Source organism: Pinus tabuliformis, chromosome 3_2 (assembly GCF_031772625.1).
Source record: "Pinus tabuliformis cultivar Carrire ecotype Pingquan chromosome 3_2, CPIR1, whole genome shotgun sequence".
In the NCBI taxonomy this organism is placed as follows: domain Eukaryota; kingdom Viridiplantae; phylum Streptophyta; class Pinopsida; order Pinales; family Pinaceae; genus Pinus; species Pinus tabuliformis.
This window is the reverse complement of record NC_142302.1, coordinates 1,251,441,946-1,251,514,034: the sequence shown is the minus strand read 5'-3', so window position 1 is coordinate 1,251,514,034 and position 72,089 is coordinate 1,251,441,946. Positions and strand designations below refer to the sequence as shown.

Genomic DNA, 72,089 nt, shown 5'->3' with positions numbered 1-72,089 from the left:
TCATTGTTCATGGACACTACGCTGGAGAGTGCAACAACATGTGAGAGACAACAAGGAATAGACAAGCGGTTTCGGTTTGTCTACATATGAGGCTTCAGGCCTATTAAGGTGTTTGAAGCAACAATTTACTCGATATCATATTGGTGACTCGATTCTTCCACGTCATTTCCTATAAATGTACAAAGTTCTAAAATAAGGTCAAAGACGAATACGTTGTGAGGAAGACGTTGTTTGGTTAAGGAATAATACATCATTTTTGTGGTTTTTAATTAAAGTGATATTACTTTGATTTGAATATGATGCAAGAGCATTTAGGCCTAGCCAGCAATGTGATGGAGTGGTCACATGTTGTGGCTAATGCAAGTTTCGAGGAAGACTTGGTTATTTAATTTGTATTAATTTCATAATACATGTAAATAGTTAATTATTGCTTAATTTTGAGCTAAATTATGAATAAATAGAAAATGATCCTCCCTACTTGGAGATCAAGCCAAGTAGTCTAGTTTGTTTAGATTAGGATGGGATTTGATTTCTAAATGTATAATTTATTCCTTCAATTGTGGAGTAGATGGTTAAATTAGCATATATGTGTTTCCTTTCTTTTTTGAAAGGTAGAGGGGAGACAGAGAGAGGATTCGAGAGGGCAGCATGGGAGAAAGAGGCCATTAATTAGAATAATCAAGTCAGAGAGGAGCAAAGAGGAGCAGAGTGCCTTCAAGATATAGTTATATGTTTATATTTATATACAGACAGTCGGTTTTCAGTGTGGAATTGTGTTTTTATGCATTTGTCGAGTTTTGTTGTATTTAGACGTGCAGACAGCTAAAATCCCATTTGCAGGCATATTAATCCACCATTGATCATTTCAGGCTCGATGGCGATCTATTGAGTAAGTGATTAACTGTTATGTAAATATAGACGGGGCGTGTATAGCAGAGGAATGTGCTTTCACACGGAAATCCACTAAAACAGAGTTAAATCAAGTTAAGAAGGCATAGAGGACAAAAACGCTCAGTGGTCGTTGGATCTCATAGATCAACGGTTCAGATCAATCGGAGGCAGAGCTTTGATATATCGCATCAGCAGAAGTTGTAACATCAGAATCGGCCTTAAAATATCGCGATCGCCGATAGCCGATTAAACAAGGACCGTCGGATCAAAGCCAGAATCGACGGCCCTGATTTCATTTGGCAATCGCAATCGGAGGAAGTAGGAGTCGAGGAATAGAGGAAAGGCAATACGCGATGAGCGATAATGCGATATCACTATGGCGGTAAATCAGCAATCGGAATTCGGGCTTATCGGCGTGCGGAGGAGCGGTGTAACGGAGGGACGGACTGATGGATCTATAGTGACAAGTATATAATATTTGAAATCCTCTAACCGTGTCCGAGGCGGGATTTCTGTGTATTTCTATAGTGCGTTAAAGTTATATTTTAACGTTCCGATAGTCATATATCGGAAGAGGAGGGGCAATAAAGGCATATATAAGATATGGTCCGTGGAAAGTCCCGATAGCCGATTACAATGAGGTTAACCTCGGAATCTGTGTAGAGATTGTACCGAGGCACAGAAAGTTGTGTTTGTATGTGTTTCCCTTTGTAAATGAGCTATGAAGGAAATAGCGCCGATATATGGGATTTTATATATATATAAGTCCAACGATAGAAGGGTTGATGCGATAAGTGTTATATAACCTTGTAAAGAAGGGAAAGGTTATATGTATGTGTTTATAAAGGGCCTTAACCATTGACATTATGAAGATTTGACTCCTTTGAGAGTCAATTACCTGGGATAGTTGTGTTTATGCATATTCATGCATACTGTGGGTGAATGTGAGGGGTAGTAGCCTAAAGGTTGCATCATTTTGGTATCAGAGCAGGAAAGGGGAAGAAATTTCCTGCAAAGAGATGTTTTGCTTATGAATATTTAAGACTACAGAGGTATGAAAATAGCAGCATGTTGAATGAATGAAGTTTGGCACCAGATTACAGCAATGAGACTGTAGAAGAACTTTTGGGAAGTTCTTAGAGATTGTAGCAGAACTTGCAGATGCAAGAGACAGAGGAAATCCATTCAAAACACAGGTGACAGCATAAGAAAGTGTGAAGACTGCAGCAATATAGAACAAGAGAAGCTGTGAGAGAAGAACCAGATGTGTTCTTAAAAGCAGAGCAAGGAAAGCACTCTGAAGTGGCAGTGAACCTGAAGAATCCAACAAGAGATTGGACAGAGAGGACAACTGAAGTGTTCTCAAGAGAGAGTGAGAGATTGTAGAAGCCTAGAAGGAGCAAAGGTGTTGCTCAAGAGGAGGTTCTAGATAGAGGACCGTGCTTACCAAAACACTGAGTGAGGAGAGCTTAGTGAGGTAAGATCGCAGTAAGGAGGACTTGCTATTGTAGAGGAGTGAGGAGCTCATGAAGAGAGAGGAGAAGAAGATGACTATTGATAGTCATAGCAGAGGTTCAGAAAGAAGCCACAGCAGAAGGAAAGATGCCAAAGCAAATGGCATGAGGATGAGTCAAGAAGAGTTTGACAGAGAGAAAGCTGAGATAGATTTCCATATTGGAATATTAATGGAGATGCTGCAAAGAAGTGATGAAGACCAGAAGCATGGTTGGACCATGAGGAAGAGAGTAAAGTGGCAGAGGCTACAAGAGAAGAGAAATCAGCAAGTGAAATTAGAGATAGCAAAAGAGTTGAGGAAGATTGAGCAGATATTGAGTGCTCAAGAGGAACCAGAGGAACTCAGAGAAGCAGAAGCAGGAATGGAAGTTTCCATTTGCAGACCAGAACAAGGTGAAATGTTGGGTGAAGATGATAATGGGAGACCAATTGAAGATCTCATGCACTATTGGCATAGTTCAGAACAATTCGAAGATATGATGACAATGGAAGCAGATGAGGCAATGAAGCCTTGTGATTTTTATTCTCATAGTTTTTGTATGTTTGCAGGATATGCATAGGATGATGGACAGTGTGGTAAAACTGTCACAAACCGGGATGAAGCCCTTCAGGTGAAGTATGATGGAGAATGCTTTTTAGAGGAAGAAGGTGTTGATTTATTGCAGCAGAAGGAGTTCATAGATGAGATTCAGTTTGGTGTAAGACAGTCATAAGAAGTTGATATGGACCAGAAATCTAATGAAAATGCCATAGTGGTATTCCAAGAAGGTAAACAAATGAATTTGTTTAATGAAATTGATGAAAGAAGCTTGCAATATGATAGTGTAGAAAATTGGATAACTCAGCGGGATTGCCAGGAAAAGAATGAAGCTGAGAATGGAAGTTGTGATGAACTACTAGAAAGATTTCACAAGGAAATAGAATTCTTGGAAAGACTGCTCAAGGGACCTGAAGGAGAAATGAAGCTTTCAGAACCTGATAAAGAGGAGATTATGGTTACTATGCATAATAAGGATGAATTGTCTCTAACATTTATAGATTTAAGTAAATGTTTAGACTCTTAAATTAATGATGTGACTGCAGGTGTGGAAGACAACATTAATAAATATGATGTTGAAACCAGAGAAATTGAGCAGAGATTATTTGAGGGTGAGATGAAAGATCAAGAGCAACAAGGAAGTTGTGTCCTCAGAAACATGAAGGAGACAAAAGTATTAAATCAGCAAGTTGAAGATGGAAGGAACCAACAATTTAAAGGAGATGATCAGCTACATGAGAGTGAATTTGAGGAAAGAATTAGATTGTAGAAGTATAGCAACTGGTAGCAAAATGAAAAACCAGAGATTAGTATGGCAGTACAAAGAAACACAAGTGAAGACCGAAGATACAGATGGAGAACGAAGAAAAGAGTCAAGTGGAAGCTATTACAATAGAGGTGGAATGGAACGTTGATGAACGAGTTCAGGGAACTTGAACAAATTCATATTGATTTGTTAGAGAAGGAGAGACTCAAAGGAATGGAGTCACAGCAAGAAGGATCTGCTGAAATTCAAAAGATCTATGATGGAGGATTGGTGCTTGAAGCATCAAAAGAGGATGGAAGGTATTGTGTTTTTAAAATTAATGATTGTTGTATGTTTGCAGGTCATATAGACTTGAGGAAAGACAAGCAGTTATTGGAAACTGTTATATTAATAGGTGAAGAGATGACTACTCACAGTCATATGCAGAATAAGGAGAAAAGTTACAGTCAAGTGAAGGAAGATGACCAGTTATATGACATCCAAAGGATAAGACAAAAGGAGGATGGCAAAAGAATTAATAAGTCAAATAAACCTATGACTTCTAATATTTATGTACGACAAAAAGGTGTGATCAGAATGGGATTCAAGAAGGTGTTGAAGTGCAATGCCTTACTATTAGAATTGGTTAGTCAAAGAGCAGAGGGCAACACATCCGAGTGTAGTCATTATTCATGGACACTACGCTGGAGAGTGCAACAACATATGAGAGATAACAAGGAAGCGGTTTCGGTTTGTCTACATATGAGGCTTCAGGCCTATTAAGGTGTTTGAAGCAACAATTTACTCGATAATATATTGGTGACTGAATTCTTCCACGTCATTTCCTATAAATGTACAAAGTTCTAAAATACGATCAAAGACAAATACGTTGTGAGGAATACGTTGTTTGGTTAAGGAAGAATACATCATTTTTGTTGTTTTTAATTAGAGTGATTTTAATTTGATTTGAATAAAAGGAGAAAGAAGGCATTGTGGTTAGAATAGCTAATTTGGTATATTAAATATTATAAGGTCACAAGTTCAAATCCTTGTGAGATAATTTTAGCCATAAATTTTTAAAGCTATTTGTGTTTATACCTGTCAAATTACTTTGTAAAACAGGTGCATTTTCAGTTGAACCTAAGATTGAGTAAAATGGCTCAAATTAAAAATGTATTAGAAATCTTAAACATTCTCATTAGTTCTACTGTTGATGAAACTGTAAATATCAACAAAGTAAATCTTGTTGATATTAGAGTATGTTTACATGATGCATTGGAGACAGTTGAATTTCTCTAGATTGAGTCTCAAGTACAATGAAACAATCCTAATTCCAAACAGCAGTTGAAGAGTAATGAAACCACTTCAGGAGAAAATTTGGAAGTGGTGAAAAGTAATGTTCAAGCAAGGGTATGCAAGAGTCATCTGCATACAGATGTGAAGCCTGTCGTTTCCAAAACCTTTATAAAACCGTGGGAAGAAATTGTACACAACAAAAACATAATTGGTTTGGGATATAACAAGGATGTCTTGGATGTATCTTTTCATGTGCCTGATTTTTCTAAACCTATACAATTTCGTAGTGTTGGATTTTTGGATGGAGTTGTTCCAGAACAAATTGGTCGATGCCAACATTGTGATAGAGTTGGACATGTGAAAGATGAGTTTTTTTATATTCACCCATGTGAGCATTGTGGAAAGTGCAATCACCATTCAAACAGATGTTCCAAAAAGAAGATTGTTGCAAGAGAGAAACTAAATTTTGGATGGATTGCTTCTTGGTATTGGTCCAAAACAGCTAAGAAGTTTTATTGGTCATGCCACAGGATATGCTCGCAAGTTTTGACCAAAATTGCAGTGAAGAATACTTCATCTTCTCACCCTATATCTGACAATGGGGGGAATTAATAGAGTTGTGATGGTCGGTTACAAGTTCCAAGATTTTTCAAGCAAGTCTGAGTTAGAGATCCACAAGTGAGCTTGATCCATAACTTGTACCAGTTAGAGTTAGAGTTGTAGCCAGAGAGACTTCAGTTTTTGCTTAATGATTTGTTTGTGAATGAGCACTTCCAGATTCAGAATTGTTCGAGGAACTACATTGATAGTTCCAAAGTTAGTGGTCACCTTAAAACCACATTTTTTGTTGTTCTGAGAACTTCTATGAAGGTTCTAAAGTTGTTATTGGTTGAGACCTTGAGTTCTCCCACATTTTTGGTATCGTTTGTGGTTTTCTCATAAAAACCACCATCCTTAGTTTGTGATCATCCTTAAAAACCATTTCTAAGAGACATTCAACTCTTGAATGAGATTTTTTTTGCATTTTGAACTCTCATTCTTGGACTTTGATACATCCCTTCATATTAAGGGGGAAATGTTAGACAACTAATCTTTAGGATTAAGTTTGTCTTATGGTGAGTGGTTATTAATATCAAAAAACCTGAAAATTGATTCAACAATTTCTTGTATATATTTATATATACACTATAGACATCATTCATTTAGATCAATTTTTAATATACAATTGAGTTTGGTTTCCAATTTTATTATCTTACATTTATTCTCTTATTTATCTTCCTCCTATTCTCTTATATTTAGATATAAAATTTATTTCCTAAAAGCTTTTTGGATTTTTCCAATTTCAACCATTAAAAATATACTAACATATTAGTTTTGAGAAGAGCACATTACAACTATAAACACACTTGATTTAGCGTATTGCGTTTTATGAACTTTATTGTTACAGTCAATTATTTATTAATTTGACTTATTAATTTAGTATAAAAGTAATTTATAATAAAAATAATAATAAAATAAAATTTTAAAAATAAAGATGATTTATAATAATCAAAATTTATTAAAATGTGAATCGAAGTTTATCTACAATTATGTTTATGGTTAATATTTATAATACTTAATAAAAAAATAATTAAATAAATTTATGTTATAATACTTAAATAAAAATCATTATAATTTACAAATTAAATAATATGTTATTAGGGCAATAATCTAAATTTAATTTCCTATAGCGAAACGTTATTGGTTTAAGATTTATATTAAACAAATACAAAATTTATGATAGGATTTTAATGATTCTATATGGGGGTTTTCATGATTGATTTAATAATTTATAAATATAATTTAATTTGATAAATAATTATTTAATTTGAAAAAATATTTTGGCAGCGGTGGTCTAAGACAAATGTGGTATATTGGACCTCAAGAAAAGGGAGTCTAATTTTCATTCTTCAAAATCTTGTTTATGTGATCAAGGAGCAGGGAAAGAAGCATTCCAATATCGTTATAGTTGGGTTGGCTTAATAAGTTATGAAGATTGGAGGTGTGGTTGATGATAGGGAATTGAGATCAGATGTGGGCAAGATCCGCGCAGTCTAAAAGGAAGTGTTTTTCATCTTCCACCTTCTTAGTATCACAAATCTAATAGGTTCTATCGTCCAAGGGAGTTTTGGGAGTAGACCACCACCTGATCTCACTCTGAAGTTCATGAGAGTTAGTTCTAATCCTAGCGATGTTTATTTTCTTCTTAGTGCTAATCAACATAGACAAATAATCTTGGTATCAAAGGTGGGGCTGATCACCTCCTTATAGTACCTTAGCTTCCTTTTACCCTCCATCTCCTTAGCATCCCACATATTGTCCTTAAAACTGGAGATAATAGTATCTTTGATATTATCCTTGCTTCCCATGACGATCTCCTCCTTAATCCCCCAAAGGTTGAGCCAAAACTGAGCATCCTAATGCCACCCGCACTTGAGGCACAAGTGGGGGCTTTGATTAAAGTTAGAAGCAATTTTTGGGAGCCTCTTGGATTCCATATTGTGAAGCTTTTTATTATATATCAAATATTTAAACATAGCTACACTTTCAATGGGGGACAAATCATCTTTGATCAAGAGGATAGGATAGGGAGTATTTCCCTTGATCTTGAGGTTATATGTTATGAATTTCTTTTGGATCATCTCAATCTTTCTGCACGACTCCCCAGAGATAATGCACCCCCAAGCTTCACATCCGTATAAGATAACAGGGGTGACGAGGGTCTCAAAGAGGAACCTTTCTTTACTCCAAATGTAAAGATTGACTGACTTACAATTGTTTTCAAGCTCATAATAAGCTTTCCAACCTCCTATAATTATTTTCTTGATGCTTTAATTCTAATTGAGCTGATGAGGAAAGTTAATACCCAAATATTTATAAGAAGAAACCTGCTCAAGGCAATGGTTATCATAGAAGAAACTATCATGGGTGATCTTTTTGGATTTAAAGATCATGACTTTAGACTTGTCTGTATTTATTGTTGTATAAAATATCATAAAATAACAATATTTATAACTAAATATATTTTATAATATTATTTTGATATTTAAATCTAATATAATAAATGAAGGATTAAACTCATTAAAAATGAAACAATTCTAGATTTATCTCAACTCCGAATTTATCAAGCGCTAAGAGGAATCAAATTTCTCGAGGTACAAACTTTTTTTTTTAGTGTAAAACTTCAGGAAGGTTTGCACCAGGAGAGATTTTGATCTCTCTCGACGCTTGATATATATGGAGCCAAGATTGATTTATGTTGGTTTCAGTCATGCACAGCTACACAAATGTTTCTGAACATATGATTAATCTGATCATTTAAATTATATTAAATATTTATAAGATTAGTGAGATGAGTTCCTTCTCTTATACATCTCATTCACATTGGTCTTGTATCTGTACTAAATACATTAATTTTAACATATGACTCCTCACACACATGGCACATTTGAACTTGATTTAATCGATAAATCCTATCACAATATTCATGTGAACTATAATTACAAGTTGAGCCTAAACATAGATATCCTTTAAATTTCATTTTTTCATGGGATTTTCTTCACCATCTTTTACTATGCCTGAGTTGGTAGAATATTGTTTTCTTTGTTGGTATGCTCTTTGTTGTTTAGTTTTTCATTTCCTTTTTTCTTCATGCTCTTGAGTTGTCATTTCCTTTGCCTTTTTTGTTGATTTCCTCTTCATTGCACATTTTCTTGTAGTATTTACTCTTGACACTTTATAATTTTCATTTGTTGTGTCCTTCTTTATTGATATGCTCTTTGATATTCTCTTTGTAGTTCATTTTTTTCGTCTGATTTTGTTGTTGTTCAATTGTTACATGTTGTGATTGTCTTTGTTTCTCTATTTGTTGTTGGTAGTCCTCAATTGTCATTTTCTATGTCTTTCTCTGTTGATTTGCTCTTTGTTGTTCGTTTATATTTAAGATGGATTTAGGGTGGTGATTAGGATGGATTTGTGATCTTTCTTGTTCATTTTTATTTAATATATATCCATGTCGATGATTATTGTAACACAAAAATCAATGCATTTCATCAATAAATACTTTGTGCAAAAACTGAAACCAATGCTTCTAGTGTAAACAATCAAATAGGATTAGAAATCAAGATCTACACTAAAATCAATGCATCATCAGTTATCATTTTCTATGTCTTTCTTTGTTGACTTACTCTCTGTTTCCATTTCTGTTTAATATTGATCTAAGCTCTTTGTTGTTTATTTTTATTTGATATAGAAGTAGGATGATTATCACTGTAACACATAAATCAATGCATGTCATCAATAATTACTTTGTGCACATATTAAAATCAAGGCATTTAATGCAAACAATCATATAGGATTAGAAATCAACATCTACATTGAAATCAATGCATCTAATGTAATCAATGAAATGGGATTATAAATTAGCATCCGCACTAAGATCAACGCATCTAATGCAATCAATGAAATGATATTAGAAATTAACATTTGTACTAAAATCAATGCATCTATTTCAATAAAAAAGCAAAATATTAATGTCAAATTAATTAAAATAGAATTAGAACCTTACATATGCCTTTATCCTTTTAACTTGGTGAAAATGTTTAATATTATAATACTATGTTCAATATCAAATAATATTGTAATATTATATAATGTAAATATTTCTACAAGTGTTTAAGGGGCAGCTTAATTAGCAAGTGTCATGAAAATAAAGTGCTATATACCAAGAGATTTGATGTTCTAATACCCTCGACTTACCTATGTATGCGGAAGGGGCATACATAGGCACCTAGGGTTTATAGTGGTAGTATTCAAAGTCGAACCCATTTCATGTGAGTACAGAATTAGCCCAGTTGTCGATTCCTCTAGTCACAAAAAATATGTAAATATTTCTATATGTTTAATTAATATTTTATATTAGAATATTATATTAAATTAAGCATAATATTATATATATATATATATGAATGAATGAAAAAAACAATTTGGGAGTGAACTTACGAAAATAGACTTAGTGTTTCAAATAAATATGTTCATATGTTGTTTCAAAAAACATCCTTATGATCTGATTCTTGACTTATGTTTGTATCCATATAAATCAAATGGTTTCTTAACGTCGATCAACATCAATCCATGATAGAAATCAAAACACTTTCTCTCATGATACATCTCACATTCTTGAGATTAAAAAAAATGATAAAAATTAACCTAACTACAACTTTATTTTAAATTATTATTATTATTAGTTATAAAAAAATCAATATATGAGTTAAACATTAAAAAAAAAAAAAAACATGTACCAATATTATTAACTAGCATAATATTATATATATATATATATATATATATATATGAATGAATGAAAAAAACAATTTGGGAGTGAACTTACGAAAATAGACTTAGTGTTTCAAATAAATATGTTCATATGTTGTTTCAAAAAACATCCTTATGATCTGATTCTTGACTTATGTTTGTATCCATATAAATCAAATGGTTTCTTAACGTCGATCAACATCAATCCATGATAGAAATCAAAACACTTTCTCTCATGATACATCTCACATTCTTGAGATTAAAAAAAATGATAAAAATTAACCTAACTACAACTTTATTTTAAATTATTATTATTATTAGTTATAAAAAAATCAATATATGAGTTAAACATTAAAAAAAAAAAAAAAAAAACATGTACCAATATTATTAACTATGGAGATTCACCCTCACTTTACTATGGAGATTCTTAACATGTAAATAGGTTTTGTTACAACACCATAGGCCAATATTCATATCACACATATTTCTATTACATTTTTTTTAATTAATCAATTTAATTAAAAAGATGGAAAAGGCATAACTTTTTTTGAGATCAACCTCATTCTTTAATATGTGACTATTATAAATAAATAAAAATCTAAAATATTTTGTGGAAACTGAATCCCTACTATCCACCTAATTATTAATAATTAAATTGAAATTCTAAAAATCTCATTCCAAGATTAATAAACCTATCAAAATAAATATAATATCAATATCAAATATTGGAAAATAAACTTTAAATATGCTTCAGTTTCAATCAAATCTAACCCAAAGAGCAATGTATTAAGCTCCATCTTGGTCTTTGTTAGCATCGTGATTCATTTTGTATGCCATGTGTTCCTTGTGATACTCATCACAATTACTCGTTGCATTTTCCACCCTTACATACAGCCTCCTCTTGGCAGTATCTAGAATGCCCTTTTCTAATTTTTGGACACCTAATACACTAAGGTTTATGGTGTGGAATGTGAACAATTTTAGAAGTACAAGGGACCACTTGGAATATGAAAATCAAGGGTCATAAGACTGTACTAATATGTATATCCTTGTGAATAAAATGCATTCAATTGTTTATATTATCTGTTGTTTAACATGGTATTAGAGCGTGCGAATTCCTGACCTGCTCAAACCTGAGCCACTAGTTTGTGGCCTTTCTTTGCATATTAGCTTTGTCCACAGTCTCGAAATAGAAAAAATGGGAAGTCTCCTCTTACTCAGCATGAAGTCTAAGAAATCCAACAAGAAAAGAATTGTATGAGTGGAGCTTTGGCTTGTCATATGGAGGATCGAACTCCTACACAAGAGGAGGATTTGAGGAGTTGAAAGGGAAGATTTAATTCAAACTGACATGTATCTCTCTCCTTCGCCAACATTGTAACACAACACTAAGAGATAGGTAGAATTTTGCGTTGCGATTTCTTCATGAGATTTGAGAAGTGTGGTCATGGTGATCATAGAAGACGAGAGAGAATAAATTTTTAATGGAGCATAAGATTATGACTGGATTGAGGTGTCTCTACTATGTTTGTGTTGCAGTTTGTGAAGAAGCATACAGTCAGGTCATGGGAATTCTTAGTTTCCAGGCTTTATGCTCTATCTATGATTGTAAGAAGGGGATAAGAAAGTTGTAAAACTTGAGGTAAGTGCCAGAATGTTTCATGTGGATCAATTGCTTTTAGAATGTTGAAATTTGCACATTAATCCAATTGAGGGTTGTCACTTATAATTCTCTTTATTCTCCAAGATTCAAAGATTATAAGAGCCACCTCACAAAATTTTGAAGTCTGGGTTTATCCATTTGGTATTCCATAGTTGGGAGTTCAAGAAAGATTCAAAGTTTAATAAAGATGTGCCTGAAGTCAATTGTATTATTTTCTAAAGTAATTTGAATGGCATTGTAAATGGGTGCAATTTCACTGAAACTGACACCCCTCATTTTTTTACCTTGAGATGTTAAGAAAATAGCCATACTTGATTATGCATTAGAGTTGTTGAATACCCTATTTCATTCCACTATTGATGGGATGGTAAAAATCAACAAGGGCACTCTCTCTGACATTTAAATCTGTTTGAAAAATGCACAAGAAAAGATCGAGTCTTTACATCTTGAATCACAGCTACAACAAGACGAATTACAATATAAAAGACATCATTCTTAACTGGTTTTTGTTCAGAACAATTCTCTATTTTGAGTTTGAGACAGACTCCCATCAACAACCATAAACTAATCAGATTAGTGAGATGGAGGTTTTTTAACACCAAGTGCCCATTTCAAGAGCAGTTTTGCATAAAGATGCAAAATTTCAGGTTGTACTTCCCAAGCCTATCTATACCCTTGGGAAGAGCTTGTCAAAAAAAAAGCATAGAAATGACCTTGGATATGAAAAGGATGTATCCTTTCAAATTCTCAGATATTCCAAATCCATGCAGGTTCAAAATGTTGGGTTTCTTCATGGTGGTTCATCTTCACCTCTTCCAGATCCTACTCCTCTTCCACAACAGCCATAAATTATCAAATGCCAACATTATGTTAGAGTTGGCCATGCGAAAGATCAATGTTTTGATATTCACTTGTGTGAGCATTGTCATAAAAATACTCATCATTCAAACAAATGCTTTAGAAACAAACCTCCTTCAAGAATGAATATTCACCTTAGATGGATCGCTTCTTAGTAATGGGCTTCAACATCCAAGAAGATATCATGGTCATACACGAAATTTGTTCTCGAGTATTGACATGTCTTACAGTTGATATTTCTTCATATGTTCACCTTGTGTCTGATAGGGGGGGGATTTATGGTCATCTACAACCTTCAAAGATATGTCAAGTCATCCTAAGTCATAGCCTGAACCTATTGCATGAGCCTAGAGCCAGAGTCAACCATACCCAAATTCAAAGTTGTAGCCAGAGACAGAGTAATGGTCCATCAACATGTTTTTTGGTTATTGACCTTCCTTAAACCACCATTGGTTGCGACCTCAATGGTATCCCACCTTTTCAAAGCATTAGGGAGCACTTCCACTCGTAGAAGACTTCAACTTCTATCCAGATTTGAATTGTTCCATTGACTGCACTAAGTGTTCCAGTGTTGGTGGTCAACCTTAAACCACCACCAGTTGAAACCTCAAGTTCTCCCAACTTATACCATCATTTCAAAGAGCACATTAAGCCAGTAGTTTCCATGCATTTTTTGCATTTTTTGAATTTCAGCTCTCGTCTTGGACTCATGTATACCCCTTGAGATTAAGGGAGATAATGTTGGACACCTAATCCGCTAAGGGTTATGGTGTGGAATGTGAACAATTGGAAAATTCCAAGATACCACTTGGAATATGAAAACCAATGGTCATAAGATTGTATTAATATGCATATCCTTGTGAATAAAACGCATTCAAGAATTTTATATATTAGTTGTTTACATTATTGTGTTGTTTAACATTGATTAACACAATCTAGCTCGTCAAGATCGATTTACAAGTTAATATATTTTAGGGTATCACAAATTAATATATACACTATAGAAGACTAAGCAATAATTCTCAGACATAGTCAATGATATGATTGATGAAATTGAATATAAGGGATCTACTCATTCAGAATATATGGTTGAAAATATTTCATTGACACAATAAATAATCTTATTAGTGAAACTGAATATAGGGTGTTATCCTAAAGAGGTAATCGACTCGGTTATCATTATCAACACTTGTCTTGTGGGAAATGTAGAAATTGGTTTAATTATTGGAAAATCAGGGTAGGTCCACCTGAAGGGACCACACCCCCTAGCCAAATTGATCAAAGCCTAATCCCAAGGGTTTCGAGGAGAATTTAACCCGTGACCTCCCGATGGCAAGGGACTTTAGCAACGAGACCTCGACCAATTGAGCTAACCCTTGGGGTTATTATCTTAAATTTTCATATTTATATAATAATTAATAAAATATTTCCCCATTGTTGATGATTATTGATAATAGAACAAATCATAATTAAGTGAATTGATGGAAAGGGGAGATTGTTGTTAGTATCACCACCCACTCAACAACTATATTTATGTTGTTGTCATGCACACAAAGGAGGTCATATTTTTAGTTTGATATTGTTCTAGTGGAATGAATCAACAATCTCCCATCACTAATTCATCATTGTGTAGGAGGCATTTTGGTTTGGAACAAGGGCATGAACATGTATATTTGAAACTCTCTGTTGGTACCTTGAAGGAATCCATGTTGTTTTTGGCTCAATGGTGTTCAGTTTATTTATTTTGGTTAGCATTTTGGTTTAAGAAGCTTTGTAATTGCTTGGGAAATTATCCTCTCTTTAGTAAGTTGTATCTTTATAGTAATTAGTAGGTTGTGACTCCATATTTATTTAAGAATTACGTAAGAGTCCCAAACCAAAAATTGGAAAACACAAGTGCCTTCTCATCGATAGAGTCAACCATGATTTTAAGTAATAGGAAGTATGTTCTCATAAGCACTATTAAAAATGGTTTTCCAACTTCTCGATATAGCTTTGATCTACAGATTTGTGTTTTTTTCTAGTTTTATTGTAGTTAATTTTGCTTCTCGTGGCTGTTTCTTGTTGCTCTTTCTTGTTGTGATCATCTCTTTCTATATGTTAATATGAATAATTTTCTCCCTTGGAGAACCTAATTAGTTGTTTCTGTAGTTATAGGAATAGAGTAGTTTCTTCCCGGGTTTCAGTTTGTCTAGATCCTCTCGACCCCTTGGCAGTGTCCTCTTGGTCACCCTGCATTACCAATTCTATCTTAATTTTCCTCTTTTCTCTCATCTTCTCCCAGAATCCTGTTGAACTATTATGTGGTCCAAACTACATTTTGTAGTTTTCTCTTTATTTTTCTGGTGTGTTTGGTCTTCCCCTTTAAACAAATGGTGCGCCTAGCTCACTCAAGGAGACAAAGGGGGAGAAGGGGCTCTCATCATACGTCCAACTCTAGAGACCAATTCTTTGTAGAGCATTCAATTGTAATCTATGTGCAATATACCCATTAGAAATTCCTAAAGAGATGTGGGAGGAAAAAACAAGAAGTCAAAATAGAGAGAAGGTTTATAACAGATGTCAAGGTCAAGCATGTCAAAGGCTTGGTTCTAGACATAGGTAACAACAAAAACCGACAAACTAGATACATGCAAATTTCGACATATACTGGCAACTAAAGACCATAATGGGCAAAGTATTGGTTGAGCACTCTAAAACTCAACAGGAGATTCTATTAAATATAGATGAAATGCAAAAGTAGACAAGAGTGCTCATTGACAAGGTTTTGGGTAGATTTAGAGTTTTCTACTTAAGAAGAGGACAATGAATTCCCTAATATAATCAAGGTGGATTTGCCTTCCAGATAGATGCAATTTATTTTCATTTTTGTTATACATATTAGTAATAGCACTCCTAAAATCATAGGTAATGCAGGCTCTAAGTTTCTTGGTAAGGCTACAAGTTATTTCAGATGTTATTACCTATATGGTTTTGTCATCGAGTTTAAATTATTTATGTGGACAAAAGCTATGTTACTTTGTTACTTGTTGGGTTTCCCCAATATTGAAAACGCAATAGTCATAGTGACTTCCAAGGGACATCTAGCCTCGACCGAGCCTTGCACAATCTTAGTAATAACATCTCATTAGTTTGTAGATCATTCTTCCATCCAATAAATAAATTAGTCCTAACCTAAAATCAACTTGATTACAAAAAATACCTAATTTACTATCAAAAATAAAATAAAAAAATATTAAATATTAATTTATTTATTTTATTAAATACTAAATATCAATTTATTTTTCTTAATATTAATTTTCAAAATTTAAACTTTTTCCACCACAAATACATTAGTTTCTTTCAATAGAATTATCTAATTTCTTTTAATACCATTATTTAATACAACTATCTAGTTTCTGTTAATACAATTATCTGGTTTCTTTTAATACAATTATTTAAAACATTTAAAGAAACCTGAAATATCTCAAAAATCTTTGAAAAATTAACTTCAAAATTTAAACCTTTGTTTCAAGGGTGATACACCTAATTGCTTTTAATGCAATTGTACTGTAATAAAACATGTAATTGTACTCTTGCATAAATTAGAAACAAAGTTGAAATTGCATATGTGAAATTCTATGACAACCTCATATGCCCTCCACAATTAGATTTTAATGGTAAGAATTATGCTTCTTGAGTTGGACTTGTTTAGGTGGTAGCCTAATTCCAAATTCCAAGTGAACGTTAGCCATTGTCATGATAGTGGAGGACAATTTATCCTCCTTGTCTGAGAAATGATAAAAAAATAACTAAAGGATGGAGAAGGCCCCACCTGGTTTACTTGGTCACCTTCCAAATATTGTTAGCACAGAGTCCTATTATAATGCTCTGACAATGTCACAGAGAAAGATCTGAGGCCTCGGTGACAAAGCCTCCAAGATTTTGAGGACCTGGGTTGAGTGCCCTTTTTAAGCTATGGTCCACAATGACTCTATTACCGAAGCTTTGTGAATAGTGACAAAAACTAATGATATCGTGCATTGTCAGGGCCAGGTTCATGTGCTTGGATCTAGAGCCATCAGAACTTTGACAACTTAAGTGCTTTGTTTAGCTTTAGGTACTATCATGACGAAGTATGTTACAGTAAAACCAGGGTGGTAAAGACCCCGGCCATAAATGCATAAATACTCTGTCATCTAGCTTTTCCCTTAAGATTATTTTTCAATAATCTAGTTTTTAAGATCAGAGATGATGTTTTTGATGCCTTTGATGTCTTTCATATTTTTTTTTAAGATCAGAGATACGTTTTTTATATTGTTTTTTTTAATTATTGGATATAGGTATAAATGTATTTGGCTTGTATTTGTGCAATATGGCATTAATTTCGACCATTGCCACTATAATATTTAAGTGTAATTGTCAAATTTTAATAAACGGCACACATGTAAATATTTGAAATTGAATATGATTTTTTTATCACTTATATAATTTTACATAATATAAACTTACTAGATAAATTAATCTAAATAAAAATAATGTTACTAACAAGGCTGCATAGCTAGCGTTCCATGCGGCTAATTTTAATTATTGAACTTTGAAAGGTATAAATTAATTGGTTTACTACCCATAATCCATATATTGGTCCCTTATGATCAGGCTAAATCCCATGATAGATGCATCTGAAGATATTAAACTCTGTCAAATTACCAATTCCCTGAGATCTTTGGAAAAAAAAAAAAAAAAATCATTATTAAAATTTTATAATATAATCCATTTTAAAAATATTTTTAAAATGTAATTATATGTCATATGATTAATACAGGTTAGGTGTCGTCCATGTCTTAATCTAAACATGAATCTGAGCCAAGTACTATCAAGTTATCAATTCTTTTATATTTTAAAAAATGAAAATATATATATATATATATGATGATGATGATGATGATGATGATGGTTAACGTCCACTAAGACCATACTTTGGTCTATCGGACCTAGAGAAACGAATTATTTAGTTGGATTTAAGATTTTATTCCTATGCTCAAAAAGCTTGGAGAGAAGCCTTCCGAGCTCACTATAATTTTGACATCGTAAAAGGCTAGGAAGGTCAGTGTTGTAACAAAGATTATGAAACTGAGATCTAATGTGGTTGTACACACGACACTCTAAGAGGAAGTGATTTTCATCCTCGATGTTCAAATTCTCACAGAAATGGCAGATCCTTTCCATCCATGGTGTTTTAGGAACTGCCCAATGACCCATTTCACTATGGAGCTCATGAGAGTTCGTTCTAATCTTGGCTATATTAATTTTATTCTTTGAGCTAGTTAAAACAGAGAGATCATTTTGATCTTCTAGGGTGGGGTTGATGACCTCCTTATAATATCTTAATTTTCTTTTAGTTGCTAAATCTTTCTCACACCACATTTTTTCTTTGAACTTAGAAGTAACAATATTTTTAATGTTATTTATGTTTTGCAATGCAACATTCTCGTTGATCTCCCAATGGTTTAACCAGGCCCTAGTGTCTTTATAGCAACCTCATTTCAGCCTTAGGTGGTTTTGGCTGGAATTTCAAGCTAGCTTAGGAAGTCTATGGTCTCCTATGTTATTGAGTTTGTGCTTGTACAACAAAAACCTAGTCATAGCTAGGCTCTCGATAGGGGAAAGACCCACTTCTATAAAGATAATAGGATAGGGTGTATTACTTTTAATTTTGAGGTTATATGTTATAAAATGCTTCTGGATTTGCTCAATATTTCTCCAGGATTCTATAGAGATGTTGCAACCCCAAACCTCACATCTATATAAGATAACAGGAGTGACTAAAGTTTCAAAGAGGAAGTTCTTTCTATCCCACATTACGAGATTGTCATTTTACAATTATTTTCAAGACCAAAATAAGCTTTCCACCCCCCATTAATCCTTTTCCCAATGCTATAGTTCCAGTTGAGCTTGTGATGAATATCAATTCCTATGTACTTGTAAGAAGACACTTCCTCCAAGTTACTATTGTCATACATAAAATTAGCATAAGTGTCCTTGGATTTGATAATCATAACTTTTGTTTTGTAAGTGTCAACAGTCATACCCATGGTAAAGCAGAAATCCTTAAGAAGTCTAAGTTGTTTATCAAGGTCCGATGGGCACCTTGTGAGAAGAACAATATCGTCGGCATAGAGAAGAAGGATGATGACTATCCCAGCTAAGATCGTGCCAACACAACCTGGTTCCTCTAAATAACCTTCTAGCTTGTTGATGTAAATGCCAAATAGGATAGGGGAGAGGGAGCAACCTTGTTTAACTCCGATATTACACTTAATATCTTTCGACCACCCCTCATTTCTTGTTAACTTGGCAATTACATTTATATATATAATGGGCTTATATAATTACATTTCTCTTTAATTATATATATATAGTTAATTTTTTGTAATATGATTTATGTTATAGATATTTTTTTGTAAATGCATTTTATGTATATAACATAATTATTATGTTAATTATAACATAAGTTAAGAATGATAAGAAAGATAATTTTAAGCTTCTATCATATTATTAATTCTCTAAAATCTTTTAAAAAATAAAAATGAGAAAAATATTATTACATTTTTATAATATATATATAACACCCCGGATGCGGGTGATTGCAATGCGATTTAAGTTGACGGGACAGGGGCTGGGCAAGGCAGGATGCCACTTGCCCGACCAGTACAAGAACCGTGGAGTGGTTATGGCACTTGGCGCACGGCACAATCGATTGAATGGTTATCAGGATTCGCAAGGCCATCGGCTCAGCTGGAACACCAGGTCTGCAGTGAAGGAGTTAAGCCTCGCACGCACCAACATGCAGCAGAGAGCACGAGCCATCAATGGAGCAGTTATGGGAGGAGACTCCCGAGACAAGGCAAGGAACGTTAAAGCCAGAGAAGGGCCTGGGGGGATGGACATTTCATTGGCTCTGTCGCTCCTCCCGCATACCTTCGATCCTGCAAAGAATTTCAGGGAGCATGAGGGGAATTGGATCCTGGCGTTGATGGTCTTGGCCTTCCCTGCGAGGCTGGTTTTACTCCTCCCCGGGTATCGTTCAGGTATTGCAAACTGGTCTTCTCATTCACATATCTTGGCAACTGATTTCTTTGTATGGTCTTTGGTTTCGCACACGAGCAGGGATTCGGCGCACCAGAAGGAAGGGTCCAAGCTCGGCAAAGGAGGCTCAACAAGTAGGCAAAGCCGCTGCCAAGATATTACTCTGCAGCTACAATCCCGGACCTGGGCCATCGTCAATTGCAGGATGCCTCGACTGAGACCAAGAATGGGCAGCCGCAGGGGGCAGCCGAGAAGGGCCCCAACTGAATCGTCCTCCAGCGACTTGTCAGGGAGGCGCAGGCTTTCTTCTCGCAGCAGAAGAGGAAGATCTCGTGCCTCTAGCTCTCGGCCCAGACCTATCCCTACCTCTGGCTCTGCCATATTTACCTTTGACAGCGCTCTAAATAGGCCCAGGATCACTGCCTATTTTACAGTGGTTTTTCAGGAAGAAAGTCAAGTTGATGATTTAAGGACTCAGGCAGGGAATTCAAGGGCAATCCCGGATCCCTCTTCATCATTTCAGCTGGCTGCGGAAAATGCCCCTCAGCAGGAAACAAATGAACAAGTGGGCAGAGCACAGGAGGCGATGATGGTAGATCCGGGTCCCGTGGCTCAGAATGCGACTCAGACAGAGGAATTACCTGATATGGGCTGGTGTCGAATCATAGAAGAGCCCATTGATGAATAGCAAATCCACCCACGCTTCTTTTTCTGGCAGAATGCCCCTCACCACTGGGCACGGTTGTAAGGCGACTTGGTTCTGGGATCTTTGGTATCCCTCAGTTTATTTTGAGTTTTTGAATTGTCTTATGTTTCAGAGATCGTTCCCCTGCGTGGGACACAAAATTAGACAATTTTCAAATGTGTTTGTTCTGGACAGATCTGCCTCCTACAGGAGCAGAGTGCTTGACTTCGGTCATGATGTAAATTCACTATTACCCTGTTAATATAATAGATATACGTAATATCCCTCAGTTTATTCTGAGTTTTTGAATTGTCTTATGTTTCAGAGATCGTTCCCCTGCGTGGGACACAAAATTAGACAATTTTCAAATGTGTTTGTTCTGGACAGATCTGCCTCCTACAGGAGCAGAGTGCTTGACTTCGGTCATGATGTAAATTCACTGTTACCCTGTTAATATAATAGATATAGTTTTACGTAGAAAAAAAAAAAAAATATATATATATATATATATATATATATATATATATATAAAACAAGCTTATTATATCATATAATTAACATAGATTAAGAGTAATAAGAAAAATAATATTAAATTCTTATCATATGATATATGTTAAAACTTCATGTTAAAAGTGTTTTTTTTTTTATATAAATACATTATATGTATATAATGATATATAATAATGTATTGAAAGGTCATGGTAGATGATATTTGTAAGTAAGCCATGTTTTACTTTACAACCATTTGAACATGTCACAAGTGGAAAATGCATATGTTTTGATCAATGAACCAAATTAAGAAAAAGTGAGACCACATAGCCCCTTGCCACCCTTACTCTCCATGTTGTGATATATGTCATAATTGACTATAAAAATTCCTGTTCATCACATCTTTTCTAGGAGCAAAGGCATCAATGTCATGTTATTGTTTCTTTAAGTAGATGATGATGGTAGTGAAAAAGGTTGCACTTTACTCTACATAATTCAAGTCCTAGCTTATTTGAAGGCAACTAAGGATGAGATCTTCAATGATAACTCATCAATTGCTCCAATAACTACAAATAATATGTTTAGTCATTAATTTTCAATCCTATACAAGTGAAAATAACAAAAACAATTTCTCAACTCAACTTATACGTCCTCAATTCACTTCAATGTTCTATTTACCTATTTCAAGATTATACTAATTATATGAATATTGATGACAACAACCATGATTATTATATTATTTGCTAATATCAACTTTGGCATATTAGACTTTAAGAAAAATCATAAGGAAATGAATAGTTTGTTCTAAAAAAAAATAAAGAATAAAAAATTAAAAAATAAAAACTCTTAAAAAAATTTATGATTTTGATGAATTAATAAATTAAGAATATCAATATCATTACAAATATTTTAAAATTGTAATATAGAGATATACTTGACATTTTAAAAGAAAGTGTTTTTATTATTTAACTTTTTACTATCATAAAAATAACAAAATATTTTATTACGTAATACTTGATTTTTAAAATTATTTAATATTCTATTACATCATTAATATAGTGGAAGTTATTTCATATATTAACACTATTAATTTTAATAAAAATCAATATACATTATTTATATATATTAAAGAAATATGTGTATTGTGGGGTGATATATGAGATTGCATGATTATTGTTATTGTAATAATGGCTAACAAAATAGACTTTGTTTCAGATATATAAATATATAGTTGCACATCATACCTAGAATATTTAAAAAAAAATCAATGTTACAAACTCGATGGGAACAATCATATCGATATTGTATAGTATTTAGTATGATAACTAGTGTGTTGTCGCATTTGAATTAATTTCGACCTCTTTGAAAATCAAATAAGATAATTTTTTAATAGAAAAAATCAATGTTACAAAACTCCATGGGAACTATCATATCTATATTATATAGTATTTAATATGGTAACTAGTGTGTTGTCCCATTTCAATTAGTTTCGAACTCTTTGAAAATCAAATAAGATAATTTTTTGATAAAATTCCATTCGCAACTAGATAAAAAAAGTAAAAAACTGTGAATATAAATATATATATATATAATCAAAAAAATTTAAATTTTAAAATATTTTGACCAATTGTTATATTTTTTAAAAATTTGAGAGATTTTATACCAAAAAAGAATGAAAAAAGAAAATTGGAGATTGATTAAAGCAAATCATAGTGTTGATATATAATAAAGTTTGAAATTAAATTAATAAATAAATTTATAATTATAATTTGTTTTATTATTTTAATATTTAATTTTATTTAATTTTAAAAACGATAATAATAAAAAATTATTTTTATTTGAGAATATAATTTATGGTGTGATTTATTTTATTTTTTTTTATTTTATAGAAATTTTGGTGGATTTGTTTAAATATTTAGTTAAAAATGAGATACTTTTAATTTTAAGTTATTTAATATATATAATTTAATTTAATGTTTTGAGATTTTTCTAAAATATTAAATTTATGTTTGCATTTTATAATAAAAAATAATTATAATTTTAAGATAGGATCATATTCTAATCTTAAAAACCCAAAAATCATTTCAAATTTAAAATTTAATTAATATTTTTATTTTTTTTTAATATTGTTTATTAATAATTTTGTTTTAAATTACAGTATTGAGGGGATGAAATTACAGGTGAATAAGGATTTCAATCAAAATAGAATAGTGATAAAAATAAAAAATAAATGAAAATCCTTTATAATGTTTAGCACATCTAGCTGAAGTTAATGTGGCATGACGCCCACTCCACTGTGCATTGGACAAAACAAAGAAATGAAGCAAGCGACATACAACACCATTTGCATTTTCCCGTGCATGTCATCGTAACATGTGGATTTTGGATTTTAAATCTTGAGATGAGATGGAATGTGAGAATTTTTTTTTTATAATTTCATATTAAATGACAATTATTTTATATTTTAATAAATAATATAGTGATTGATAATATAATTTATGAGTACATAGATAATTTACTAGCTCCCGTATTATATTGAGCATGTATATTTCAAAAGAACGGCAGCTGGTACAATAATGTGTTAAATTAATTGTTGCGTTGATAAGCGCTCTATAATTTAGGAGTGGATCTCACATAATAGCCCAACATCAACTTAAATATATGGTAGATCTTACATAAAAATGTAAACGTAATCATAAATATGAATATAAATGTAAACATAAACATGTATGAAAGTAGATTTCACGTAAAAATATAAACATAAATGTAAACTAATGTTTATGGAGTAGATATCATGTAAAAATATAAGTGTAAACATGTAATGGTTAACATTTAACATATTTAATATTTACTAAAAGAATAATCTAATCTAAACTAATGTCAACCCTAATAGTAAACAAGGAGCCACTGTTGTGGCGCTAGTCCCTGCCGGTTAATAGAAGAGTTAGGTGAGTTATTATTATGAGATTTAATATGTGTTTAATTTGCATTAGATATCATCAGAGCTGGTTTGCATTACTAGTGTGTTGTAGGCATGCTTATTTGTATTAAGATTTAGTGAATTGGATAGCGAATTGTTGTATGGACTTTTTGACTTTATGCAAAGAGTGAAATATAATGAACTTTGCGTTTGTTAACTAAGAATTGTGATAAATGTAAGATTAGTTTTAGATGTAATTTTCCAATGTGTCATGATTTAGAAAATGTTTAGATTAATAAGTAATTTGTTGCATTTAATTAGTAATTTGTTGTGATGCAAAAGGACATGACTTTTGGTCTTTTTTATAGTTTTGGGTTAGTAAATATAGGATCTAAGTACAATAGCAAAGTAATTTTGATAAGTTTATTTTATAAATTAAAAACTAAAATAAACAGATTAAAATTAAAAAAACATTTAAACTCTACGAGTTGAAATGTAAATTGATCATGATCTGCAAGAAAAAATTCATTATCTTTCTGCAATATCTGTGTTCCATTTAAGCAAGTTAGTTTTTTTATTGAAATTTTTTCAAAGTATAATGAAAGCACTTACATCACAGATAAACAGATGGCATTAAACATAGTTGTTTTTCTATTTTGTGATTATCTTAATTAGGGAGTATAGTTTAATATAATTCATTTATTTGGCATAACATAAGCATAGGAGGTATGATGACATATAGAATGATGAAATTTGGGATAATTGAAAATAATAAAAGAATGGAGATTGACTATACCACTTCAAATTACTCTATTTATTAGTTAGAAATAATGTTTTGAGAGCTTGAATTTTTAAAAGTTATTATGTTATTAAACTTTATCCCTGGTGACAAGAAAGGCTTGCCTTGGCATAAGCTAATTATTGCAGGTTAATACAACTGGGAGAAATGATATTACATGTTATAAATTATGAAAGTCATATTCAATTAATATTGTTTTAAATAAAAAATAGATAACAGTTCATTTCAATGTGGGAATCTTTTTATTCAAGGAATTTTATTTCTTTGTGATTGGAAGTGTAATCTTTCCATTATGAATACTGAATAATAAAAATATTATAGGAAATTTATACTTAGTTAAAACTATAAATAATTTAATAGTTATAATTAAATATGAATGGATAAGCAGTATTTAATATTATATGGGTAATTTAAATCATAAAATGCATTATTTATTTAAACATGAAAGATAGAGTGTGATATTACAATTAAATAAAAATAAATAATAATAATATTTTTATATTGGATCAGAGATATTGAAATTTAATTAAACATTAGCATAATGAATCAAGAGCCATAGAGACAAAATAAAAACTGCCAATGCAATTTTTATTAACTAATAATTAATGCATTAAACATTAGCATAATGAATCAAGAGCCATAGAGACAAAATAAAAACTGCCAATGCCAATTTTTATTAACTAATAATTAATGGAACATTCGACTAGATGAATGTTCGGATACAAGATGATCATTTAAGAACATAGGATTTGTACTGTAACATTTTTCCATTCTGTCAATACAATGTCATTTTGTCAGCAATGACAGCACTTCATTCCAAGTGTGCATGTTTCAAAAATTTCAGTTGAAGGGGATCCCATGGAATTTGCAGAAATTTATGCTTCTTTATACTAGCTTAACTGCTGAATTTTAACAAGATCATTTCCAGACTTTCCTAGAATGGCTGCAACTGTGCGTTCAGATGTTAGAACTTCAACTGTAGTTTTTGTGATAAGCTGACCAGCTGCTGTCACACTGCCAAAGGTGATATACAATGCCAAGGACATTAGTACAGAAATACTGATCAACAAAACCACTATGATAGTAGCAATTGACAAAATTTTGCAAATGTTGTGTACCTTTCAAATCTGGCAGAAGTCCGTTGACGAAGAATTGGGTCCTCAAACTCAGAGAAATTGCCAATACTGTTTATATTGTGATTTGACTGAATTTTGAAACAAAGCATATAGTTAGTACTGCAGGGGTTCGTGTTTGCAGACAGATTTATGGTTAATTATCTTAAATAAAAATTTAATTGAATCAAGGAATCTGCTTTTGTTCTAAGAAATCAAAATCAAAAAGTAGCAACAGAGGGACAGTAGACGAATTGTTGGCAAATGTTGGAAAATGTCGGAGGGAGATCAAGAACTGCATACAAAATTGGTGCACTTGTTTGCTGTGGATTGCCAGAAATTTCAATCAGTGATTCAGATTTTCCTGGTCTAACTTCAAGAAGATTAACTTTGGCATGAGAAATCTGACCATACAAAGAAAACATGATCAGTAAATAAAGTGTGTTCATAGCAAGGCATCAACAATTGAGCTTGTTATTTGAGCATGCAAGAGTCCATGGTTATTTGAGCATTATAAGTTAATGGCATTGTGGTTGAATATTGAGGGTTTGTCTTAGCTGTGGCCGGCATGTGCTGTGGTGGTCTGATCGGCGGCCAGCTGTTCCTCCTCGAGATGCTGGAAAGTTCGGCTTGGGTTTTACTGTCTTCGTGGCCTTTGGGTTTTACTGTCTTCGCGGCCTTTGGGTTGGTATTGTTACTTGCTTGTTTAGCTCTGCAGTCTGTCTGATTTTCGTCTGTGGTGGAGTTCCTGGTTGCTCGGGTATTGTTACTTGCTTGTTTAGCTCTGCAGTCTGTGCGATTTTTCGTCTGTGGTGGTCTTGTGGGCGGACAATTGTCCCTCGTCGAGATCCTGGAAAGTTACTCGACTTGGGTTTTACCATGTTCGCGCCCTTTGGGTTATTATTGTTACTTGGTTGTTTAACTCTGCAGTCTTGCCTGCTTCGTAGGTCCAGCAGTATTGTCTCTTCGTTTCCTTCAAGAGTCCATGGTTATTTGAGCATTATAAGTTAATGGCATTCTGGTTAAATACTGAGGGTTTCTGTTACCTGCATGGCTTTTATGAGTGATATAAGCTAAGTCGAACCAAGGTTTTGGGGGTTGGAAAGGTTGGTTTTGGGGGTGGAAAGGTTTTGGGGTGTTATTGGGGGCCTTGCATCGTTCGAGGTGAAGGGCACGTGGTCCGGTGACTCCCAAGCCGTTGTGTAACGTTGGTATGAATCGGACCGTGTTCGCGCCCTTTGGGTTATTATTGTTACTTGGTTGTTTAGCTCTGCAATCTCTGCGATTTTTCGTTTGTATTTGTTGTATTGTCTGCAGTGAAAACACAATGCGGTTTCTGCCTGCCGTGATGCTGTGGGCTTGTCTTAGCTACATGGGTTTTATGGAAATTTCTGTAAATGTCAGTTTCGACCGGCATTTGGAACGAGACGACCTGAGTGAAGCTATGGCGTGTATTCAAGGTTTTTCGGTTGTATAATTTATGTGTATGTTTACTTTGGTGCATAATGTTTTTTTAAGTTTGTAATTCTGTTATGGATCTATGAATATTCGACTTTGATATTACTCCTAGAACGGAAGGTTGCTTTGTTGACTAAAGCTGTATAAGACTAAAACACATGCCTAAGATGGCTTGTTGCAGCTTTGCAATGTTGACGAGATCTGTTTTGATTTGCAAAAACAATTTATTAGAAAGTGAGTATTGTACATACCTGAACCAACTGATCAGTTTCGAAAGCACACCGAGGAAGTTGTTCTCTTTGTAATATTCTAATATTGGCAGCTGTTGTGTGCCTCATATCAGAAGTCAGTACAGCACCCCTGCCAATTAGACAACACAATTTCAAAATAAGATCAAGTTGCTGAAACGTACTTTATCATATGCAATCCTATTACTGCTTACAGAACTGTATCTGCGATCAAACTTCAGATTCACGCTAACTAGCTAAACATGAGAATGCAGAAGGAGAGATCAAAAGTGTGAGGCTACAAAGCCATAAACTTTTGGAACAAGGCTTGTAGCACGTGCTTTTCAATGAGGTCTAATAGAAACATTGGCTGAAAATATTGCACAATGCTGAGGATGTAGGCAATTAAATGCAAAGAACCGACTAGAAATTTTAGGCACGGGTTTCATAAAAAGGTTTAAGTCCCCTTGCCGAAGTACTCCAAAGGTAGCTTCTGCATACACAACACTGTGTGTGAAGTGCACTTCAAATGATATAAAAAATGAAATGGGTTGAGGTAAACTTACTGCTTGGACATTCTTTATCATGCTTATTTTAAAAGCTTGCATCATTTTATTTATTATTTCTAAATAACTATGTGTCATGATCTTTCTTTTTTTATTCTCGAGTCAAATGAATGCAATTAAACTAAAACAGAATGCACACAGAATCCAGACTAACACGTAGGAAAGTTTTAGAGACATATATGTAAAACCAAGTGAAGCAGAAAATAAACGTACTTTCACGTTGAACTCTGAGCGGTTCTGTTTTAGAAGATAAAGAATTGCAAAAAAGTCATTTCTATCTATATCCGAATCCAACAGAATTTGATGCGGTGCTCCATGCGATGGAAAAATTTGACAACTTAGGTAAGCTAACAGAAATATTTGGGAAAGAATAAACACATGTAACATCATCATGATGCTGTGTCACGAGTTGCACTTTATATCATCAACTGCACTTGCTCATGCAAATAAACTAGTTGAGTCAAAACAGTAGTCAAATTATGCAAGACTGAAATAACATGGAAGTGTAACCTAAAACATCTCAACTCAATTTTGCATCTAATAATATCTTGATCCATAAATAAAACAAAGATGTCTGGATAAGGTATTTGCAAAAAAACCTGAAATACTTGCAAACAGAAAGAAGCATCAAATAGTTGCAGATTGTACTTGCCTTATGTGAGCAGGGAACAACACAATTTCAAAATAAGATCAAGCTGCTGAAAGGTGTTTTATCGTATGCAATGCTATTACTGGTTACAGAACTGTATCTGCGATCAAACTTCAGATTCACGCTAACTTGAGCCTCCTTTTACCCTGATTGAAGCTGTTTTTCTTCTGATGCACCACCAAGTAAAACAGAACGTCAACAATGCAGCAGAAGATTCAAACTGAAGTGACAGATAGGAGAAGAAAAAAAATAAAGTAACAGATAGAGGATAATCATAATGCCACAGTACGAAATCCTCGAAAGGATACGCCACTTTGATTTCTACTCAGCTTGCAAATTTAGGGGATAATTGTATTAATTTGTAATGAAATCCTTAACAAGTATAAGGATATGCCACTTTGATTTTACTGAAAGCTTGAGAATTTAGGAGATAATCATATTAGCTTGGAATGAAATACTTTGATTGGCAAAAACAATTTATTAGAAAGTCAGTATTGTATATACCTGAACCAAGTGATCAGTTTCGAAAGCACACCGAGGAAGCTCTCCTCTTTGTAATACCCTAATATTGGTAGCTGTTGCGTGCCTCATATCAGAAGTCAGTGCAGCACCCCTGCCAATTAGACAACACAATTTCAAAATAAGATCAAGCTGCTGAAAGGTATTTTATCATATGCAATGCTATTACTGGTTAGAGAACTGTATCTGCCATCAAACTTCAGATTCATGTTAACTAGCTAAACATGAAAATGCAGAACCATATTCATATTACTTTTGCATTTGTTCTGGACGTGAAGGCCAGCATGTTCCTGCATTTTGCAATCTGTAGAAGAAACAGTTGGTTAGAATAAAATGATAACATTGTAAATTGAACAGAGGACATATTTGAGAGAAAACATGTTAAGGAGTTATCTGAACTAAGGCTTCTTCTGCAATACTTATGGCTGTATAAGAGTAAAACAGATCTCTAACATGGCTTGTTCCAGTTTTCCAATCTTGACGAGATCTGTTTTAATTTGCAAAAACAATTTATTACAAAGTCAGTATTGTATATACCTGAACCAACTGATTAGTTTCGAAAGCACACTGAGCAAGGCGTTCTGTTGGTAATATTCTAATATTGGCAGCTGTTCTGTGCTTCGTTTCAGAAGTCATTGCAACAGTGCTGCTAATTAGACAACAAAATTTCAAAATAAGATCAAGCTAAACAAGCAGAACAGGAACGCCACCAACAACAAATACAAACTTCATATTCATGCTAACTAGTTAAACATGGCAATGCACAAGGAGAGATCAAAACCATGAACCTACAAAGTCATAAACTTCTGAAATAAGGTTTGGACTTCAAATGATATAAAAAATGAAATGGGTTCAGATAAACTTACTGGTTTGAAATTCAGCATTGAGTCCGAGCAAGAATACCAATGGAATGAGTGGAAGCTACCAGAAATGTATATTAGCCATTGTGTCCTTTGTGCTTTGTAGATTGGAAACCATGTGAGCATTGTTCAGATTGTAAACTGCAAATCATGTCAGCAGTCTCCAGATATATGGCATATTCAGATGGTCTGTGGGATAAATTCTTTCTTGGTAATGTTACCAGATTTTATGCAAAGCAGTTACCCTGTAGCATTTGTTTCCAAAATATAACTCTACGTTTGACTTTGAATCAGATGTGTTTAGGAACATGGAAAAAATTTAAGCAAATTGTACAGCTAACAGTAAACAGAAACATAGGTAATATAAAACAAAACCTTTCGAGCCCAAAACTTTCATTTGGCTTAAGGTTATAATGCTATTATAATGAAAAATCATGCGGATCAAGCAACGGTCAGCAATTGATCGATTGCATATAGTCCCAGGGAAGGACTAATAATACGAAATGCATTATGTCATAATTGCATTTTCAAACAACATATATTCATTTTAAAGTCCATATAGTTTGATGCTATTTATAAAGTCTAGCTTCAAGCATGTTGTAGAATGCGTTCGATCTCAAATACAAGACAGAAACACAAACAATACAAATAGACATGTATAAAGACTTTCTAGGCCTGTTTCCTGAATCGTTGGCTACAGTATGCAACAAACAAAAACTAACATAGCATTCAGCCATAACATAGGAGGAGACAGAAATGACTAGCCGATTCAATATACAATTTGTCATTTAATCAATCTATGGAATCTTTGCTGTTTGCATTCAGCAGCTGTAGATACAAAATTATTGCTGACCTGATGTTGCATTTGCTGTATTCAATGATATAATTTAAACCAAACATGGTACTTTTTAAGATGCGACAAAAATATACATACAAAAGCTGACAAGACAATCTCTCGTTGTCAAGCTTGAAGCATGATGCAGAATGCGTTCCATTTGAGATAGAGAACAGAGACAAAAACAGTACAAACACATATGCATAAAGACTTTCTAGCCTTTTTTCATCAACTGTTGTGTTACATATTCTTTGTAAATGACTCAAAATTGCAAGTCAAATACTTGTATTATCGTGAGAGCATAATATGAAGAAACATGTTCATATTACTTTTGCATTTGTTATGGATGTGAAGGCTGCCATGCTCCTGGATTTTGTAATCTGTATAACAAACAGTTAGTTAGAACAAAATGATAACAGTGTAAATTGAAGAGAGGACATATTTGAGAGAAAACATGTTAAGGCATATGTTGATGTACCTTCCATTTGTTAGTTGACATGTAATAGCTCACTATCTTCATTGAGTGTGAACTTGCTCTGAATTTTGAAGTCACGTAAGATGTAAACAGTGGTAGCTTTCTGTTGCAAATATGTCTCATATGACATTGATTTTAAATCAGGAAGTAACTCATGTAATAAGGGCTCCCTGATAATGCACTGGACAAAGTTATTTGTAATGGATTCTATTACAGCATTTATACAATGCTTGTAGAGGAAAGGGCAATTATCATTGCATTGTGAACAGAAAATTGTTGCATTGGCTATTGCTATGGATGAATTCACTGGGCAGTTACAAATTGCACAAACAGGTTCGAAAGGAGTTGAATATGGATTTGTTGCGGTCAGAATACCTTCGACCTGTTTATAAAACATTCAAACGTTAATTTACATTATTACATGCCAAATGCAAATGCAGCAAAAACATTGTTATTGCTATACTTACAGCATAGGTAGATGTAGTTAGTTTTGTGAGATTGTTGAGTGCATCTGTGTTAAGTTCAGTCATGAACGTTGACTTCGATGCTCTGAATATTGTCTCTGTTGTGTTTACCTTTTTTGTTAAATTTTTGAAAAGAATGAGCGGAAAGTGTCCTTTTTGCAATTGTTTTTCCATTGAAAGGAAAAATTGTTCATATGTGTCAAAGAGTTGCAACTGCAGAACAGAAATGGCTATGTATTGAAAAATACAAAAAGTAATATGCAACTACATTGTTCGTATGCATTGAAAAATTGCAATTGCAGAAGACAAATTACAAAAACTATGGACAAATTACAACAACTATGTATTGAAGTGATGCATGTTATTTACTGACAATTAGGAATAAGTAACATCTGAATACATACAGTTGCATTGTCGTTTTCAGAATCTCCATCTTTGATATGGAGTATGTAATGCAATCCAACTCGTTTGGCAAGTGTAACGGCAGCAGCGATTGTGCCAATTGGGTACATTTCTTTTTTGTTTGCAAATTGCCTAATGGTCGTATTGGGAATGAAGCGATATTCTTTGCAAACTTCAGGTACAGTTTCTATGATACTTGATTCATTAAGCAATATTATTTTGTCACAGTCACCGCGATCATAAACACTTTTAGGCAATATCCTGAAGTTTGTAATTGAGATGCTGTTGCCTTGCAAAATTTTGTGTTCATGTCGCTCCACCAAATGTGCAGGTACACTCAACGTTATAGTCATCATTCCTTGAGCATCTGTCAAATCAGCTCGCAATACTTGACGTGATTTGTTTGCTTTGTCAAGGAATGCACTATAGACAACCATTATGTCTCCAACAAATAGCTGCCCAATTTTACGACTATTGAGATCTTCAATTGATACTTTAATTGGCAGTATCTGTTTTTGCCTATTAAAATTGCCTAGTTAGAAATTGCTATAAACATTTGTAGAATACTATGTTTCTCCTAAAGACTGAATAACTAGAAATAGATTAGAGTGTTGTGTTTCATATGCATACCTTTTTGATGTATCATTTTGCACGTTTGTTGAATGAAGTTTGGTTGCGATTGTTTCAGTTGGACTAACACAAGCAAACGCATGGTTCAATATGATGTGGATATTATCACATGTATTTTGTGATAAGCAATCAATAAAGAAATTGTCATATGTAACCTGTACATGTCTTCTTGCTGCATTGTTTGGGGGGACTTACTACTAGTGCTTTCTTCACTCGTCCAAGATTTTCTAATTTATATACATTTAAATATAGATATGTAAAAAGAGAAGATATATATAGTAAACACTAATCTGACATATATACATTTAAATATAGATATGTAAAAAGAGGAGATATATATAGTAAACATTAATATTTTAAATAGCAAATAGCATATTTGTATAGTTGCCATACATACCTTTTCAAAGCAAGTGGTTGGTTTGCCTTTCCTAATTGAGTTATGTGGTCTATTTCTTCAGTTGTTTGTTTTCCTTTTTCAGGATTTATGCTATGTTATAGAATAGGAACATATATTTAGTTCAATTTCAAAGAGCATATAGAAGTAAACAGTTAACAAGGAACATTAAAACCATAGAACCATACATATGTAAAGATAGAATGGATATATACTAAACATTAACATTCTAAATACAAATTGGCATATTTGTATAGTTGTCATAGACATACCTTGCTGAACATTATTATTCTAAATACAAATTAGCATATTTGTATAGTTGTCATAGACATACCTTTGCAAAACAAGTGGTTGGCTTGCCCTTTCTAATTGCGTTATGGATTCTATTTCTTCAATTGTTTCGTTTCGTCTCTGAAGATTTAGGCTATGTTATAGAATAGTAACATATATTTAGTGCAAACTAGAAGTAAAAACTGAACAAGAACATTAAAACCATAGAACCATACATATGTAAAAATAAAAATAGAATGCATATATAGTAGACATTAATATTCTAAATACAAATTACCATTTTTCTGTAGTTCTCATAGACATACCTTTGCAAAACAAGTGGTTGTTTGCGCTTTCTAATTGGCTTATGCATTCTATTTCTTCAATTGTTTCATTTCCTTTTTCAAGATTTATGCTATGTTATAGAATAGTAAGACATATTTAGTACAAGTCAAAAGAACATATAAAAGTAAAACTTGAACAAGAAGACAAGATCCATAGAAAAGGAAAGGCAAAAAGAATATACTCTGTTTGTTTATGTTGCATGTTGTTGTTCTTTTTTCTTGGTCGTTCTGTTCAATTGAAAAGGGTTTTACTAGCAGAATCTGCATGCATAAATAGATGAGGTCATATCTGCAAATTTATGATAGGATAGTTGTGTTGGTTAATTGAAAAGGCTGTCTCTGGCATAAGTTGCATTGATCAATACAGAACGCCATATATGTAAATGTAGAATAGAATGCATAGTATGTATGTTGTTATCACTTCGTTTACCACAAAAAGATATTGTAGTATGCTTTAGTAAAATAGATATGGTAAAAGCAATGAGCTATTGCAAAAATGTCAAAATTTGGAATTTTGTAAACTGTTTCATGTGTATATCATAGGTCAAGGACAAGAGATATTATATCATGGTCAGACCAATATGCATCCAATACGAAAATTCTATACTTTATATTGCCTAGATTTGCCCAAACATGGTCAATCAATGATTTGTGCATGCTATTAGTTTTGTCAACTAGGAAATGAAGATTGTAGTTTTGCATGTAGGTTTCTAGCTGCTTTGTTTTTTGATTGCAATGCACCATATCAATATTGAAGTCCCCTAGTATAACTATGATATTGTTTAGATCTAACTGGTATAAGGCTTTTGCAATGACGTTGAGGATATTGTTTAGGTTTGCATGTGGCGATGCATATATATTGAGTATTGCAATTTGTAATGTGTGAACTTTTATTTTTGCAAACAATGCTTCTACAAAGCAGTCTTCAAAATGGGTATGTTCAAGGATAATGATATTTTCCTTTATCAATATCATTACTCCATGCTTAATGCAACTTGAGATGCAATTGAAATTTTTGAAGTATTCATTTTGCATAGACAGCAACATATGTGTTTCTTGTAAGCACAAGATATCAGATTGCATTGTGTCATAGTCATTGCATATGTCAGTAAGATGCGCATGAAGATTGCGAGTGTTCAATGAAAGAATAAAGATGGATCGCAATGATTGTATTGATGAACAGTCATATTCTAGTTGCCATTTTGCAGTGGTTTGCAAACGTTGCATTTCAGAATTTACTTTTTGCTTGACCTTGAAGTTACTATGTTTAAGAGGATTAAGCAAATACAATGATTCTATGTTTCTGACACGTGATAGTGCTGTGTATACTAGGCCATGCACTTGTACTCCAGTAGGGTCGAATGCAAGCCTATCCAAGGTTAAGCCTTGTGATCTATGTATTGTGCGTGCACATGCAAGTTGAATTGGAAATTGTTTTCGTATTTTCAATGGCGCCATCTTTGATGTCATAGGCATTGGTTTTGATATTCGCAATATTGGTGTCCAATCATGTGCTATCTCTGAAGTGTACAAATGACCTAGTTTTCTAGATTGTCGATGACCAATATTAGGGTCATGGAACTTAATCCATAGAACATCGACCTTATTTGTATGGGTATATGCTTTAACTATTCCATCTGCACCATTCACTAGCCCATCTGGTGCATCATAATTGCAAGCATACATTTCAACTAACATGTTCAACTTTATCAAAAGCTGTGGAGGCAAAATAGCCGTATGTTGATGAGCTGCGAAATTGTCACTATTCTCCTCATTTTCGTCAATTGCATTAATCAAAATTTCTTTGCCAGGCATTAGCATCAACATTTTCTTGTTATGCATTGCAACATCTTTGTTTTTGTAAAATAAGTAGGGAAATGTTGGATCATTTGGTACAGGGCGCATGCAACTTGTATTCATGTATGTTATATCGTCAGATGTTTGACAATTTGTTCGCATTCTATTTAACACTGATATGAATCTCTTATTTGTTTGTCGCATTGTCATATGCAATTGGAAGCACTTGACATTATCCTTCCAGAAATCATGTGTTATTGTTTGATTGTTGATTGTTGGTTGTTCAAAAATAAGAGAGTCTTGAATAGGTTGTGCTTGATAGAAATCACCACAAAATATGATGTCAATGTTCCCAAAGTATTTTGTTTGGACATGTTTTATGTTTCTGAGTCTATTGTCAATAGAATATAAGAACCGACTTCCAATCATCGAGATCTCATCTATGAAAGCTACTTGCAATTCTTGATATAGCTTTGATAAGTTGTCCAATACTTCTTTGCTCAGTGAGAACAGTTGAGACTTGTTAAAAGGCATTAGCAATGCAGAATGGATTGTTGTTCCACCTGCATTATATGCAGCTTTTCCTGTGTATGCTAATATTAGACCTTTTGGTTTCATAGGATCAGTTGTGTTTTGTGAATCATAAATTCGTATAAGCATTTGGAAAATCGCTTTTGCTGTGAGCGTTTTACCTACACCTGCTCCACCTGTAATAAAAAGGTAAATTGGTTCCTTGGGGTTTTTCTTTTTTTTAACTGCAATGTCTTTTACAATTGCTTGTTGTTCTTTGTTCAAGATTCTTCTAAGTTTGTAATATTCATTGTTCTCCATTAAAAATGGATGGGCAGTAATTTGAAATCCAAGATTGATTTTTTTCTTCATTTCAAATTGTTTTGGAAATTGCAAGTCCGATTGCAAATCATATTCCTCATAATGGGAATTGTTCTCTTGGTCTTGCATATTCATTTCGTTAGTATTCAAAGAACTAATTTGCTCATTTGTTGCAGTCTCTAAATCACCCCATGTTGGATTGATGTTATATGTAAATTTGGCTTCATTAACTTGAATTGTTTTTTCATGTAATGTATATGCAGAGAGCCATGTAGGCAATTCTTGTTTCAATGTATCTTCACAATTTTCAAATGGCATATATAACAATAATTTCTCTCGACAAAAGTTTTCAATATCATTGTGTTTGTTATATTTGACAAATCGTATAACATTTGGTTTTTTCCTTTTAGATATGGGTTTGCCATTTTTCTTGTAATTTGATACAAATTCTGCAAGGCAGATTTTGCTAATGGAACTTGGTCGTCCAATGTAGTAGTCAACAATGGAATGGCACATAACATCTTCTGAATCATCAGGTTCTTGTTTCAAAAGAATAGGCGGTTTAAGCATAAACGTCTGTTCATCAACTGGAGACGTGTTCACAAATATACATTCCCTTGAACTAGAATTCAATGGCAATGAAAGTGCTATATGCACTGCTTGTTGAGCTGACATTTGTTGTAGATTGAGTAATGTATTTCCAAGTTTACGAATCATTTGCATAGCGTCAATTTCATCTTTCTGATGCTCTTTCCGTATTCTTCTAAATGCATTTGTCATAGACTTGTCAATTTTGGTCATATATGAACTACAATACGATGCTGCAGCATATGCATTTAGCACAAATTGTGCATCTGTATTTGCATTCCATAAAGCAGGGATACCGTTTGCAAAACTGTTATTCCAAATGTGAGAAGGTTTTCGTTTCAGGAAAATTGTTGGTTGCTTTACTGTATGTTGCAATAGTTCTATGTACTCATTTTGTAGCAGCCCTATTTCTAGGAGGAAATCGTCATGTGTTGTTGAATCATTGTAGTTTGTTTGCTCCAAGAATGCAAAAAACGATATTGATTTCTCTACAATTTTTGTATTTTCTGCATTGGTTGGTTCAATGATCATTGTTGATTTCATTGGTGGCATGGGGAAGTTGTATCTGCAATTTGAATTTTTTCGCTTCTTACAACTTTTTGTATGGTGATGTTTATGCAATTTAGCAACATCTGACTCCAAATGATCTGTATTACAAGTGATGTAATTGTCAAGAAACTTCTCAATTTCTGAGTTGCTTTCTTTTCCATATATTGGAGCATTCTCTATCCATAACAGTCCATGTTCATGTTCAGTTCCTCTATTTTGGAATTCTGTTACAAAATAGTAATCAGATATTTTTCCAAAGAATGTAGTATCTTGACATATCAATCGCTTTATAGCATTAATTCTATGTCTATAGTATTGGCTACATGTGACTGGATATTTTCTTATAAGGTAGTCAATGTCATCATCTTCTAATATATCAATAGCATTTTTATTTGCTTTATTTCTAAACAATGTGACAAGTGTATCTACTAATGGTTTCCATCGATGTTCTGCACTTGTGAATGTCACAAAGAAAGTTGGAGGGCCCAGTTGTCGTATCATTGCAAATATGTTTTTCCTAATTTGTTCCAAATGGTCAGAAGATATGCGAATTTTTTGAAATCTATGTATCCAATGTCAGACTTCAATAACTTTTCCAAATTTGCTCGATACTTGACATCTTTTGCTAATATTTTCCTGCCTTTTAGTTGTCCCTTTCTTATTCGCACCCATATGCAAGAAAGCACTTTATCAATTATTATTCGCATTGTCTTGAAAAACAAATTTGTTGTATGATATTGGAAGTCACCACTTGCTTGTAACAATTCCCATTGTACAATTTTTTGGTAACTAAACCTATTTGTGATGTCATGATCACGTGCATCGCCATAAAATAATGTTGGAAAGTTCATTTCTTCTGCATATTTGTCCTTGAAGATGCCTAATGGTCGTTGTCCTTCAGCAGGGGCCACTTCAATAATCTTGTCTTGCAGATCGTAGATGCGTTGTGATTCTATTAATCCATGCACCAATGTTTCAGTAGGTGTTTCATTATTTGCATCACTATATGTATCACTTTCATTGTCACTATTTGAATTTTGTACAATGTATTCATTATCCTCTTGTAAAACATGGGCCCAATTCTCATTTATACAAATGTTGCTAGCTTTATAAAGACTTCTAGAACATAGTTCGCTCAATGCCTTCATGACAATAATCGGACGTACTTTACCTGTTTGGTATGCATTTTTGTATTGCAATCTTCTTTTCAATGCAACTGTAATTGTCATTGTCTCATTTAGATATTGTGGCAATGCTTTTTTCACAATGTCCATATGAACTGGTACATTGATAATTGATCCTGTTAAGCCAATTTGTGACCGTCTATGTCCCCATTGTCTGATTTGTACAAATGCAATTCTCAATGACACAAGTCTTTCTTCTAGGTCTGAAAGTGTATTTACAGTTGGCAATGAAATGTTACGTCTTATTTTTTCGAGTGCTGCAAATTGTGGTAGCTTTCCATTCTCGAGTGCTTTCTTGCAAGAAACACATATGTTTTCATTGGTAAAGGTCCTATTGTTCAACATCAAATCCATATGCTTTTCTTGCAAATTTGTAGTGAAGAACCTAATATTTTTTGCAAAATGCAATTTGTTGCAAACTGCACATGTATTCCTAGGCGTGTCTTCGACTTTTTCCATATAAATTTGTATTGCATTTTTCTTTCTTGACTTCTTATTAGAAAATGGTTTTTTGCATTTGTCATTGCATTTGCGTTTTGCACGTATGAATTGCTTTAGCTTGTGATAATTCAGCCTACAATCCTTAGTTGGTTGCATTTGCTCTAAATGACATGCTATCTCAAATGCAATATTATTGCTAAAATGTACTTGAGATATACATTGCTCTTTTTCTAGTACATGCTCATGACGCAATTGATTACAAACATCATTTTCTTCCATGGACAACTGTTCAAAATTGTGAACATATTCTTGTATCATTGCATGATAGTGAATATGTGATGTATTTGTCATGAATGACAAGATGTTAACAATATCATTGCATCTCGAATAAGCGCAACTATAGTTGACAAAGCTATTAGTAACAGAGGACCATACTTGGATATTGACTTTGAATACGACAGATATCCATTGTAGGCAAAATGGTCCACCTTCCACTTGTCCTTTTTCATATGGCATTGCCATATTTATCAGATATTGTTGCCAATTGCTATTCATTGTATACTGTATCGCATCAACTACTAGGTATTGCTCTAAACAATGCAATGCCTCTTGATTCTTATGCATAACTGCATTGCAAAAAGGTTGCACAATGTAAAGTCGCAAAGACTCTGCATTGAATTCTGTCGCTACTAAATAGCAAATTGCATTAAAGAGACTGTCACCACAATTAGATGTCACTTGCTTTGCAATTGTTAGTCCATTTAAGAGCATATTATTTGCAATGTGCATCCAATTGCTTTCAATATCTTTGCAAATAGGTGATAGGTAGATATTAGACTGGTTGCAAATGCAAATTGGAAACTTTTGGTAAACCAATGGTTCATAATGACCACTAACAGGATTTGCATCGTGAAAGAGAATGCAATATGGAATTGCATTTTCATGTTGATTAAAGAGCAAATATCTCGTTTTTCTTTTCAATGACCAAACTGCAATTGATATATCTAGCCATTTAGCTAACCAACGTATGCAAAAGGTATCACCCCATAAACCTCGTTCAGACTCCTTTATATTTGTAGATGCAGAATAACGCATTTTATGAAGATATGTACCAATATCATTAACACCATGTAACTCGTATAGGAACTCAGGTGCTAGTTCATATTGATATGACTGTATTGCTTCAACGTCATTGTTCTTTAAGCAAAAAAGAAAGTGGTCTATTAACCCATTTCGCAATTCATTTGAAGTATAACGAAAATGTAGAAGCATTTCGAACGAGTCAAATAGACAATCTCCTACAGTATATGAAAATGCATTTAGTCTAAAAAGACCATTTCTTTTTAATACAATATCAATGTTCTCAGGCAAAATGCATTGCAATCTGAATTTGTAATTGTCAACATCTATTATTTGTTCCATCATTTGCAATTGCTTACCAGAGTTGGCTTTTGCAATTGTCTTGTACAGCTTTGCAAAAAATATTAATGAAGTTAGCAAAAACTGAACATGACTGTTTTGAACAAAATGTATGTATATTAAAAAAATAGGCTATTGCATTATCTTGGTAAACAAATATCAAATTTCTAGCAACAAGCCATATTTGTAAATAACAAAGAAATTGGAAATGGAAACAATGCAAAGACATAATGAAAAAAATGGAGCATAATTCTAAGAATATTTGTGCAAGTTAACAAAACGGAACAATCGAAACACAAAATGAAGTTAACAAAAGGAAGCAATGGAAAGACAAAATGAACAAATGCAACAGAAATTTAAGAATATTTCTGAAAGTTAACATCATTGTCAATTGCATTTGTCAAATAAATTGACCATGAGGCTATTTATGAGTTTTACATAAGTGGTGCACCAATTCAACTGACAAAATATAAAAAGTATTGTCTCTGATTTGTGCTAGGTTGCAACTCCAACATATTCCAAGGTAAAAAGTTTCCTGCTATTCGTTATCAGCCTATGGTTATACTATATGGATCTAAACAGAATTCAAGGATCAAGGAACCCAAACAAGGCATTGAGAACCAGATACGAGTAGTGCATAAGCATACTTCCATAACGCTTCTCAAGAAGATCCATCATTATGGGACACTGCAGGTATGATCCATATAAATGATGAACATGTAATATATTCAAAGGGCAGCTTTGGCAAACACAGCAACAATCTGCCTAAGCAAATTGTCCCAAAACTGTTGGCAATTGTGGCATGTGAAAGAAGATGCCCAAAAATTACAGATCTTTGATGATTCACAAATTGTTGTGAATTGGATGAATGGAACAAATTGATTGGATAATTATAAACTTCAACCTATATTTCAGGAGATTCGACTTGCTTAAACAGAGTATTTAACACATTATGTTTGAACATGTTTACAAAGACACGAACATGGAAACTGATGGACTGTCAAAAGCAAGATTACACTTGGTAGCATGAGCTTGGCTCATTCAACAGAGAGTGGAAGGAGAGCTGATGGAATGTCTTTTAAATGTCAATATCTATATGTATAATTTTTTATGGCACTGTTTATGAACATATCTAGGACCTAATTCTTTATGAGACAAAACTGGTTTCAAACCTGTGATGTATGTCAGAATGACCATGACAGGGCTGTCATATTGACATTTTTGAAAACTGGTTATGAAGCAACATATCTTCTCAGCCATACTTTTATCACTTCCTATGCTTAAGCATATCTCTATATCTATATTTTTTTATGGGACTGTTTATGGACATATCTAGCAGCTAATTTCTTATGAGATAAAACTCGCTTCAAAGCTCTGATATATGTTAGAATGACTATGATAGGGCTGTCATATTGACATTTTTGCAAACTGTTTATGAAACAAGATATGTTCCCAGCAATACTTTTATCACTTCCTATGCTTAAGGATATCTGTGAAATGCAGAAACATATATAATAAATGTAATTTTGTTTTCATAATAAAATAATTTTTTCTCTCTGAGCAGAATAAGGTAGTTGAACATCATATCAGAACCAATCTGGTTATAACTAGCTAACATGACATTTTAATCTAAAGGTTTAAATAGACAAAATGTCTTGATACATCATTATATGGAGCTAGTTGCATGCATTACTCAACTTCTACTTGGTGGGATCATCTCAAATAATATTATTGTTATGATTATAACAATTGATAATATTAATATTAATATTAATGTAAACACAGAATAAACAATGACAATTTCATATTTGAATTCCAATATAATTGAATGACAGAAAAAATATAAATGACTGAATACAGCTTAAATATCTATGTTTTTTAAAACAATCACAGAGTAACTCGACTATAAATCTAGAGTAACTGAAGCATAAACCTACACAATGCAAAAATTAAAAGCCTAACAAATTCACAAAAAGCAATTAATACAAAAATTGACAAAAAGCAATTAGTCGAATAACACCGTACCTGGAACAAAGCCGACTATTCAAATTCCTTCTCGTCTAAACCATATTCATGCACAACAGAGCCTGTACCAAGAACCACAGCTTCACCTAGGTCATCTCGGCCCAAATGACAAGGAAGTCACATGGTGCTCGAAACTGACATTTACGGAAATTTCCATAAAACCCATGCAGGTAAGAGAAACCCTCAGTATCACGGAAAAGCTTATAATTTTCGCAAACGAAACATTTCATCCAATATATAAGCAACAGCAAACGAACAACATCTAGTACCAATATAGCAAACCTTCAATTCAGCACTTCTTAACAGAGCAAATGAACTTAACACTAACTAAATGAACTTAACAAAGTTGTTAACAAAGCAACCTTCCGTTCTAGGAGTAATATCAGAGTCAAATATTCATACATCCATAACAGAATTACAAACTTAAACAAACATTATGGACCAAAGTAAACATACACATAAATTATACGAGCGAAAAACCTTGAATACACGCCTAAGATAGGAAACCGTGCAGTTACAAAACAGACTGCAATCTTCAATATTTTAACATTTCAAACAATTCAAAATCCCCAATTTATTTAGATCTTCATGTGCAAAAACAGTTCAAACTACAAAAGACTGCGACTCAATCTGTACCAAGAACCATAGCTTCGCCCAGGTCGACTCGGCTCAAATGATAAGGAAGTCACATCGTGGCTGAAACCGACATTTACAGAAATTTCCATAAAACCTATGCAGGTAAGAGAAACCCACAGTATCACGGCAGGCAGCAACCGCAAATATACTCCCCAATCAGGGATCACGGAGTCCCCAGCAGGGATCACGGATCAATCGCATATAGTCCCCAGCAGGGATCACGGAGTAACTGGACTATAAACCTAGAGTAACTGGACCATAAACCTACACAATGCAAAAAATAAAACCCTAACAAATTGACAAAAAGCAATTAGTAGAATAACACCGTACCTGCAACGAAGCCGAGCGTTCGAATTCCTTCTCGTCTAGACCATATGCATGCACAACCCAGCCTATGCCAGTACCATGAGAAAATGTGCAAATGACGAAATTGGTTAACGAAGTCTGCACACAAAACCCTCAGTATTCAACCAGAATGCCATTAACTTATAATGCTCAAATAACCATGGACTGTTGCATGCAGGTAACAGAAACCCTCAGTATTTAACCAGAATGCCATTAACTTATAATGCAGTAGCCGAACTTAACCTCTAAACAATACAACCAAGAATCACAGCTTCACGCAGACATTTACCCAAATTTCCATAAAACCCATGCAACTAAGACAAACCCTCAGTATTCAACCAGAATGCCATTAACTTATAATGCTCAAATAACCATGGACTCTTGCATGCAAGTAACAGAAACCCTCAGTATTTAACCAGAATGCCATTAACTTATAATGCAGTAGCCGAACTTACCAAAGCGACAGCACATAGTCGAGGGATACAAGTCGCACCTGGAACAACAGAACCGCAACCGAACGTTTGCGATAGAGTTAACCGAGCAGCAAGGAACCGCATTGTGTTTTCACCGCAGACAATACAACAAATACAAAGGAAAAATCGCAGAGACTGCAGAGCTAAAAAACCAAGTAACAATAATAATCCAAATGCCATTAACTTATAATGCAGTAGCCGAACTTAACCTCCAAACAATACAACTAAGAATCACAGCTTCACGCAGACATTTACCGAAATTTCCATAAAACCCATGCAGCTAAGACAAGCCCTCAGTATTCAACCAGAATGCCATTAACTTATAATGCTCAAATAACCATGGACTCTTGCATGCAGGTAACAGCAACCCTCAGAGCACGCAGGAACCGCATTGTGTTTTCACCGCAGACAATACAACAAATAGAAAAGAAAAATCGCACAGACCGCAGAGCTAAAGAACCAAGTAACAATAACAACCCAAAGGCCGCGAACAGCGTAAAACCCAAATAACCATGAACTCTTGCATGCAGGTAACAGAAATCCTCACTATTTAACCAGAATGCCATACAGTAGCCGAACTTACCAAAGCCACACCCAGCAGGCAGGAACCCCACCGCAGACGAAAAATCGCACAGACTGCAGAGCTAAACAAGCAAGGAACAATACCCGAGGAGGCAGGAACTGCACCGCAGACGAAAAATCGCACAGACTGCAGAGCTAAACAAGCAACTAACAATACCAATCCAAAGGCCGCGAAGACAGTAAAACCCAAAGGCCGCGAAGACACTAAAACCCAAGCCGAACTTTCCAGCACCTCGAGGAGCAACAGCTGGCCGCCGATGAGACCACCACAGCGCATGCCGACCACAGCTAAGACAAACCCTCAGTATTCAACCAGAATGCCATTAACTTATAATGCTCAAATAACCATGGACACTTGCATGCACGTAAGAGAAAACCTCAGTATTCAACCAGAAGACAAACCCTCAGTATTCACAATAATAATCCAAATGCCATTAACTTATAATGCAGTAGCCGAACTTAACCTCTAAACAATACAACTAAGAATCATAGCTTCACACAGACATTTACCGCAGGAACTCTACCGCAGACCAAACATCGCACAGACTGCAGAGCTAAACAAGCAAGTAACAATACCAACCCAAATGCCGCGAAGACAGTAAAACACAAGCCGAACATTCCAGCATCTCGAGGACGGACACGTGGCCGCCGATCAGACCACCAGACCGCATGCAACCACGTGCCCCTCACGCGCGCCACGTGCCATTCGCCTCGAACCATGCGAAGCGCGTAATAAGACCCCCAACCCTTTCCGCCCCGTAAACCTTAGTTCGACTTAGGAAATATGCCAAATATTTGCAAAAATCGCGTCCGTCAACCCATGGACAAACCCTCAGTATTCAACCAGAATGCCATTAACTTATAATGCTCAAATAACCATGGACACTTGCATGCACGTAAGAGAAAACCTCAGTATTCAGCCAGAAGACAAACCCTCAGTATTCACAATAATAATCCAAATGCCATTAACTTATAATGCAGTAGCCAAACTTAATCTCTAAACAATACAACTAAGAATCATAGCTTCACGCAGACATTTACCCAAATTTGCTTAAAACCCATGCAGCTAAGACAAACCCTCAGTATTCAACCAGAATGCCATTAACTTATAATGCTCAAATAACCATGGACTCTTGCATGCAGGTAACAGAGCAGGCAGGAACCGCATTGTGTTTTCACCGCAGACAATAGAACAAATAGAAAGGAAAAATCGCACAGACCGCACAGCTAAACAACCAAGTAACCATAATAACCCAAAGGCCGCGAATAGGGTAAAACCCAAATAGCAATGGACTCTTGCATGCAGGTAACAGAAACCCTCAGTATTTAACCAGAATGCCATACAGTAGCCGAACTTACCAAAGTCACACCGAGCAGACAGGAACCCCACCGCAGACGAAAAATCGCACAGACTGCAGAGCTAAACAAGCAACTAACAATACCCGAGCAGGCAGGAACTCCACCGCAGACGAAAAATCGCACAGACTGCAGAGCTAAACAAGCAAGTAACAATACCAACCCAAAGGCCGCGAAGACAGTAAAACCCAAAGGCCGCGAAGACAGTAAAACCCAAGCCGAACTTTCCAGCATCTCGAGGAGGAACAGCTGGCCGCCGATGAGACCACCACAGCACATGCCGACCACAGCTAAGACAAACCCTCAGTATTCAACCAGAATGCCATTAACTTATAATGTTCAAATAACCATGGACTCTTGCATGCAGGTAAGAGAAACCCTCAGTATCTAACCAGAAGACAAACCCTCAGTATTCAACCAGAATGCCATTAACTTATAATGCTCAACTAACCATCGAATCTTGCATGCAGGCCACACAGTAGCCGAACTTACCAAAGCCACACCGAGCGGGTAGGAACTCCACCGCAGACGAAAAATCGCACAGACTGCAAGTAACAATACCCGGCCAGGCAGGAACTCTACCGCAGACCAAACATCGCACAGACTGCAGAGCTAAACAAGCAAGTAACAATACCAACCCAAATGCCGCGAAGACAGTAAAACACAAGCCGAACATTCCACCATCTCGAGGACGGACACCTGGCCGCCGATCAGACCACCAGACCGCATGCAACCACGTGTCCCTCACGTGCGCCACGTGCCATTCGCCTCGAACCATGCGAAGCGCGTAATAAGACCCCCAACCCTTTCCGCCCCGTAAACCTTACTTCGACTTAGGAAATATGCCAAATATTTGCAAAAATCGCGTCGGTCAACCCAAAGTCAGCGATCTATCGATCGCTTATAGTCCCCGGCAGGGACTAATAAAAGAGATATGATAAATAAATATAAATATAAATAAACCAGGCATATGGTAAAAAACTAAAACTTCTTTTTATATTTACTTCATAAACCTTTTTATACTTACTAACACTCAAAAAAGAGGTTTTATTTAAGTGAAGCCTATGGACCAAATAGCATGGACCAAATTATTATTAATGCCATACAAAAAAAATATTATTAACCCTAATATTAATATTATTATTATTATTATTAAATCTAAGATTCATAATAATATATTATAATATTAATATTATTAAATTTAATAACTTTGGATTAATACAATATTAAATTTGTTATATTATAATATATGTTAATATATCATGATATATATTAACTCTAGATGTATATGGTTGGGAAGAACAAAGACAGAGTGATAGAGGTGGAGAGATAGGGGGAGTGACAAGGGAGAGATGGAGATAAACTGAAGGAGAGGGGAGAGGTGATGAAGAGAGAGAGAGGGAGAGGAGTGAGAGAGGTAGAGAAGGGTAAGAGAGGGATAGGGAGACACAAAGATGGAGGGCGAAGAGAGAGAAGGAGAGAGGGAGGGAGATAGTGAGAAGATTGGAGGGCAGAGAGAGAGTGGGAGAGATGGGGGAAGCGAGAGGGAGGTATGATAGAAAGGGAGAGAGATGAAGGATGGGAGAGATGATGTAGCATAAAAATTGATAGCTTGAAGACTTAAATGTTAGAATACACACAGGTATTTAATAATAATAATTTATTAATATATAAAATTGTATAAGATGATATAAGATGATTTGAATGTTACAATGAGGCCCTGCTTTTATACCTCAACAAGTGTGAATGGGCATGTCTTTTAGACATGCCTTTTCATCTAACTTAATAACTATTTAATCTAATTAATATTTAATTATTTAATATTTATATTTATTTTATTTATTTTATTTATTTAATTGTTATGAATTATATTCATAACATAGCCTCTTCCTACAGACCCTAATTCTTCAAATTATATCTTTCCAAGTCTAGGACTACTACCGCGCGCTATGGAGCCTCTGCTCCCTCCCTTTGGCCCTGAGTTTTAGCTCGCTCCCACCTGGCAGCTCTGCTGCTGGGCATCCGGTGCCCCTGCGCCCTGCTCCCCTTTAGTTATGCGCCTCTTTGTTGGCTCCCGCCTACCAATTTTATGCTGCTGGGCTTTTTTCTTTGCTCCTGGCTGCCTCATTTGCCGGTCCTTCTGTGTCTGCTCTTGGCCTGTTATGGCCCCTCCGGAGGCGCCACCGGAGGATACCTTCCAACAAGCCTTCTCTGATCTGGTGCCTTCTCTTCCGCCTCAGCGAAATCGCCCCTCTGTTTCGAAGTTTGTTAAAAAATTGGAAGGGTTGCAGGAAGTCTCTCTGCCTCCAACCTTGCCTCGACTAGCTGCGCTTGCCTTAGCTGAAAGAGGTCTTATTGGGCAGTTTATAGGTCTATGGCCCTCTCCTAAAACTGTCCAGAGGTGGGTAGAAAGGAACTGGTCAGACAAAACTCAAGGGAAAATCTCTATCAGATTTTGTGGAAAAGGATATTTTACTTTCCATTTCGAAACCAAGGAAGATAAGGATTTAATATTTCGAAATGGCCCTTATTTCATGGACTCCAGAGGACTGTACCTCAATAAGTGGACTCCAGATTTTGATCCGGAGCTGGACATCCCTAGTGCTGTGCCTGTTTGGGTCCGCCTTCCACATCTCCCCCTGCACTGCTGGGGAGATGAGTCAGTGCGCGCCATAGGGAATGTTGTAGGGAAATATATTGACCGGAGCGAACCTAAAGATAACATGCAGGCCTGTGCTCGCATTTGCGTTGAAGTTGATTTGGGGAAAGGCTTGCCAGAAGCCATCAAGCTAAAGGTGGATGATTGGACACACATTCAGCAGCTCGACTACGAGCAGATTCCCTTCAAGTGTAAGGTATGTCACGAATATGGCCACTTTGCAAATCGATGTCCTAAACTTCTTAATGTTGACAGTTCTCCACAGGAAGAACAATGGGAAGCAGTAAAAATTACATATTAAATCACTGCATAATACATAAATGAGTTTAACGAAATATAAATATGGATTATGTATGCACTTTTAACAATCATAATAAAAAAAAAAAGACATCCCTTAACCCCATCCCTCCTCTTGATGCTGGGCCTTCCTTGTGTTCCCTTCCCACTCCCCCTTCCAAACCCTCCCCTCCTTCTTCGCCCCCCTCCTCTTCCCTTCTTCCCCTTCTTAGCCAACCTGATCCCCTCTCCTCCTCTCCTTCTTCCAATCCCTTTCACCTCCTTTCCCAACCCGAGGATCCCCCTTCTCCTAAGATTCAATCTCCTTCTGATCCTTCCCTCCCCTTGTCCATTTCCTCTTCCCTCCCTTCTGATCCCCCCCTCCCAGAACCACTAGAAGCAGCTCCAAAGAGCATGGATCCATTCCTAAAAACCAAAAGAAGCCTGGATGAAAATCGACTAAACAACATAGAGACGAAAATGCAGAAAAAGACATAGCTTTGGGTCTTCAGAATCCTATATACAAGGACAGATAAACAAGGATTCAACAAACAAAGATCTTGGAGGAAGAGCACCTCCTCGCACTCCATTGAAATGATGAAAACGCTTTCCTGGAATAGCAAGGGATTGGGGCACCCCTCCAAAACAAACGCCTTAAAAGATCTCTTAAAACAAGAAAGACCAAAGATAGTTCTACTCCAAGAAACAACGCTGGGACAGGCAGAGATGAATCAAGTTATTGAGAAGCACAAATTTTATCAAGGAAGTGTATGCGAATCTAGAGGGGCCTTAGGGGGAATTGCCACTCTTTGGCTCCAATACAAATGGATCGAGATAGCAGAAACAGTGGAACGGCATTGGATAAAGACTAATTTGCAGAATAAGATGAATAGTTACCAGCTAATCATTTTCAATGTCTACGTCCCAATTCACTACAGAGATAAGGAGGCTTGCTGGTCTTCTCTCAGCAACATCATTGCAAAGGAAGAGAACAGCAATATAATCGTAGGCGGCGACCTAAACCTTATCCTTCACGCTAATGAAAAGCGTGGCGGCTGCTTCAACCCTGACCCCTTCAGAAATCAGTTGGAGCACGTTATGCAGCTCGCAGATCTCGTAGATATTGTCCCAAAGAACAGAAAGTTTACCTGGAGCAACCGCAGGCTTGGCAAAAATAATATAATGGAAAGGTTGGATCGAATATTGGTAAATGTTTCTTTTCTCTCATCCTTTGTTGCAGTCCATGCTTCTATTCTCCCCTTCACTATATCAGATCATTATCCCACTATTTTAGTTTTTGAATCCCATCGCCCCCTGGGGCCTATCCCTTTTAAATATAGTCCCTTATGGAATCATACTCCGGCTGCCAAATCTCTAGTCCAGCATACTTGGCGCCAGCATATAGAAGGTTCGCCCAGCTATATATGGGAAAGTAAATTGAAAAATGTCAGGCTCGCTCTCAAGAACTGGGCAAAATCCCAATATAAAGAACTAGAAGCACAGAAGTTGGAAGTTAAGGCTAAAATTGAAAATTTACACCATGCTATGGAAAACCAAGAATACACTCAAGCAAGTAAAAGTCAAGAAGAGGATCTCTACAGTCATCTCTACAGCATCAGAAGAGAAGAGGAAGAAAAATGGCGCATAAAATCAAGACAGGTTTGGCTGAAAAGCGGGGATAGGAATACATCCTTCTTCCACAAGCAAGCAACTGTCAGACAAATTTGGAACAATATAACAGCTATTATAGATAGCGCAGGCAACCAGCATAATGATCAAGCCTCCATTAAAAACGCAGCTACAGCTCACTTTAGAGAGCTCCTGACAGAAAAAGGGGAAGAGGAGAATTACACTGATTTCTTACAGCATATGCCAAATAAAATATCAGCTGAAGCCAATGAAAGACTGAATGAAGAAATTAAAGAGGAAGAAATCTTGGGAGCAATCTGGTGCCTCCATCCTGACAAAGCTCCAGGCCCGGATGGTTTCCCAATCTGCTTTTACAGGGAATTCTGGGAAACCATCAAAAAGGACCTCATCAAGTATTACAAATGGATACAAAGGAAAAATAAAATGGGAGGCTTCACAAATTCAACCCATCTTGCTCTCATCCCTAAAGAGAGCCGCCCCTCTACCTTTTCCCGCTTCCGTCCTATTTCCCTATGCAACTCTTCATATAAAATTTTCACGAAAATCCTTGCTTCTCGATTAAAGCCTCTCTTGCCAAGCCTTATTTCTGAAAATCAAGGCGGTTTTATGGCCAACAGACATATTTCCGACTCTATCTTACTTGTCCAGGAAGCCATTCACTCAAGCCTTTCTAGAAAGGAAAAGGGCTTCATTTTGAAACTAGACTTGGCTAATGCCTTTGACAGAGTCCGGCACTCCTTTCTCCTTGCTACTCTTCAAAAAATGGGCTTCTCTTCCTCCTTCATTAACCTCATAAAAACCTGCATATCTGGACCTTGGATTGCCCCTCTCATCAATGGAAGACCCGGGCCTGCTTTCCAATCCTCAAGAGGATTGAGGCAAGGTTGCCCTCTCTCTCCCTACTTATTCATTTTAATGGTTGAGTCTTTCAGCTGTGTCCTTGATCATAAGAGACAAGCAGGCCTCATCACCGGAATCAAATTTGAAGATGGAGTGAAAAATATCAACCACTCTCAATTTGTTGATGATACCCTGCTGATTGGAGGAGCTTCTACAATAATTGCCTGAAGGTTCAAGCTCCTTCTTGATAAGTATATGAGATATTCTGGAGGAATGATTAACCATCTCAAGAGCTGCATCTACGGCTGGAATTCTTCAGCCCAAACTCTTCAAAATCTATCCATCATCTTTGGGGTGCCATGCAAGCTAAAATGGGACCACTTCAGCTACTTGGGTATGCCAGTAAGCATGGGTCGTGCTAGAGCCGAAATCTGGGACAAAATTCTTGATAAATTTTAAAAAAAAAATCCACAACTGGGGATCCTTCTGGCTCAACCCAGCCGGCCGAATGGTGCTCCTTAATTCTGGGTTGTCTTCGCTTCCTTTATATCAGTTCTCCTTAGCTCAGGCACCTACCTCTTTTCATCACAAAATGGAAAGTATTCTTAGACATTTCTTATGGCAGGGAGGAAAGAACGATAAGAAAAAATTTAACTTGGTCAGCTGGAAACAAGTTATTCAGAACAAGGAAAAAGGCGGGCTTGGAATCAGATCTCCTTTGTTCACTAACTTAGCTTTCGGTGGAAAGCTTATTTGGAGACTGTTAGAGGAGCAGCAAGCTTGGTGGAAAAGAGTCATTGAGGTCAAATATCTTAATACTCCAAGGCAACAAGTGTTAGTTAGTGAAATCCCGGTAAGGAACAACACAAGTATATGGAGACTTTGTAAAAAAGCCATTTCTTTCATGGCTCAAAATGTCTCAATAGTTCCCACGAGTGGGAACAAAGTCAGAATTGTAAGTGATAAGATTATGGGAAATAAAGCCATCAACAGCTTTACAGGTATGGAACCAATCATTCTCTACTTCCAAAGCAGGGGACTATACTACTTAAATCAAATATCTCATTGGGATGCAAAAACGCAGGCATGGATAGGCTGGAGCTTCCCTCCCATCCCTGATCATCTCAAAGAATCCTTTAATAACTTTCAGAACCATCTTCACAGCATCGCACCTCTATCTAAAAATGGAGCTGACGGTTTCCGCTGGGATCCCACGGGTTCAAGCTATACAATTCAGGCAGGTTATAATTTTCTGTGCAATAGGGATCTCCCCACTTCTCCATGGACGTATTGGAAAGCAACATGGAAAGTTGAAGCCATTCCCAAGGTTAAATTCTTCATTTGGACCCTTTTAAAAGGGAAGACTCTCACCTTTGAAAACCTACAAAAGAGAGGCATCTTGGGCCCTTCTCAATGTCCGAATTGTCTTGAAGCTGAAGAGACCATGCAACATCTCTTTATTTCATGCCCTTTCGCTATCTCTTGTTGGAAAGGTATAGTCCCCTATGTCCCTCTCACATGGAATCCTCATCAGTCCATTGGCGAAGCCCTAAGCATCTGGAAGAAAAGCTATCCATGGCCAAATAAGAAAAATAGCATTGTCAAGAGGGTATGGGACGCCCTCCCTTACGCTCTCTTATGGAAACTTTGGATCGCAAGAAACCGCAAGGTCTTCAGGGGCCAGGAGACCTTCACCAGACTTCTTTGCAATAAAACCAAAAGTCTGGCTATAGAATCCATAGCTACCAAGAAATCTAAGAAAATCGACATGGCTAGCTTCCGTAGCGAAGAGAGAGATTTTATCAAGAATTTGATAGATAAGTGTAGCAACCTCTCTCCAGCAATCAATTACAATAGATATTCCAATACCTCTGGTCATAACTGGAAAATAAGATTAAAGCAGGGTGAATTCACTGAATGGATCTCCAACAGCAACACTCATATCATCTTCTTCGATGGCGCCTCCAAGTCTAATCCGGGAGCTGCGGGAGCAGGGGGAATCATCTATTCGCCTAAAGGAGAACCCCTCATTTCTTTTGAGTGGGGTCTGGGAAATCTCTCCAATAATAGAGCTGAGGCCCTGGCTCTCTATCAAAGCCTGCTCCAACTTCAAAACCTTGGCATTAAGAAAGCTTGGATCTTTGGGGACTCCGCTATCATCATCAGTCTCATTATTAGCAAGAGATTGCCTTCAAATATTCATATTCAGTGAATCATCAGTAGATGTCAAAGCATGATCAACCAATCTGGGGAGATTAAACTCTTTCATGTCCTACGCACTTTAAATCGAGAAGCAGACAAGTTCGCCAGTCAAGCTTGCTCCAGAACCAAAGGGAATTTTTTCTGCAACAACAAAGTTTCATTTCAATATCTACCCTGATCTTCTTTTGACTAATGCTTTTCCTTTTAAGATCATCTTCTGTTCGACCTTTTAAGGAGCCCCCTGTCCAAATTCTCTGCAATTCTAATTTGGTTCCCCTCTTCTGCTGTATGTTTTGTACCCTTGTCCTCCTGTTTCCTCTTGCCCTTTGCTTCCTGCTCTCTCTAGTGAATCCCGAGAAGTCTCACCGCGTGCTTCTGACCCTTATCCCTTCCAATTTGCTGGCTGCAATGACCTGGACTCAGGTGTTGTTCACTGTTGTTCTATCGCCCTTCAATTCTGCCGCTCTCATATCCATGTTTCCATGGAAAATTATATGTTGGAGACTCTTATCAATTCAAGCGCAAACTATCACAGACTCTCCAAGTTGCCAGAGGATACTTGCGCGCGGCGGATCCAGCTTTTAAATTCAGATTAAGATGTTTTGCAAAGCTGGCTTTCTCCTCTTCCAATTTGTCCGGATTTATACTTGTAACAGTCATCCTCAGGTCAAAAACCTCCGGAGATTGGCACATTGTAGCAAAATCATCAAAGAGCAGCCGTTCCATTCAAGCTCTAAGTCTGTACTCCTGGAGCTTTGCCTCCTTTTCTTTTTTGAATTATAAACAGCACCCGATTTCGTGAAAAAAAAAAAACATAGCCTCTTCCTTCGGAAGATTTGTCCTCAAGGATTTAACGCGAGGGGTTTTCTTCACTTAGTGTATGTCGTCTCAATGTCTATAATTTGACCATCCTCTCATCTTATAGGTCATCAGTAATACTTCCTTGGATTTTTTTTTTAATAATAATTCTTTTAATAAGTCTAATTTTTTATTTTTTTTAATTTAACACTGATTTTTTTTAATCATATAATTATGATATATATATTTAACTATAACATATATATATATATGAACCAAAAACGCCAACGCAACGGTTTGGTTTTGACACGCTTGCTGAGCGAGATGCCTGCTGATCGAAGGGTAGAAGAGTCGATATATTCTCTACAGGGAGAGTCTGAAAATCACTGTCTTTCAACCGACGACCGACGACATCAATTATCTTGGCCACTTCTTTGCCCGCCTCTCGGGTGTCTTCAAGGGCAGACTGTTATAATCCTTGCATCTGGGAAGGTTAGAAGATCACAAAGTGGCTGTATGCAACCTTGACTGGCAAGGTATTTTATCTGTTCATCGTTTCCACCAGAAGTTGCATTTGAAACTGCCCACGCTGCCTCTTTCTTTATATTGAATTCGGCATTTGCTAGCAGGAATATAAGCGGAGGAAATATTTTGGCATTGATCACAGCCTGAACTTGGGATCTGGTCCCTGCTGTAATATTGGAGATTGTCCAACATGCTTCTTTAGTTATGGTTTTCTTCGTAGGTTGGATTGTGAGAAGATGTAAAATGCGAGGAAGAGCCCCATTTTCAATAGCAGCCTGGGTCTGCACATCATCGCCAGTAACAATATTACCCACTGTTCGTAAAGCAGGAATAATAACAAATGGTGAAGGATGCGACAAAAGTTCCACCAACTTTGGGCAAATGTCAGGCTCAATTATTGCCTGAATTTTTAAATTGGGGCCATCAGAAAGATATGACAGAGCCCAAAATGTGTCTGCCAATACATCATCATCTTGCATATTAATAAGCCACCGCAGCGCAGGCAACGCATATCTCACCTTATCGAATAGAAGTTGAGGTTTACCATGGCAAAAATTTGACAAAACCCATGTCACTTTGATTTGATCGACTGATCCATTCACCCGCAGCAAATGAAAATAAAAGGCTGATGTAACTGGACCCTTGCCGGAATGTGTCGGCTGGCAATCTCCATTTGGATCACAGTGCACTTCCTTCAGGGCATAATAGAAACCTTCTACTCTGTTCATATCTTCGTATACGCTGGAAAAGGTCCCTTTTCCGATCACCCCGAGCATCACATTGTCTTTCTCGAATCGATGACCCGAGACAGTTCCAATAGCGGGGTGATACATATCAATAAACCCTCGTTCTCCAAAGTGAGAAACTTCTGAATAATAATCTGGAATCTGTAAAAAATAATTCACGCAGTAACCAGTAACCCCACTCTCTTCTCGCAGTTTATGTTCAACTTCCGCCTGTGTGCTAACTGGTTTTTTTGGTGGTGTACTTGGACATTTAGGTGGCTTCTGAGCACCAACAAGTCCATTATCTTCAAGAGGTCTCTTTTTGTTAGTTGGTTCAACACGTGTGACGAATGACCCAGGAGGTACTATGGAACCTCTCATTACCCTCATAGCTGATGGTTGTAGTCCAGTCATTACAGGCATGGTACAGTTATCTGTTGACAACGATGGTTGCATGCCAGTCAATTCATATCTTGCAGGTTCATCATCAATAGCCAGTGCTTCAGTTAATCTTTTGGTTTTATGGGAATAGAAATGTTTTTAGCAGCAAATTCTGGTACTGATGGATCTGCTTTGACTTTCCTATTTTTACCATCTTTAACTTTATGTGGTTTCTGAGCACTAGTTACTCCATTGTTTGCAAGACGTCTCCTCTTGTTGGTTGGTTCAACAGCAGGTGTGATCAATGTACTATGATGCACTTTGAAACCTGACATTGTCTGCATACCTGAAGGTTGTAGTCCAGTCATTTTAGGTGCAGCGCAGTCATCTGTTGACAACAATGGTTGCATCCCAATCAATTCATGTCTTGCAGACTTGTCTCCAATAGCCGGTGCTTCAATTGGTCTATTGGGTCCTCTGGAAATGGTAATGCTTTTAGCACTGTATTCTGGGGATGTCAATAGATCTGCTTTAAAAGATTCATTGAAAGTTTGTGTAGTTGTGAAATCCTCATTTCTGACCACCATCTCTGAATCCTTATTATCGATTTCCTTTCGACACACTTTAACTTCTGCATATGATTTTTCTAAACACTGAAATGCTTCTTGAATATTGATTTGTTCAACGTAATCAGGATGTGAACGTAATGGCACATTGTGCGGCAAACTACGTTCAAAGGCCCACAAAAACTGATAGCTTGAAGACTTAAATGTAAGAAGACACACAGGTATTTAATAATAATAATTTATTAATATATAAAATTGTATAAGATGATATAAGATGATTTGAATGTTACAATGAGGCCCTGCTTTTATACCTCAGCACGTGACCTTTCGTGAATGGGCATGTCTTTTAGACATGCCTTTTCATGCCTTTTCATCTAACTTAATGACTATTTAACCTAAATAATATTTACTTATTTAATATTAATATTTATTTTATTTAATTAATTTTTATGAATTGTAATCATAACAGAGGAGGAGAGAGGGAGGGATAGAGAGATGGAGCTGGAGGGGGGGTGGGAAGAAAGAAGAAAGACATAGAGAGTGAAAAGTGGAGAGGGAGTGGGAGTGACAAGGGAGAGATGGAGAGAGAGAGTGTATGTTTAGGGGTGAGTTAAAGAGAGAAAGAAGGAGAGAGAAGGAGAGATGGAGGGATATAGTAACATACGTGGAGAGAGAGAGAGGGAGTGACAAGGGAGATATGGAGAGAGAATGTGTATGTTTGGGGTGAGATAAAGAGACAAAGAAGGGGGGGGTGGAGGGAAAGGAGGAGAGAAGGAGAGAGGAGAGAGGGAAGGATATAGTAACAGAGTTGGAGGGTGAGGAGAGAGAGGGAGAGAGAGGAAGGAAGAGAGAGGATGTGAGAGAGTGGAGAGAGGGAGGTAAGAAGAAATAAATACAGAGAGAAAGGTGGAGAGAGAGAGAGAGAGAGTGATAAGGAAGATGGAGAGAAAGGGAGAGAGGACAGCTGGAGGGAAGAGAGATAGAAGCGGGTGAGAGGGAGAGAAGGGGAAGATAGGGAGAGAATGTGTATGTTTGGGGGTGAGATAAAGAGACAAAGAATGGGGGTGGAGGGAATGGAGGAGAGAAGGAGAGAGGAGAGAGGGAAGGATATAGTAACAAAGTTGGAGGGTGAGGAGAGATAGGGAGAGAGAGGAAGGAAGAGAGAGGATGTGAGAGAGTGGAGAGAGGGAGGTAAGAAGAAATAAATACAGAGAGAAAGGTGGAGAGAGAGAGAGATAGTGATAAGGAAGATGGAGAGAGAGGGAGAGAGGACAGCTGGAGGGAAGAGAGATAGAAGCGGGTGAGAGGGAGAGAAGGGGAGGGTAGAGAGAGAGAGAGAGAGGGAGGTAGAGGAGGAGGGAGGGATAGATAGATAGATTGGAGAAAGAGAATGTGTATTTTTGGGGTGACATAGAGAGACAAAGGGAGATAGATATATAGATTAAAGTGAAGAGAAGAAAGAAGAGAGATATGGAAAGAGGAAGGGAGGGACAAAGAGATTGATAGATATGGAGTGAGAGAGCGTGTGTGTTTGGGGGGTGAGATAGAGAGACAAAGAAGGAGAGATGGAGGGAGATATATATATATGGAGGGGGGAGAGAGGGAAGAACATTTCTTGCACTAGATGCATTGATTTCAGTGTAGATGTTGATTTCTAATCCTATTTGATTGCTTGCACTACATGCATTGATTTTAGTGTAGATGCTGATTTCTAATGATATTTGATTGCTTGCACTAGATGCATTGATTTCAATGTAGATTATTTCTAATCCTATTTGATTGCTTGCACTAAATGCATTGATTTCAGTGTAGATGGTGATTTCTAATCCTATTTGATTTCTTTCACTAGATGCATTGATTTCAATGTAGATGTTGATTTCTAATAATATTTGATTTCTTGCACTAAATGCATTGATTTCAATGTAGATAATTTCTAATCCTATTTGATTGCTTGCACTAAATGCATTGATTTCAGTGTAGATGGTGATTTCTAATCCTATTTGATTGCTTGCACTAGATGCATTGATTTCAGTGTAGATGTTGGTTTATAATCCTATTTGCTTACTTGCACTCAATACATTGATTTAAGTGTAAATGTTAATTTCTAATCCTATTTGATTGCTCGCATTAGATGCATTGACTTCAGTGTAAATGTTGTTTTCTAATCTTATTTGATTGCTTGCATTAGATGCATTGATTTCAGTGTAGATTTTGATTTATGATTTGATGTAGTTGGATGAATGATGGTACATTAATTTTAAAGTGATTGGATTAGCATTGTGCATTGATTTCAGTGCAAGACAAAAAAAAAGTTATTGACAATGTACATTGACTTTTGTGTTATAGTAATTCAACCTATTAATATTGGAGAGAAAGAGAGACAAGGTATGATGTTTACTCCAATAGCTCGAGCTCAATATTTAAATGGTTTACGATTTTACCTATGCTTTTCATATAATCGATATGAAAAGATGACAAAAGCAACAAGGGTGACAATTAGAATAGTAGAAGAAAATAGTTTGATATTAATCACAATGAAGACTATTGGTAATTGACTATATTCTTATTATTCACATTTTCTATTTTTCAACACTATTACATTGTCACTTTACATTCAAAAAATTCATTTCATCATGTTTCATCATTAAATTTATTAACAATATTTATATTTAAAATTAAAATGACGAGATCAATCGCAAGAATATTTAAAATGATTATATTAATATGAGATGAATTTACATATTATTGATAAAATTAATCATATGTTCGATATATTTTCCTTGGACGCACACGACTAAAACCAGCCTAGATCCATCTTAACTTTGGATCTATGAAGCGCCGAGAGGGATCAAATCTCTCGAGGTGCAAACCTTTCCTCAAGTTTTGCACTCAAAAAAGAGGTTTGCACCTCTAGAGATTTGATCCCTCTCGATGCTTGATAAATCAAGAGTTAAGATGGATCTAGGTTGGTTTCAAAAAATACATTAATTTTTTTTATAATGTACACATTGCAAAATATATTTTAACTTTTTGTCAACCATAAAACTAATTCATGGTCAAAGCATTACTAAATGCATTATACCCTGCTGCCACAGGGATACTTATCCCTGTCACAGGTCAAGTAATATCGTAATCGATATCACATTGACTATGAATTAATTTAATTTTGAACAAAAGTTAATCTAGCAATTTTCCCAAGTCTACTTTATAAAAAATAATAATTTATTTTTTAACATTTTTTAATTCTATTTATTTAGAGTCTGGTTGGCTCACCAAGCTTAAGTCTTATTGTGCCATCATAACTGAAGTACAACCATCTTCAATTCATTATGTTGTTGACATCCATGGTTGAGTGTGACCTTGTACAACATTGATTTCATAAATCACCTGCAACCGGATTCGACTAATCGAAAGTTGTTGTAGAGCTTCCCATGAACCTGTACATTGACTTTTGGCTCGAAGACATCTATAGCAGAGTTGCCAATCGAAACTCTCTGAACTGCAAAGGTTATTTCACTCCCAATCGTTCCATGTTGTCTGCTCACCAAGCTGCCATTATAAAGCATGGAAAATATCATCATTCTCCCATAAGGTATAGTTCATTAAAAAAAACCGACCTATCAATAATTGAGTAAATTTTTGTCAATTAATTATCTTTTATAAATACATTTTTCAATCAACTATTTTAACTTTTAACTCATCTACATAATCCACTTACCATCCAAAAAGACAATCAAACCCTAAAATAACATATTCCAAATCATGATGTGACCATAGAAGATAGATCTAATGCATGATGTGACCAGAACCATATAGATCCAGTTCAATATAGTTGACCTGTCACATATGATGAAAATTGTACCAACGTCTAATCTATTTCACTCCATAAACTTTGTGCAAACTTCTCATGTCTTTGGGTCCATATATTTAAAGGTAATGCTCCACGAAATATATTGTTTGGGTTAAATTTAGTCGTATTTATAACTTGAATATTTTATATTAAGTGTCTTTACGTTGATTTATTCGTACTTATAACTTGACTATTTTACATGCAATGTAGCGTGTATTGGCTGCTCATAGAGGTATTCTACGTGATTTTTTTGTTAGAATATATGTCCATGAAAAGGATAATCATGATAAGGCCATGAACTTGCTTAATAAATGCACCTTCTCCCTATTCCGTAGCAGAGATCGGGCCGGAGAGGTTCGAGGTGCTCAAGTGGCTCGGATGCAACCTTACCCGCACCTTTGGGGACGAACAACTCCTCTTATTAGGCCGGGTAAAAGGCGAAATCCCGAGATTCTTACAGCTCCTCGAAATGGCACTAAAGGTTTGCTTCGTTCCTCCTCGGCTAAACAACTGGGAAGGGGTCGATAATAGCAGAGAAGTCACCTTTATTTCAGGAATAGGTCACTTTGCATATTCAGACCGGGCAGAAGAGGAGAGCGCGTGTCGGACCAACTTGGTTCGGCTCTTGGATGGGGAGCTGGGTCTGTATGAATGGGGGGCGCGAGGGGAACACGCATTCCGAAATGAGATCAAGACGCCGGTCATCTTGGTACCAGCTTTACCCGAGATACCGGTAACCTTGCGATCAGAGGAGTTTCATTCCCGACTCCGTGTGGTGGAGTGGAGAGGCCCTCCCTTGTTCGATGTTATGCCAGTAGGCAGAATGGCCGCCACGATATTCGATGCCGCAGAAGGTTGCGAGCGTCTATCTGGAACGCCTATCGAGTTTGACAGGGAGTTCTCCACTTTCCAAAGTATTTCGGACTTCAGGGAGCCGAGTGTGTAAGCGCGGGTTGCAGGTGACGGTGGCAAGAATGGTGGGGAAGTGATAAGTACCCGACGACAGCCCCCCACCCAATAAGCAAACCCAAACCGGCAACGCGACCAACGCCCCCCCACCCAATAAGTAAATTGAACTGGCAACGGGGCTCGACTGATAAACTGATAAGGAGAGGAACTTTGAGAGAAGCGCTCCCTCGGCGAGGCAACACTCCGTTAGAGCTAATTCCCTTATAATGATGATAATAAGGTTGTATTTACAAAACGCAATTAACTAAAAAGTAGTGATTTTCCATATAAATTAAAAATACATTATGTAATTATTTTATGAATAATAAATTTATATATCCATAATATTTAATAATAAATATTTATTTTATTATTAATTATTAATTATTAATTCAATTGTAATAAATTTTATTATTTCAAAAAAATTAATAGCATATTAATTTATACTAATTTAATTATTTTTAGTTATAATATGTTTTATTAATATATTAATTTATATTAATTAATTAATTTTAATTATAACACCTTTCAACTAAATATATATTTGGGAAAAAAAAGAAAAAAAAAATTGAAACGCAAAAGCAATACACACTAAAACATGAAATGGGTAACTATGTTAGAAAGCTTATTTGATATGGATTCACTTCTATGACCCACTTATATAATGTAGAATGTGTAGTATTGTGAGAATTCATTATTAGCCTTTTTCTTTGGAAGTGAAGGAACTATAGTGTTTGCTAAATAGTTGATTGCCTATTCATTTAAGAGACAACCATAAACATTATGCATTAGCAAATTCCTCTAAACTAATCAAATGATTCATTGATATAGCTATAGTTGTATTATTATCCTTAATTTTGACCAAAAATTACTCCAACAATTTGTAAAGTTTACTTTATAAAAGTTATAGTTGTGTTATTTCTAGTTTGTCATTGATGTAGCTATAGTTGTATTATTTCTAATTTGTCATTGTTAGTCTTTGATATATTATAAAATAATTGTGCTCTAGTCAACTAAAATCAATTTACAAAGGGGAATGCTTTTGGCAATAGTTCATAGAATTATATTATATCACATCAATTTATCTAAAAAGAATTTACAAATCATCACCTATAAAAGGGATATTAATTTTTATATAAATAATTTCTTCAATTTTCAAAGATTAAAAGGTTCAATTATAACTTCTAAAAATATAAGCCCAAATCATTCTTAATATTTTTCCAAAAATATTAAAAAAAATCACAACAGTAGAAAGATTACTCACTCATTATTAATGGCGATTAGTTCATACCTTTCAAAGTTCAGTGATTAAACTAAGCAACACGGAACAGTAATTAAACTAAGCAAGACGGAATGTTATGCAGCCTTGTTCATATTATTTTTAAATTCACATATAATTAGTTAAATAATATTTATTTATCATTATTGTTGCTAAATGCCCATTTTATTTTACATTAACAATATTTATATCTTTTAACTTTTTGAATATTATAGAATTAATAAAACAAAGACTAATATTCATAAATTTTAATGGCTTTCAACTTGATAATATTCATGAATTTTAATTGCTTTTAACTTCTAATTATTATGGATTACTATAAATGTAAATTCTATGCTTAATTGACACATAATTAACTGATAGCCTTGATCATATCATTCTTAAATTCACATAATATTAATTAAATAATATTTATTTATCATTATTGTTGCTAAATGCCCATTTTACTTTATAGTAACCATATTTATATCTTTTAACTTTTTGAATATTATAGGATTAATAAGACAAATGCTCATATTCATAAATTTTAATAGCTTTCAACTTGTTAGTATTCATGAATTTTAATTGCTTTCAACTTCCAATTATTATGGATTACTATAAATGTAAATGCTATGCTTAGTTGACACATAATTAGCTTATATATGTTTTTAAATTTAATATTTAAAATAAATATTATTTAATTTTTGAATATTTATTTAAACTAAAATATTGAAGTTATAAAGTAATATTACTTTTTTAATGTTATAAAGATGGCAAATTTGTTTATTCTGGTGTGTTTTAAAAATTATTTAACACTTTATTTCACTCTGAGGTTTGTGAGAGTTTGTTCTTATTTTAATAATATTGACTTTCTTTTTTTAACTAATTAAAATAAAAACATAATATTGTTCTTCTAGAGTGGGCTTAATGACCCCCTGCAATATATTAATTTTTCATCTTCCTCACTTTATATATCACACTCTTATTTCTCCCTAAATTTTGAAACTAAATAAAATAAAAACATAATCTTGATCTTCTAGAGTGGGGTTAAATGACCTCCTACAATATCTTAATTTTCCATCTTCTTCATTTTATATATCACACTGATATTTCTCCCTAAATTTAGATGCGATAGTATTTTTAGTGGTATCAGAGAATGACCTCCTCCTTTATTTTCCAATGATTTTAATTCACACATAGCTTCATTAGACCATCTCTCTTAAGCCATAGGGTGACTTTCACTAGTGTCCAAAACAATCTTAGGAAGCCTCGTATCTTTTACGTTAGTTGTGTTGTGCTTGTGCATTAGCTACCTAGTCGTAGCCATACTCTTAATGGGGGGAAAACTAACTTCTATGAGGAGGATATGATAGGGAATATTGCTTTTAGTTTTGAAATTATATATAATAAAATGCTTCAATATTTGCACAATCTTCCTCAATGATTTTATGGACACATTGTGACCCCAAACTAACATATCCATATAAGATAACATGAGTAATGAGATTATGAAAGAGGAGTCTTATTAGGCAAGGACTCTTCTACATGTTGTCATTGATTACCTTTTGAATATTATCATTCAAAGAGTAATGTTTTTTATTGGGTAAAATAAAAAATTTAAAATCATGAGAAATTTGTTAGTTACAACTAATCGTCATGGATATGGGTCATAGATCAATGTCTTACACTAAAAGAGAATCTCAAATACGATATCTCATAAAAAAAAATAACCCAATGTTTCTTATTAATATGAATTGTTTTGCTTCTAAACAACTCAATATTTCTTATTAATATGATTTTTTTGCTTCTATTATCCCCCATTAGATGGTTTGAAAGGAATATACCCTGTGAGCATTTAAATTAGTTTGAAAGGAATATACCCTGTGAGAATTTAAAAACCAGTGGAGAGGAATGGGAGATTTATGGAATGACATGGGGAAAAAATGAGAGAATAGGTTTCAAGATGGAAAGAGGAGGACATGACCTATCAAGTTTGGGAAAAACATATCTTGGCTATATGAGGCATTAGCATAAAATCCATTTTCATTAAATCTAAACCATGTTATTTTACACTCTCGATCTTTCTAGTATGGTATTGTTGTAGCTGCTACAACAACACCCAAAATTTTGGGCATATTCAAAATTTTGGGTCCCCCTCTGCGCACCTCATACCACTAGCGACATGATTGGATTTTAAATTGGCCAACCTCCCTATGGCTTGTTCTTATCAAACCTTATCAATGTTCCCACCCATGTGATGTATATTGCACTCATTTGTCTTGTTATCTCATGATTGCATTAGGTTTTTGGAGGTTTCTTGCTTCAAGGATGCATTAAAAGTCCCCCATGACTTCAAAACTTATCTTTCTATAGTATAAATCAAAAATTAGTGGAGGCACTGTGTGTGGACAGACAAGACTTCAATCTGGCTTTCATTATGTTGACCATATTAGGGTTTGGGAGAAACCCTAAATTGTTAAAAGAAAGGTTCCCTTCATGTTTTAACCTAATTCGTATGCCTCTATGGGCGCATTCTCATCGACATTGCATGGCATCATGGTAAGAATAATTACATTTCATACTCCCTTAGGCTCATCATTGGTTCCCCATCTCAATATGTGCATTAGGGTTTGAGGTAATTGTTATCTCTTTCGAAACCCTATGTCATCATAAGTTCCTACATCGCCCTTGTATATTGTAAGCTACCTCGCTCCGCTCGTGGCACTCCTTGCTTGCGGAGCGGCATACCGAAAAAAGAGAGAGAAGGTTATCCCCTTTCTTTCCCGTAGCTCAGGTCAGGTTATCTTCCTGAGCAGAGCTAAGGTAAGTGACCTTACCTTCATGCTCAGGTAAGGTTCTCCCTTACCTTCGTATCCTCTTCAACGATGGAATGAACAAATTGACTAGTTTCACTTTCTAGTGGAATTTCATAATTTAGCAGTTAATTCAAAAATAGAATCCCTGCTTATCATAAGTTTTATGTTTTGGCTTGTATATTTCACTTAAAGAAACGTCTGTCATATTTTAGATATCCACATTAATGGGGTGAAGCTCTCTTGGACCTTGTGGAACTCACTTGGACCGGTTTTTAATTTCCTTGTTTATTATTAAAACTTTATGGTTGAAATGTATGTTAATGATCCCACTAAACTATATGGTATTTTGGCATGTAGAGCAAGTGAAAATAACACACTATAAGTGCCTGACCAAAATGTAGGAGCCATTGACAATGGGCCATACACTTAAAATTCCCATTAATTATTATTTGCTTGGGCCAATGCATCAATACCGTAGTGCTGCCCCAATTCAAATGGTGGTTTCCCTTGACACACATATGCTGCTTGAAGGAGGGGTTGGGACCTTGTTTCCAAAAAGAACATGTGATATGGCAACGTTAATGGTGAAAACATCATACCACAAGCATATTATGGAACAATACGAGCTCACGGTGGGGGTTAATCTATTAAACATGTAGTTGAAGGATATTTAAAGTCTTTGCATCATGAATTGAGCGTTATTGGATGTATTTGTGCATTAAATCAAAAGGAGTAGCATAAGGCAGGATGGATCGCATCTTAGTAATGAGCTTCAAAAACTAAGAAGATATCTTGGTCATAACACAAAATTTGTTCTCGAGTATTGGCATGTCTTGTAGCTGATATTTCATCATCTTCTCACCTTGTATCTGACAGGGGGATAATTGATGGTCATCTACAAGCTTCAAAGATACGTCAAGTGAGCCTAAGCCACAACCTGAACTTGTTGCCTGAGCCTAGAGCCAGATTCATCCATACCCAGATTTAGAGTTGTAGCCAGAAGCAGAGTAATGCTCCATGAGCATGCTTTTTGGTTAGTGGCCTTCCTTAAACCACCATTGGTTGAGACCTCAATGGTATCCCACCTTTTCAAATCATTAGGAAGCACTTCCACTTGCAAAAGACTTCAGCTTCTAGCGAAATTTGGAATTATTCCAGGAACTGCACTAAGTGTTCCAGTGTTGGTGGTTAACCTTAAATCACCACCAGTTGATACCTCAAGTTCTCCCACCTTATGCTATCATTTCAAAGAGCACATTTAGTCAATTTTTGCCATGCATTTTTTTTTTATTTTTTGTATTTCAAATCTCTTCTTGGACTCATATATACCCCTTTAGATTGGGGGGGAATGTTAAACACCTAATCCGCTAAGGGTTATGGTGTGCAATGTGAACAATTGGAGAAGTCCAAGAGACCACTTGGATATGAAAACCAAGGGTAATAAGATTGTATTAATATGCATATCCTTGTGAATAAAATGCATTCAACAACTTTATATCTTATTTGTTGTTTATATTATTGTGTTGTTTAACACTGATTAACACAATCTAGCTTGTCAAGATCTATTTACAAGTTAATACCTTTTTAGGGTATCACAAATTAAGATAACACTATAGAAGACTATCACAAACTAAGATAACACTATAGAAGACTTGTCACAAATTAAGATAACACTATAGAATACTATCACAAACTAAGATAACACTATAGAAGACTATGTAATAATTCTTGGATACAGTAAATGATACTATGCAATAATTTTTGGACACAATCAATGGTATGATTGATGAAATTGAATATAAGGGATCTACTCAGTCAGAATATATGGTTGCAAAAATTTCATTGACACAACAGATAATATTATTGGTGAAATTGAATATAGGGCCCTATCCTCAAGAGCTACTCAACCCGGTTATCATTATCAACACTTGCCTTGTTGGAAATATAGAAATTGGTTTAATTGTTGCCATATATGAGCTAAAGCAATCTAATCTCTGTTGGAATATGTAATTCCTACTTTTCTCAGTTGTGATTATTTCTATCTGGATGAGTCTGTTCCTAACTATGTTCCTAGATTTGTGTGTGGTTGAGATATTCTCTCAACCAACAAATTGTGTGTCCAAGATAGTTTTCCTATCTTAAGACAATACTCTTGTATATATGTAATATTATATTTGATTAATGAATGCAAGATATTGTGTGCACTATCAAAAGTTAAGTATCTCTAGGCTATAGGATAAAATATTGAGCATGTGAACATCTTGTACATGGTAAGCATTTCACCTTTAGTTAAAATGTTTTTTTTTTCTAGAAAAGTTGTTTTCCCCGACTTTACATGTCGATATTTTAGTATATGAACACAAATTCGTCTGAACTCAAGTTATATTAAACATTAAAAGAGTGAAAGTTGCACTATAAACTTCATTTAAAGATGTCAATTGCACGTTACTGAGATACAAAAGTTTGGAATATTATTTTGCATGCTGAAATGGTTATATAATTTTCCTTGTATGGATCATGTGTAAACATAATTTGGATATTGTTGTGCACAGAAAATTTATTAACCATTTTAGTTTGTCCATTATAAAAAAAAATAATGAATTTATATATAAATTCTTTGTTTAGAAATATCTATTATTATTATTATCGTGGTAATAGATTGAATAATAGAGCATACATTTTTGTTTTCTTATTTTAATAAATGGCTATTAATATAGGATCTATTTTTAATTTTTGAAAGATTTTTTTATTAAGCCGACATGTAACTTTATTTTACAAATTATTTCATTATTCCTCCAAATTTTATCTTAAATTTTCATTTTTTTCCCCGTGGAAAATCAGGGTAGATCCACCCAAAGGGACCACACCCCCCATCCAAACTAATCAGAGCCTAACCCTAAGGGTGTCGAGGAGAATTTAACATGTGACCTCCTAATGGCAAGGTACTTTAGCAATGTGACCTTGACCAATTGAGCTAACCCTTGGGGATATTATCTTAAATTTTCATATTTATATAATAATTAATCAAATATTTCCCCATTGTTGATGATTATTAATAATAGAACAAATCATAATTAAGTGAATTGATGGAAAAGGGAGATTGTGACTAGTATCACCACCCACTCAACAACTACAATTATGTTGTTGTCATGCACGCAAAGGAGGTTACATTTTGAGTTTAATATTGTTCTAATGGAATGGATCAACGACCTCCCCATCACTAATTCATCATTGTGTAGGAGGCATTTTGGTCTGGAACAATGTCATGGCTAACAAAAGGGTGTGAACATGTAGATTTGAAACTCTCTGGTGGTACCTTGTAAGGAATCCATGTTATTTTTGGCTCAATGGTGTTCTGTTTATTTATTTTGGTTTTAGAAGCTTTGTAATCGCTTGGGAAATTATCCTCTCTTTAGTAAGTTGTATCTTTATAGTAATTAGTAGGTTGCAACTCCGGATTTATTTAAAAATCATGTAAGAGTTCTAAACCACCAGTTGGAAAACATGGGCGCCTTCTCATCGATAGAGTCAACCATGATTTTAAGCAACAAGAAGCATGTTATCATAAGCACTATTAAAAATGGTTTTTCAATTTCTCGGTATAGCTTTGATCTACAAGTTTGTTTGTGAATAATTTTTCCTTTTAAGATTAGCTTCCTTGCATAAGCTTGCCATCATAGTTATGATATTTACTTTGCAAGTTGGTGTTTTTTCTAGTTTTATTGCAGTTAATTTTGCTTCTCGTGGCTCTTTGTTGTTGTGATCATCTCTTTCTATATGTTAATATGAATAATTTCCTCCCTTGGAGAACCCGATCAATTGTTTCTATAGTTACAAGAATATAGTAGTTTCTTCTTGGGTTTCAGTTTGACTAGCTCCTCTTGACCCCTTGACAATGTCCTCTTGGTCATCCTACATTACCAATTCTATCCTAATTTTCCTCTTTTCTTTCATCTTCTCCCATAGTCTTGTTGAGCTATTCTTTGGTTCAAACTGCATTTTATAGTTTTCTCTTTATTTGTCTGGTGAGTTTAGTCTCCCCCTTTAAACAATTTGTGAACCTAGCTCCCTCAAGGGGCCAAAGGGGGAGAAGGGGCTCTCATCATACCTCCAACTCTAGAGACCAACTCTTTGTAGAACATTTAATTGTAATTTATGTGCAATCTACCCACTGGAAATTCTTGGAGAGATACGAGAGGAAAATTGAGAAGTCAAAATAGGGAGAAGGTTTATAACATATGTCGAGGTTGAGGATGTCAGAGGCTTGGTTCTAGACATAGGTAACAACAAAATCGACAAACTAGATACATGCAAATTTCCACATATACTAGCAACTGAAGACCATAATGGGCAAAGTATTGGTTGAGCACTCTGAAGCTCAACAAGAGATTCTATTGTATATAGATGAAATGCAAAAGTAGACAAAAAGCTCATTGACAAGGTTTTGGTTCTAGTAAAAAAACTTTCAGATTTAGAATTTTCTATTTAAGAAGAGGACAGTGAAGTCCCCGATATGATCCAAGTGGATTTTCCTTCCAAATAAATGCAATTTCTTTTCATTTTTGTTATACATATTAGTGATAGCACTCCTAAAATCATAGGTAATGCAAGCTCTAAGTTTCCCAGTAAGGCTACAAGTTGTTTCAAATGTTATTACATATATAGTTTTGTCATCAAGTTTAAATTGTTTATGTGGAAAAAAGCTATATTACTTTGTTACTTGTCGGGTTTCCCCAATATTGGAAACCCAATAGTCATAGTGACTTCCAAACATCTAGCCTCGACCAAGCCTTGCACAATCTTAGTAATAACATCCCATTAATTTGTAAACCATTCTTCCATCCAATAAATAAATTAATCCTAACCTAAAATCAACTTAATTACAAAAAAATACCAAGTTTACTAAAAAAAATATTACATTTTTTTATTAATATTAAATACTAAATATCTATTTATTTTTCCTAATATTAATTTTCAAAATTTAAACATTTTCCCTCACATGTAGCTTCTTTTAATACAATTATTTAAAACATTTAAAGAAACCTGAAATATCTCAAAAATCTTTAAAAAATAACTTTTAAAAAATTAAACCTTTGTTTCACCACAAATACACCTAATTACTTTTAATGCAATTGTACTGTACTAAAACATTTAAAGAAACACGAAATATCTCATAAATCCTTTAAAATATATATAATCTCTGTAATGCCATTGTACTCTTTTAAAAAAAATTAACATGCATAAATCATAAAGTTGAAATTGCATATGTGACAATTAGATTTTATGTTTCTTGGCTTTACTTATTTAGGTGGTAGCCTGAGTCCAAATTCCAATTGAACGTTAGCCATTGTCATGATTGTGGAGGACACTTTATCCTCCTTGCCAGAGAAATGTCAAAAATAACTTAAGGATGGAGAAGGCCCCACCTGGTCACTTTCCAAATATTGTTAGCACAGAGTCCTATTATAATGCTCTGACAATGTAACAGAGAAAGATGTGAGGCCTCGGTGAGGGCCTGGTTTGAGTGCCCTTTTTAAGCTATGGTCCACAACGACTCTATTACCCAAGCTTTGTGAATATTGACAAAACTAATGATATCGTACTTTGTCAGGACCAGGGCTTGGATCTAGAGCCATCAAAACTTTGACAACTTAAGTGCTTTGTTTAGCTTTAGGTACTATCATGACAAAGTATGTTACAGTAAAACCAGGGTGGTAAAGACCCTGGCCATAAATGCATAAATATTGTCATCTAGCTTTTCCCTTGAGATTATTTTTCAAAAATCTAGTTTTTAAGATCAGAGATGAGTCTTGATGTTTTTCATATTTGTTTTTAAGACTAGAGATATGTTTTTTATATTGTTTTTTGAATTATCGAATATATTTATAAATGTATTTGGATTGTAATGGTGTAATATGGTGTCAATTTCGACCACTGCCACTATAATATTTAAGTGTAATTGTCATATTTTAATAATTGATACATATGTAAACACTTGAAATTGAATATGATTTTTTATCACTTATATAATTTTACATAATACAAACTTACTAAATAAACCAATCTAAATAACATTAATATTACTAAGAAGGCTGCATAGTTAGTGTTCTCTGTTACTTAGTTTAATTATTGAACTTTGAAAGGTATAAATTAATTGGTTTACTACCCATAATCCATATATTGGCCCTTTATGATAAGGCTAAATCCCCTGATAGATGCATCTCAAGATATTAAGATCTGTCAAATTACCAATTCCCTGAAAACTTTGGAAAAAAAGAAAAAAAAAATCATTATTAAAATTTTATAATATAATCCATTTTAAAATTATTTAAAAAAAATGTATAT

General features: G+C 35.0%; 2 protein-coding genes across 2 annotated transcripts; both read left to right on the top strand.

The window, feature by feature from the left end:
* The first annotated feature begins 48,412 nt into the window (after positions 1–48,412).
* Positions 48,413–49,210, top strand: LOC149185276 (uncharacterized). Its single transcript, XM_089415606.1, has one exon. The coding sequence runs from the start codon at positions 48,413–48,415 to the stop codon at positions 49,208–49,210; it is 798 nt and encodes a 265-aa protein (XP_089271732.1).
* A 572-nt stretch (positions 49,211–49,782) lies between these two features.
* On the top strand, positions 49,783–53,887 carry LOC149185275 (uncharacterized). The gene is made up of 4 exons (XM_089415605.1): positions 49,783–51,227; positions 51,906–52,077; positions 52,301–52,528; positions 52,760–53,887. The coding sequence occupies exons 1-4, from the start codon at positions 49,783–49,785 to the stop codon at positions 53,885–53,887; spliced, it is 2,973 nt and encodes a 990-aa protein (XP_089271731.1).
* Positions 53,888–72,089: the final 18,202 nt, after the last annotated feature.

Bases quoted from the DNA above. Each gene is read 5' to 3' on its own strand.
- LOC149185275 (XM_089415605.1), top strand. From the start codon at position 49,783: ATGAAAACGCTTTCCTGGAATAGCAAGGGATTGGGGCACCCCTCCAAA. The intron at 52,078-52,300 runs GTAAGCATGGGT...TTCTTATGGCAG, and splicing joins TCAGCTACTTGGGTATGCCA to GGAGGAAAGAACGATAAGAA. The intron at 52,529-52,759 runs GTAAGGAACAAC...GCAAAAACGCAG, and splicing joins TGTTAGTTAGTGAAATCCCG to GCATGGATAGGCTGGAGCTT.
- LOC149185276 (XM_089415606.1), top strand. From the start codon at position 48,413: ATGGCCCCTCCGGAGGCGCCACCGGAGGATACCTTCCAACAAGCCTTC.